The following is a 60,948-nucleotide window of genomic DNA, read 5'->3' on the forward strand; positions in this document are numbered from 1 at the left end:
ATCTGCACAGAACACTTCACCAGTGCAACATACTGTTGACCAGGATGCAATTTGTGAAATTATGGAAAGGCAGAATGAAATCACCACAATGCTTGTGCAACAGCAAATGTCAGCTTCTTTACCACAAAGAGACATAATCGTATTTGACGGTGACCCATTGAAGTATATTTCCTTCATTAGAACTTTTGAGCATTGTATTGAAGAGAGAACCAGCAGTTATCAAGATTGTTTGTATTTTCTGGAGCAATACACCAGGGGGCAGCCTAGAGAGCTGGTGCGAAGCTGCCTACATATGACACCACAACAAGGATATTAAAGAGCAAAAGGACTTTTGACATAACACTTTGGCAATGAACACAGAATAGCAACAGCATATATGGAGCATTTGGATGGCCTGTTGTTAAGACCGAGGATGTCCAGACATTGCAGGAATTTGCGCTGTTTCTAAGAGGATGCTGCAACGCTATCACGGAGATCAAATACATGGAGGAGATGAACATTCCATCAAATATGAGGCACGTCATAATGAAGTGGCCATATAAGCTGCGGGAAAGATGGAGGTCTGCAGCTTGCAAGATAGAAGAACGACGAGGCTACAGGGCCCTGTTCCCAGATATGGTGAACTTTCTGGAGAAACAATTCAAAATCTTGTCTCATCCACTTTTTGCCGATATTTCCAATGCATGACCAAACACCTTAATAACAGCTATAAATAGGAGCAAACCGCTACCCACGGATAACATCAAAAGAAGTAGCTTTGCAACAACCATCACAGCTACCAACCAAACTGTAACTCCTAAGCCCACAGTGCACGAGACGCCAAAGACGCCTGTAACAGCTAAGGAGTCATCCTCAGAATCCTGCTTTTATTGTCAAGAGTCACATCCATTATACAAGTGTTCAAAGCTGAATATAGTTTCTCAAAGGGAGAAAATTTCAACTTTCTGTACCAACCGGCTTATGAAGAAGCTGAATCTGCAGGGTACAAAGACCAACATTATGTTACGCACTATGGGCCAAGAAAAGGTGGTGGAAAGCCAAATACTTACAGGACTGGAGGTGTCAAAATTGGATGATAATCAATTCTTTGAGCTCCCAGAGACATTTACACAGGAAACGATCCCAGTCTCAAAGGCAACATCCCTACTCAACGAGACATTGAAAGGTGGGAATATCTGAAAGAAATCAGTATCCCAGAATTGAACGCTGATGTTGAAATCTTGATCGGGACTAATGCACCAAAACCCTGGGAAATAATCAACAGCCAAGGTGATGGACCTTATGCCGTGAGGACCCTATTGGGGTGGGTTGTCAACAGTCCTTTGAAGGGCAATAGTGGTTGTTGTCAGAAAAGCTGCTCGAGCATATATGCTAATAGGATATCCATTGCCAGACTGGAAGAGCTGTTGGTCTCCCAGTACAATCAGGATTTCAATGAAATGTCACTGGAGGAGAAGCAGGAGATGTCAATGGAGGACCTGAGGTTCATGGAGATCTTGGAGAAGTCTGCTTGTATGCAGGAAGGTCATTACTGCATGGACTTACCCTTCAAAGTGGATGACATCACCATGCCAAACAACAGGTGCATAGTTGAACAGCGCATTCAAAGCCATCATACAATCCTGTGTGAAGTAGAGGCCATTCTCAATGACCGCCCCATAACCAAGGTTTCTGATGACGTCAATGACTTGGAAGCTCTCACTCCGAATCACATCCTTTTACTCAAAGGAAAACCTATTATTGCCCCTGGACTTTTTCAAGATCTTTACATCAGGAGACGATGGAGACAGGTTCAGTACCTGTCAGATATGTTCTGGAAAAGATGGACGAGGGAGTACTTGCTGCTACGGCAGGATTGACAAAAGTGGACAAAGCCGCAGAGAAGTTTTGTATCGGGACATTGTCGTTGTCATGGATCATGGGAAGAGTGACCAAGACATACCCAGACAAAAAAGGACTTGTACGTGCAGTACAGTTAAAGATAAAAACAGGACAGTTGGAGCGGCCCATATCCAAGATTTTTCTGCTTCAAGAAGCCGTGTAAAGGTCATGACCTAACATTGGGTCACACGTTGGTAACAACTGGCGAAGAAAGAAGAAAAGAAATCAGACTTTTTGTTTTGTTTTTATGACTCCTTTTTGATTAATGTAATTGTGCATACCTTCCCAATTAGGGCCCGGTGTGTAGTAGCCATTAGCTATGTCTGTGTATTATATGTTTGAATTGGGAGCCTATCTCAGGTTGACCACGGGTGGCAGTGTGTATTTGTGTGGCAAGTAGTTTATATATGGGGCACAGGTGCAACTGACAGAGGTAATGATGCATAGGTGACGGGGAGATTGCACGGTTTTTACCGCAAACCAGACACACCAGAAGGAGACCTAAAAGATAAGTGATATTAAAATGTATTATCATCTGAATGCTAATTAAACGGGAACCTCACCCAAACGTGTGAAAGCCTGGAATCTTTATGTCAAAGCAAGTACGAAAACACGATCTTCTCCCGCACCCAGCCGAGTGGCTAGTTACAGAATCAGTCACTACAGTCATCACAAATGATAACGAACAATTTGTGTCCCTGTACACAACGTCACATGAGATTACATTGTCAACAGTGTGGGAAATACAGGAGGTCTCCGTAGGGTCCAAAACCCCTTAATTGACACTCAAGGCCCCCTAAAAGCCGTTGCTTGCTTTTGTGCTCCATTCTTTCTTCGAGTTGACAGAATATCTTTTCATCTCAAGCCTGTTTGCTGTGACTAAGTTGTGATAGACTTGCCGTGCATGAGAGGAAAAGTTAAACAGCAACACACGAGTGTGCGCGTGTTGTGTTCGAGTGTGTGCGTTCAGTGGCGTTTCTGTTGCAGAACATAGTTGCTGCGTGGTTGTGATGCCGTGTGAGTGGCTTTATTGTCAACGATATTAGCCTCGGTGATGTGTGCAAAGCATAAATAGTCTAGGTAAATAAGCCTTGGCTTCCTTCCATGCAATCGTGTAGGCTTTGTTGCGTATTGAGCCTGTGTAAGACCCCCTTATGGCAACTTTCGCACACTGGTTTAAAAATTCTCGCTCTTAACACTATGTCTGTTGCTATTAGCGTCTAATAATGGCGCAGAATGATTTACATTGGAGTTAGTTAAGGGTGCCTTGTTTGTTGGTATCAAGTCGCCACAGGTCACTGGCCAAGCATCAGTATTTGAAACCCTGGGAGTGAAACCAGGCAGGTGAATTGCATCTGGATTTTATCCAGATATGAGTCTCTTGAAGTCTTAGACTTGGCAAAAAAGTCTCTGCTCTTGGAAGGAGCTCTCAAAGAATGTGAACATCAACAAGGATTCTGCTGGAAGGAGCGATTCCCCCTTGATTAACAGATACATTAACATAATATTTGCAGCTGCAAATGGCAGTGGGGGCGTCCCAACACATTAATAGTGTTAAGAGTGTCAGGTTAACGTCCTGTGTTGTGCACCTGCATGGATATGATGGGTCGTTACTAGTCAGCTGGTGGCGGAGCAGCTGGTGAAGAACGAACCAAGCCCCTCATGGCTGTCAATGCAAGTCTGACTTCAGTGTTAGCGCTCCGTGCGAGGTGGAGCTAAATGTAACTATTTGATATAGTTTTGGGTCATTTAACCTTCCAAATACCCACCATAACGTTCTGAATGCAAAAAAATATCTATTTAAAATATTCTACAAAGTAACTAACAAAAGCAGCCGAATACCAAAAACTCCTTTTTCCCTTTTAACCCATAAATGCATATTCAGTACCTACGTTTAGGATCTGGATGACATATATATATATATATATATATATATATATATATATATATATAAAGCCGCTGAAAAAAACTAACTGTGGATAATTAAGCAGTCTACTTGACTAAATGCATCTCTCTCTCTCTCGCTCTCTCTCTCTCTCTCTCTCTCTCTCTCTCTCTCTCTCTCTCTCTCTCTCTCTCTCTCTCTCTCTCCACATCTTTGTGTCTGATCCCCTCATTTCTGCAACTCTCCGCTGTGCTCAGCTGCATGCAAACGCTGGGCTCTAATTGGAATGGGTAACGCGGTCTGAGGGGGGGCAGACAATTAGGGGGGCTCTGGTCAGGGAGCTCTGAGGTGAGCGGGTCATGGTGTAGCTAGTTGTCCTGAGCTTGATCCTCTGGCAGCGCATACCAATCCACATGAGCCGCTCCAAGCGTGAAAGACTTTCTGAGACGACGAAGTGCATCAAACACTTGACCTGCAAACTACTTTTTAATGCTGTTGTTAATGAACCATCGGGATCTTTCAAATCAAGTAATGAGGGGGTTTGTATAAAGGTTACGATATACGGACAGGGAGCTCAGGGCTACTAAAAGTAGTGATATCTAGAGAAAGCTTGTAAATATGATGGCGTATTAGGCTCATTGTTTGTAAAAAAGAATAATAATTATTGAGCTGGGGGAAGGAGTAATATTCCAAGATAAAGTCAGAATTTCCCATAAATTTATGAAGAATGAGATTAAAGTCAAAAATGAAAAAAACTCACAAATTAGCGACATTATTAAATCATAAATGTTTTTGTTAAGGAAACAAATTCTCACTTTGCAAGGTTTGATCAACCTCATCACACCAAAGATGCCACCATTAAACACCTTGGAAACGTGAGCTGCCGGATGAAGGATGCATCATATTGTTGCACACTCTCCATCATCCATCCATATAGAAGACACATGCCTTCCTGTAGGCAAAGATAGTTGGTCTCTGCTTTCCTGTAACTTTTCCAAAATTAGTATTTATTCATGTTCATGAAGTGACACAGAAAGAACATAAAAGAAATGTGTATGTATTTTCTTTACGTATAAGCCATCCTTACCATAATAACACTACTTTAGGAGCAATGTCAGTCTGACAGCTGGCGTTACCATGGTTTTGAACTCATAAGTTTATGACTTCATAATCACACAAATTTGTGATTTGTTTCTTTTTACATAATACATTTTTTTCTCGTAAATTTAAAACACTAATCACTGAGTTTTGTCCCGAAATATTTTTTTGTACCTACAACATAGTAGTGTGTTCAGCAAATAAAAATATGCTAACCAAATATATAATAAACTCTCATTAAATTATCAGGTCTTTGTGAATTAAGTTTGGCATTCAAACATGCTATTTGACATGCACAAACTTTACAATTAGATGCAACAGAAGGTTGTTCTTTTCTCTCCCCTTTTTTTAATAAGGACAAATAACATTGCAAAGAGAATAGATTTGTGTTCAAAAGGTTAACAGCTCAGTGTATAATAGTTGTTTAATTAAAGAAAGACACAAGTGGGTGGACAGCATAAGGAATAAATGAAGACAAAGTGTAGCTAATGTTAAAATCTGGACTAATTTATATTAATGGCTGACTATTAAAGTGAACAGAGTGTAAAGGTTTCCTTTTAGCATTATACTTCTCAGTGGACTATGGAATAATGTAATTTCCTCATTTCTGGGCGCCCACACGTGACCTGAAACAGCTTGGTCTTATCTCGCACAGTTGTGTTTTTGTGTCGCCATCACTTTCTCCTGCTGTGCGACGCTGTCACCGTGTATTGCTTAAAAAGCCCACTGTGAGCCGGTCACACTACAACCCTGACCGCTCGCTCGTCAGATTAGAGCGATATCAGCTTTGAGGGTGTCTGAAGGCTGCTGCATGTGGCGAGAGGAAACGGTTTTGTGTTCACCTTGTGAGTCTTGTGTGTGTGCATGATGTGTGAGTCATCATGGCGAAATGTGGTCCTGGAGACACCTACTGTGGTGGGAACTACCATAGAAGAGGGTCTGAGTACTTTGCCGGGTGTTTATATTTCTGTCCGTGGACAGGTTTCGTCACTGCGTTAGCATCAAGAACTGGGCAAGTTGTAGTCAGAACACTTTCCAGGTGTGTGGTTGAGATCAAAACGAAGGCAGAGCTTGAGGTTGCGCACGAACCGAGCAGGCCGGAACCTCGCGTTCTGCCAAGTGAAGTCAATGGGGAAGTGTCTTAAAACTTGCATTATCTCCATAGCAGTCTATGAGAAAATGACCCTACTACTCACTTGATTTATTATCTCAGTAAACATTGTAAACATGAGTTTATGGTCTCAATCTCTAGTTCCAAGTCTTCTTCAATTCAGCATGATGTTTATTTGGTAAATTATGGTCCATTTAGAGTAAAATAGACCATAAAGCAGGAGATGCTTTAGGGCTTACTGTGATTGACAGGTTGCTGCCGCTACCAGAGCCGTATACGGCGTCACTCCTCCGCATTCCAAATATGGTAACTTCCGTTCACCGGTTGCAAAAAGTCAAGCCCACCCCCCCACCCTCGCTTGTGATTTTCTTTCAGCAGTGATTGGCCAGGTGTGTGTACAGTTACTTGTGCAAATCTGCCGTTCATCCTTCAAACTATCACTCCTGCCGCACTGTTGACGGCTTCAGTTGCTTCCCATAAATAGCTTTGAGCGAAAAAGCGCTGCATGTGGGGCAATTTAGAACTCAAAGGGAAATGAGTTGCTTTCTGCTGAACAAAGTAGTGGTAGAATATTAATTCCCTTTCATTTTTGATCACAGGTGCACCCAATTATATATTCCATAACTCAGGCGTGCTTTACATTCTTGTGTCAAACATCTCTGTTTTGCACAGTGACACAGTATCACCAAAACACAATCATACCCTCATATATATATATATATATATATATATATATATATATATATATATATATATATATATATATATATATATATATATATATATATATATATATATATATATATACACGAGGGTGTGTATGTGAAATCACATCAGCGTGAATTGTCTCGTTATTATTAGGTGTTGGATGTGTGGTGGTGTCAGACTAGCGATAGGCTAATGGCTGTTTCATTTGCCAACATCCCATCAATACGCACCAACACACGTGCACGACACGTGACATGAGTCCAGTAAGCAACAGCTATTTTAAAGTCCAAAATATTAAAGAAAAGTGTTGTTTTCATTCTGTATCACTGTTTTGAATGCTGAGCACATTTGAGACCATGTGCACAAATATGTTCGCTTTACAAAACCACACACTTAACAACTAATCAAGCACAGCGCTTTGATTATATTTAATTATGGTGAATGTGCTTAGAGAAATGTGCCATTTGCAATGGTTGAGCGGGTTTTACTAATTTGATTAACTAAATATGAGAAGCATCCGCAGCGTTGATCTGCATCTAGGTCAAATTTCACCTCACCTTTCTTGCATGGTTGCATTCCTTCACTTCACAGCCTGACCTGTCTCCGTAGCTTTTCTGCCCCGCCGCCCGGCGCTATTTTACCGCTGGGTCAGAGGGGTTAAAGTTGAACTCGCATTCTTACCGACTCCCTCTTTTCCACCGTGTAATCCCAGGCCGTCTGTGGCCCGATTTCCTTGTGAACGGCAGATGTGAAGCTCATCTCAGACTGTCCCGACACGCTCTCTGACTCCATCTGTCTCCGAACATGTCTGCCTGGTGAGCCGCTGTATCGCCTCGGCACTGTGACAGGGAGCTGTGGTTTTAGTGATCTTGAGCCAATCAGAGGATAAAACGCTGCATTATACCGTCCCTCCAGGGCGGGACGGTAGAAGTGTGCCCCCTGCTGAGGAGACTAAAGTGGTCAGTGTTGTATGTTGGACTACAATTTGAAACAGTAGTGGAAGAAGTACTCGGGTCCTCTGTGTAAGCTGGGAAGGGTTACTCTTGACCCCAAAGAATTTGTGTAGGTCGACATATCCTCGCACCAGTGGGTCAAAAACCACAGCTTGGTGAGCTAAGCATCAAACAATGATGCTATATATATGCCTCTAGGGTCAGTTTTGGAAGTAGCTAGAACGGTGTTTCAGTTTCCACTGGTTCCATGCAAACTGTCTTTCCAAAATAAACCTCTATCATAGGACAAAATCACTTTGTTAGGTTAAGAAAAAGAGCTTGGTTAACCTTAACTAGCGACTCACATAACCACCATGAGCACCATTAACAAAGAGAAACGGTGTATTAAGTAACCATCATTAAGTTACAGAATCCTGTGGGAAAATATTTATTTAAATCTTATGAAAGACATTTCAAGCAGCTGTTAGAACTCTGTTAAAAGAGACGGGAGGAGTAGACTTGTAATGTTACCGCATTCTCGCAAAAAAAAGCCCAAATGAACGAAATGGAAACGGCAGTTCCAACGTTTCTAACACAAAACTCTCCATAAAACATGACATGTAGTAAATATATCGATGAAAAGGTCATTCAATGTGTGCGCAGCCATGTTGCTGTAACTAATCTGGCTGAATTAATCTGACCTCAAATTTTTTCATTTTTTTTTACTTCCTAGTACAATAGATTCCAGCATAAAGACTGGGTAGCATAGGTACGTATGGGACAGGAACAGCGGCATCCTGGATGAAAGTATTGTTTGTTGCAGCTAAATGTGAACAGTCCCGTGATACAGGAAGAGGCCTGAGCACAATTTATTTCATGTACAACGATGTAGCGGTAAAAGTTCTTTTGTATAGGAGCATGTAATTGTGAAATGTGTATTTGTAAAATTCTAAAAAATCAATTCAACAAACAAAAAATTTAAAATAGCCAATTTGGAGAAAGACTTGATGAATATATATCCACAATGTATATGCACTCTCACACCTGTGCATCCCCGTGCAACAGAGCAAAATAGAATACCAAGAAATAGCAGTCAGAAGCGCAGCATGTAATAAAAGTGAAAATAGCAAAGTGGTAATACCCCAATATAACAATTATACTCAGCAAAATGTGTTTTAAGTAAAGCAGTAAGCCTCATTATACTCAGTAAGAGATGATAAGGACTTACCTTGCAAAGTGGTTAAGGGACTTGCTGTCATCTCTCTTTTGCCAAATGTCCCGTTTGATTAGAGGGTTATCCAGATCATCTGTGCAGGTTGTGGGGTCTCTCATCTCATCTCATCTTCGAACGCTTATCCGGGATCGGGTCGCGGGGGCAACAGCTCCAGCAGGGGACCCCAAACTTCCCTTTCCCAGGCCACATCAGCCAGCTCTGACTGAGGGATCCCGAGGCGCTCCCGCGTTGTGGGGTGTGACTCCTAATTAAGAATTGAGGAGCGTGCGTGTGTGTGTGTGTGTGTGTGTGTGTGTGTGTGTGTGTGTGTGTGTGTGTGTATACAGTATATATATATATATATATATATATATATATATATATATACACATACAGTATATATATTATGACAGCAAGTGCCTTAACCCCGAGGTATACCCTTCTAATGTCTTACTGAGTATACTGAGGCTTACTTATTTACTTAAAAAACATGTTTGTGTGTGTGTGTGTGTGTGTGTGTGTGTGTGTGTGTAAAGTAAATATACCGATATCATCTTAGTTTCTGTCCGTCGCCATGTTATTTTTGCAACAAGAAGTGACACAAGACATCAACAGAAAACCTGTATTACACACTGGAAGTCCTCTTTAGGAGGCAGGGATTGACTTAATGCTATAAAAGACGTTGTGGAGTTGTATCATTCAAAATGTATAGGCTCACGCATTTTGGCAGTGTGCCCCATACTACGCTCAAAACTGAGGACATCTCGGCCTCTGCTCCTCTTGATGTTGACCATTCATCTGAAATATGCCTCTTGTGAGTCATTCAAGTTTATGAAGGTGATATTAAATATGAATGTAGAGTATACAAGTAGTAATTCTTTGATACTTGCTGCCATTGTTCTCCTTTTTTACCAAATGGCACGTCTCCCCTGAGTAGATTGGAGGGTTATTCAGATTACCTGTTGTGCAAGAATTGAGAGCAGCATGGTGCATTTCTCCTCTTTGCCAATCTGTAGGGTTTAAGACAGGTGGGGAACCGCACACCCAAGGGCATTCTGATCCCTCCTGGATGTAATGCAAACATTATTTTAGAAGATTCATCCAGAAATATTCAGGCCCTTTTCACTTCTTTGCTTTCTAAACTTGTCTGATTGAGGGGAATTTAGAGACGAAGCTGGAGTGAATATTAAAGAACATCTTTCCACAAGGTTACCTGCCAACCTTAGTGGTATTTGTGCAAATGTTTGCTTGTCAAACAATAGCCACCAAATGCCTGAAGGCTTTATTTTTGGTTATTGGTTTATTTTCATTGAAACCCTCTTTATACATGTCCTTGTTATCAAAGAAGCCTCTGTGTAGGCTTTTGTTCCTTATGTTTTATTATAATTAAAGAGGCATTTTTTTATCATTATTAGGCCTAAGGGGGCATTTTTTTCATTATGAAGGCACTTGTGGGATTTCATTTTTCTCAGTAAATATTTCTGTATTTTGTGGATGAAGCAGAGTCTCTGGCTTTATCCCGATCACCCTAATTCTTTGGATTTCCTCAGTGGTATAAACCTCAATGGTATAAAGTACCATCAAATTACAAAACCTAAACAAACAACTTACTCAAAATTTGTTTTTCACCTGTGATTTTGTATTTATTTTTTTTCTATCTGGCTCTCTCTATGACTCACATTATTCATTCTCCCTCCCTCTCATGTACGTATACGCAGTATTATAAGACTGCTGTGCCCTTTCAGAGAGGATAACCAAACCCCCACCGGAGATGCTTGAGTAAATGACCGTGGGAAATGGGTGTACTTTAAAAACACGGCGATACTAGGTCCACATGGAGGGGGGGTGAACCTTCGCCTGCTAAATCCTCAAGTCCTCTGCCCGGTGTTTACCCCTGGCACCCTATCGCTCCAGATCTGAAATCCCGACCATCCTCAAAACCCCATTACGGACGCTAATCCCCCTGCCCTGCACACCACACGCTCCTCGCTCAGGGAGGCATTATGGTTAGAGTAATTTCATTTCCACTGAACCCATGCAAACATTCCTGGATTGGATTTTGCCCTGGCGTATAAAAGTCTCATGGGAGGGGGGAGAGAAAATGCAGTATGCGTGACAAGATAATGGCGGTAAACACGTTAAAAACAAGACTGCAGATGATGCCATTTTTTTTTCCCAAAATGCCATAGTGTTGTTAAAAGCAATGCAGACAAGACATGCAACAACAAAAAGAAACTGCACTTAGCTTTATGGCTGTGGACTTCTTTTTTTATGTGGCACAACAGGGGAACACTTTGGATTTAATATAGCAAAATTGAAATAATGAAAGTGAACCAGAAATGGGGCAAAAAAAGAAGAAAACGAATGTTATCACTTTAAAAAATAGGCTTAAGGATAAAAGGGTGAGTTGAGTTCAGGCAGCCAAGTCAGATATCATTTCTACAATTAGGATATGTTCCATGCTAGGCTCCCTGTTTTATCCCGACATGAGGGGAAATCAAGATAAGTAGCCGACAAAGACATTACTCGTAGGAAGAGATCCCTGTTACATGCCGGAACAGGTCACAGGGGCTGAAGATATGAATGTGTATGTGATGAAAAATGAATGTGTCTCCTGACATGGATATCTTTTAACGGTCTGACCAAGTTCTGTGTTCATGCAGATATGTTTAGAGAAAGCTAGGTAGGAGAAACTTCTTCAAAATATTCACATTCTGTTTACAGAGACTCTGCAGCATTCCTAATGGATAAAATCGTGCGTTTTATGAGTATTTGTAATCATTTCAAACACATCTTAGGCATTGAAGGTTTTTCATTCAGAGGGACTCGGATGATGAATCGGCAGATCATTTTCTCAAATTTCATTGATAGTTTTTCTCTTCAGGACATTGCCAGAAGCACTTTATTCATCTTACAGTGTTGTGTGAATTTCTGATTTCAACAAATCAATTTCAAACACTTTGCTCTTTTAAAAAAAAAAAAAAATTAAGGATGGACAGATCTGACTTGTTCAGCCCTGTCTGATACCTGGGCTTTGGGTATCAGCCAAAACCAGTGCTGTATGACTCACTGTGTCATTCTTTTATGTTTAAGGCAACATCAAGTGGGACTTAAACATTGTTTTCTGAACTTTGTAAAAAAAAAATCTGACAAATTAATTATAAATTCACTGAAATGTTGTTTTTTATTAAAATAATAAATAGTACTTTATCAACTTGGTGAAAAACATTCTAACACAGGAATACAAATCCAAGTATTTAAAGTGTATAGTATATAAACATATGTGAATTAAATAGATCAGCCTCATTGTCACCGTTAATCGATCAAGCTATTTGAGTCGTTATCGGCTTGATGTCACTGTTGCTGCATTTGTAGTTCAAATTGTTAAAAGCTGAAAACGGTAATCATATATCTGCAATTACTGATTTTCTGGCCACTGGGGGTCAGCGTAAACCAGCTGCAAACACCACGCTGATGATCACCTTTTTTACGGTAATATGGTGAACTGGTCAGTCAACAGTTGGCTTTAATATACACATCCAGCAGATATGTGGCAACATTAGCACTTGATGAATGTAACTTGTGAATGTAATATTCACTCCATGTTTAGCTCTGTTTTGGGTTCTAACTTTTTAGGGATATGTCTCTTTAGCTGTTAAACTGAGCTATTTTTGCTGAACACCGCTCTGGCCGAAAACACAATGAGAGCAGTGGAAGCGAAGCAAATCAGCAAAGATGCTGAAAAAAAACTAAAAACTTTACATTTCCCACATAGAACTAAGGGGAACTGCAGCGTTGGGTGATACTTATCTACTAATAACCATCTGAGCGTCTCCTTCCACATTACACATGGTCATTTGATCCAATTATATTTATATTACTAATGATTGCAGCCACATTTAAGTGTTCAACATTAGAAGTACTATGTTGGGGAATGAAACTAAATATTCCCATTCAGGTCACATTCTGCTGCGTAGCTCTCGTCTGAGCAATGCAAAGCTCCCCATTTTCCTGCAGGAACTTGCACTTATGTAGGATCAACAGTTCCATACAGGCTAGGAAACGAGATCCACCTGGACTCGAGTGCAACACATGCCAGATAGAAATCCTTCTTTTTTTGTTCACCTCTTTTACAATGTTCCATTATGTTTCTTGCTTACCTGTTCACGTGGTATATGTCCAGGGAAATACAAAGAGCTGTGTTGTTGTCATAGAAATGCTTAGAAGAATAAGAATCCAGGGCCAGCAAAGCAAAGCAAATGAATGAATGCACTGATGGAATGTCCCACATGCACACATTAGTGCTCTTTTTAATGTTAACAAATCTGTATAGGTCATGATCAAACACCAAATGACAGAATCTGTCACCAAATGAAGAATCGCTAACAGATGCGGTGAGGCCTGCTGGCACACTGCCCGTATCGGATCCTCTAGGACCCCCTCTAAAGCCTCCTCGGGGGGCGGGGGGGGGGGGGGGGGCCTTTAATGGAACAACAGCTGTGCCGACGCGATTTCTCATTCAACTCACTTAGAGGCTGCATTCTTATCACAGCCTCGGAACAAAAACACCAGGTCGCCCTTCCAGCGCTTCCCCTCTTTCACCACAGCTCCCTAACGTGATTGTAAACTTTTCAAATTTAATTGCGCTCCAGGAAAATTGCTCCGCGAATTCGATCGAAAGCCCCCGCTAGAAAGCAAATCCGCGGGTTTCCTTGGAGCACAGCCCCCCCACCCCTCCCCCGAGGGCCAGCCCCCTATCCCAGCACACAGGCGCCGAAGGAACACAGGCACCGCTCTGCACACATAATCATACACACACACACACACACACACACACACACACACATACACCCAAGAGGGCACTCTAATATAATTAGGTACAAACCAATTATTCAAGCAGTCAGTCTCAGTTTGATGATGTGTCAACACTTCTTGTCAGTCCTATTTCCCAAACTCTTCTTGAGCTGCATCACAAATTTTTGCATTCATACTCGGCATCCATAAAAGCTTGTACTCCCTCCTCAATTTGAATCATCGTAGCCTCGGCAATCAAGAGCGAGGAAAAAAATCGTTGACAAGAGGTCACAAGTCGAGTTATGAAATATTACAAAATTGTGAATTTAAATGAGACACTCTGCTAGTTATCCTCCCACTCCAAATGGACCACTTAAATGCATATTGCCACCTTAACATGAAGGGTTAGGAGGCAGAGCAGTTTAAAAGCAGGGTAGACATTTTGGTGACCGAAATAAACGTTGGATAAGCCCCCCGAAGAAGGAAATAGACTACAGGTGAAGGAAGGTAGTGCACCTGTCAAACAGCAACATCATTTTCAAAAAAGAAAGTGGTCAGAAAAAGTGAAATCAAAGACATATACACATAGTATATCAACTAATTCTTCATTAGTTTCGATCATTATTTCTCTATATGTTACCTCTGCCTATCATTATTGAGGATATACTCATTAGGCAGCTTAGTGTGACATCATTCCTGTTCAGCTATAGCTTATACAGAAAAGGGTTGAAATCTTTCCACTGAAGAAAAACAAAGCGTTGAGCATGCTGTCATTGCTGGCAACCCGAAAACTTTGTAACTCCAATTTCAGAATCTTTAGGACCTAAACTTCAGACGTACATTCCTCTGTGACTTGAGAGGGTTCATAAAGCTCTCCCACAACCAATTAACACATAGAGTACACACAAACTCTGAAATGAATGGTCGTCAAGATAAAACCCTCAAAAGTAACTTTAAAAGGTTTACTCCTAACAATGTAGTCACCAGAAAAAAAGCAATTGCTTTATGTGATACTTTATTGACTGAGATAGTAGGGGGGGGGGGCAGTAGCATTCTATACAGGATTAAGGTCAGAGTTCAGAAAAACTGTCAGCAGATAAGGAGTCAGTTTGTTGCTCAAGGACACATCAGAAGTGGACTGGGCCATGGAAAGAGAGTTGAATAAGGAACTTCTGGCGTGGCCCCCGAGATGGCAATGTTGGTAAGTAGGTCCATCACTTTGGCCCAGACTTGATATGTTGTAAACTATTGGATACTTGCGTAGTTACCAGAAGATGAATCCTAATCACTTTGGTGAACCTCTTACTTTTCTTCGAGCACCACCACTGTTAACATTTTAGTTTTTTGATAAAACATTTTCGCAGGAACCGCTGGATAAGTCGCCTTGAAATCTGGTGCATATATTCATTGTGCTCAGAAGACCGTTCCCAATGAGTTTGGTGATCCCTTGACTTTTCATCCAGTGCCATCATCAGGTCAACATTTTCACTTATCTTGTGAAACATCTCAATACCTACTGGATGAATTGGCACTACATTTGGTACAGATATCAATTGGTAGAAGACGATGAATACCAATGACTTTGGTGATCCCTTGACTTTTCTTTTGGCGTCATTAGCAGGTAGACATACAATTTGTGTACTTGGTTTATGACCAAATAAAGACAAACTATTAATGACCTTCCCAGCAGCCTCAGCTATGCTTCATGTTCAGTGCTAATTGCTAGCATGCTAACAAGCTAAACTGACATGGCAAACGTAGTAAACCAAATACCTGTTGCAGTAAACAGCAGCATGTTAGCATTGTCATTGTTACCTGATAGCATGCTGACATTTAGTTTAAAGCACCACTGTGTCTATACAGCTTCACCGAGCCACTGGTTTGGTTGAATATTTTCTCTCCACAGGCTTGTCAATATATATTTACATGCATCTACTGTGAATATACATAATCAAATATTCATGAAAATGTCTAGCCTACTCAGTGAGAATATTTCCTTTCCACACTGCCGTCCACTTGACCGTGGTGTTTCATGGCAGTTCTGAGTCTATGCCAAAGACTGTACATAAGAACTGGACATCATCATCGTGATGTTACCCATCGGATTGGGGACGGCAGTTTTTAGAGTCCTCGAGTTTAGCATGTTGACCATCGGCATCTTGGTTTTTGGCTGGCGCCATTTAGTTTTTTTTAGAACCAGTGATGCCAACGAAAAGACAAAAATCCACATTTTTGGTCTTTCCCAAAGCACTTTTCCTCGACCTTGATTGGAAACTTCATGAGGTCGATCAAAGTTGTGAAGGAGAATTCATAAGGATTCAGGAAAAGATGACCACGGTGCTACCTGCCAATCACAAGGTAGCCCCACCCTAAAGCATAAACCTGCTTTAAGGTCCCAATTACTCCAAATGGGATTGTAATTTACTAAATAACCATTATGCTGTCTTAAAGAAGACTTGATTGAGATTTTAAACTCATGTTTACAATGGTTACTGAGGTAATACATAAAGTGAGAAGTAGAGCCATTTTCTCACACACCTCTATACAATCAGCCTTTCTTTTTGCAACCATAGGAGTCGCCCCCTGATGGCCATTAGAAAGAAGGCAATTTTAAGGCACTTACAGCATTGGCTTCACTTTACAGAACTGGAGTTTGGACTTCTGTCCACTGCTCCAGCCTCCTTTGATGACAGTTTGACATCATCCGGTTCACCTCAAGTCCTCTATAAGTGCATTCCAGATTGCACTATGACCACCACCTCTCCACATCACAAAACACACATACTGACTGTGACCTATTCTCTGTCAACAACCTTGTCTAGTCAACTACAGCTTGCAAACTTATGGAGGATACCGAGTGAAACCAACTAATGAGGATTTTTCTAAAATATTTCAACAGACTATGTCAACTTCTGTTGATATGCTACCTAGCTAGCAAGTAATTAGCCCTAAAATAGGATGCTTTTCGGAATCTTTCTCTCAAAGCGTCCTTCATCTCGCAACATCACAATAAGTCAGCGGTCCTCAAGATTCTGGAGTTGTAAATAAAAATAAAAAAGATGAGCAAAAGATCACTTGACAGCTGAGGAACGGCAGCTAAAGTTAGCCTGATGGAGTTAGCTTGCTAACTTTTTTTCAAATAAAACAAGGAACATTTTTGACAACCTCCACCAGAGCTACAGTAAGGCTGGCGGCTCCAGTTTGGTACCAGCTATCTGAGCCTTTTGACAACACAGCCCCCTCTCTAATTCAACAACTGTCAGGTCTGGCGGCATGCAGTCAGTGCAGCTCCATTTATTTGTGTCTTGTCAAGGAACACACCGGCGACGCCATTCTTTTTGAAGAGCAGGCAATGAAACATCCGTGCACGTCCCTGTGGGACGGTACTGGGGAATGGGAGCGACTAGATGGCATCAAAAGATCTTTCTGAACCTTCGCCATCAGGTGCTCATTTGGGAGGTGAGCTAAATTTGCCCTTTCTCTATGAATAACCTCTTTCAGTCCCTGATGTAACTCAACCCCTTTCTTTCCTTCTTTTGCTCCCTTATTTCTGTCGTTCTTGTTTTCCTTATTAGCGTCTTAACCTGGGGCCAACGTCACCACATAAGATTCATCGAGGGGAGTAAAAAATTATCAGTGAAAGCTTTTCTGAGACCAATTACTGCACAAATTTTGCAAGTTCCCTCTGCATTTTGCACTTGATGTATTCCGATTCCTACAAGAAAAGGAGATAAATCACAAGTTTAGTAACTCCTACTGCCCAACTAATTAATGGGCTGGCTGCTCCCAACAAATCACTGGTGCAGACACCTTATTGACATGCCGCACCAGCAGCACAGGTGAAATGACAGCAACTCCCCGGCCACACTGCACCACGTCGCAGGGCCCTGCTTTCATTTTGAGTGGCGTATCCCCCCACATCTCACACACCACCCTCCAGCTCGCACACACCTACACACACACACACACACACCCTTCAGACCATCTCATAGCCCATGCTCCCTTTTTCGCCATTTCTCATTCCATTAAACCCTGAATTATTCAAAGCAGACGAAATTGATTTCTTGATAGTTTAATCGCAAATCAAAACCCAACCTTGGGCGCAGTTCATTCCCTTAGGGCAATTTTTGACAATCAAAAATTCATGGAGAAATGAAATGTTAGCAGATCATTTCTGCTTCTGGCTGATTAGGCAGACACAATGAAATTCAGATGGAGAAAAGAAGGAGGCATGGAATTAACTTACGCCAATATGCCACGGAAAACAAATTGAAAGTGAGATAAGATTTTCAGACTTGATTCTTTGATCCAGCTAGAGCCCCCTGTATTGAAGGGTTGGCCTTTTCTGCTATAGCAAGCCAATTTGCTGCATAGATTAGTACAAGATGAAGTATTACATATCAAACCTGCAGTTCATTTTATTTATGAGTCCTTTAAGCTCTTATCAAATAGATAAGTTTGCAATTTTTTTTTATCACAACGTTCAAAAAGTAAACCTAGCCAATGTTCCAGTGTTGACAGCAAATCATCAAGTGATCGACATCAATATAAGATTTCTCTTGACTATTTTCCACATCCCTCGAGACTAACCCTTAATTGGGAATATGCTCAAATATTAGTCAGTCGGTTTTCTTATTTTTGTTTGTATAATAATATGATCTGACTTACTTCCATTTTAATATGTGGATAACCCCTTCAACTCAAAATTCAATTAATAATTGTCATATTCTGACTTTATTGTACACCGTAGGGAGAAGGCGTCAGCTTCAAAGTATTGTCATGCAACAATGAACACTTATGAAAGTTACATTTTATTTCACATTAAAAATAAAACAGCAGATGCAAATTCTTGAAAAATATATTCAACATACATTTAAAAAAAATATCCCACTGTTGGAATTACTTCAGGAACAAGTCAAAATGAACCCTGACCTGGTTAACCCCAACCCTATCTCCAAGCTTAAATCCCATGCATCTCAGACCTTTATACATTATTCAATGTAGTCTGTTGATAATAGGTTGGGTTGGTATCAGCACTGGGCTATTCAAATACAGAGCCAACCCCAGCTGACAGCCAAGCTTCTTTTTTTTCAAACACCATATATTACACAGGACACCCAAAAGATTGGGTTAGTAAGATGTTTACCAAGTGCTGCAGGCTACTGTATAAGATGCTCAACGTTAAATAGATGTTTTTAATTAGGATACTGCATATATCTGTAGCTTATTAGTTTGCCATTTTTGGCAATATGCTCATTGGCTTCCTTCACGAGAGTTACTTGATCAATACAAACCAGTCTTGCATCGAGAGTGCTATCAATCTTCTCATCTTACTCTGTCAAAGAGAGAGAGAGGATGCATATTTCCCAAAATGTGTTTGTGATATAAGAGACCATCTTGTGATGGGGTTACACCATCCAAAAAAAACAATCCAATGGCCCCTTTCCCTTGCACTTTGTACCCCCTACTTCCAGTGCAATTGTTTGGACCACATCCATCTTCGAAGATGGCCTTCATTTTGATCTCCACTACACACCTGTACATGTTTGTGTCCCCATATCATGCCAGGGGCGTAAAGGGGGAGAGGTTGGGGAAATGGCTACTTCCACACTCCCCACCCCTTAACTATGGCGCTTTTGCTTGGACCACGCCCATCTTCAAACCCAGCCTCCATTTTGATCTCAACTACCCACGTGCATCTTGCACAGGAGTTGACAAAATATTTCCACAGACAGTACCCCAAACCTCTTCTGTGCTAATCCCTGCTGCAGTGAATGTCTCCTGAACCACATGAAGAGACTCACAAAGTGAAAACAATACAGCTGTCACGGCTGGTAATAACAACTAAAAATGTTGCCATCGTGACTGCGCAATTTGCATTATATGATGAAGGCCAGGGTGAAAGCATATGACACAAAAGCTAAACTATAGGCTAAAGTTACGATTATTTTGTCAAATATCCATTCCCAAGGATAAGACTAAACTTTCACACAGAGGTTTCAGGCATTTCTCGAGATATTTCATAGTTGGAGTTCCGCTACTCGAGGTGAGGTGGACGTTTGGCAACGAGGTAGCAGAGTCAAAAAGTTTCTACTAAGAGTTGAACACCACTTTGTGCTCTGATGTACTTTTTTTTACATCAGAGTTAATGAAGTATCAACATTGTCCTTTCCAATCTGCGATTTGCCTTCCTTGTCAATGCACTGTTGGCCAAAGCCAGACAGAGAGGTGATTATGACTCGTCCCTTGAAGGCAGGAAGTGCAGGTGGCCACGGTTAATATTCCTGAATTGGGCAGGTATAAAGACGGGCACAAAAAAGTTTTATATTGAAGATAAAAACACTATACCTCCAGGTGGGGAACAAGTTATTTCTCACTTTAACAAGATCCAATATTCAGAATTCTAACTATCTAACGTCTAACCTCAACATTCTAAATCATGCATTTATTTATTTTCATGGGCAGTGCTTTTATGATACAGATCATTCGTGATTGTTAATTTAACAACAACTCAGACTTTAATATCACCAATCTTAATTAACTAGATATTATATTTTCATTAAATCATAAGTGTAATATATCAGCATCATCACCACTTTCTTGATTTTATTCTAAAGGGCAGGCAAGAGTGCAATTACATTTCCTCCCCACTCATCCACAGAATAAATTACCTGTCTATTATCAAACTAAAGGAGCCTATATATGACTGGAATTCTCCTCCTGAGATGTGATCCTCGGATGATTTAAAGTCCATTTGGGAACCCTGGAAGTGCGCAATAATTCCACGGGTTTCCAGAATTATTATGATTTTGTTTAGATATAAAGAGGAAACGAGAGAGGGACGGGGGTAAAGAACGAGGGCACGGAGAATAAAAGGGGTGAGATCAAACAGCATCACAGGGAATGAGGAGGTAGATGGGAGAATTTTGAATACAGTCCTGCCTACCTGCGTGGCTAATTCCCTCTCATGTCTCTTTTCAGCCGAGAGCAGCTCCAATCCGACTGTGTCTTTTCAAGGCGGAGGGTGACTTACTCGCACTGACGTGGCGAGCGGTAGAATCAGATATATTAGCTCAACTGATTGCATTACGGCTGAGAACATACTTTTTACCCAACTGCTTTCTGCAGCATCCTTCCTTTCCTACCCGAGGTTATGTTACATGCACGGCATGCATTATAGGAAATAAGCTGTCCCAAATTATCTCCCGCCCCAAGGTCAACGTACTGTGCCATGCGTCCGCAAAATGGGTTGAAAACGAGCAATATAGCACTGGACACTTTTGCTCTCCTCCTGGAGCTTGGCGAGGATTACAATCCATTATTTACGCACAGTCGTTTCTCTCATGCAATAGATACTGTATATAAATACTGTATATACGTTTCCACCGCTGCATCGTGGTACAGCAGCCGCGGAGCCTGATACAAATGCACTGGAGACTGTGTGTATTCTATGTTCCATACTACCTTGCTAGCGTGTATGAGGTGTGCTCGGGGCATAACTTGCTACATGCATAATGTATTAATGTTTTTGGTTTTGCTAAATTAATATTTTCTGTTAGGCCCAGCAAGAACAAGAACATCTATAGGTCATTAACAGGAGTAAAAAAAAATAAAGAAAAACAGAACGCTTTAAATTTCTGAGAATAAAACTAATATGTTTGCTAGGTGCCAAAATACAGCCTTCAGTGCAGTGAGTGCCTGGCAGAGGCCCTCTAGTCCAGTTGTTGTTAACGTTCCCAAAAGCATACATCATTCGCTGATATATTCTGTCCAAGGTTACAGAAGTTGCTTGCGTTTGTGAAAAGTATTTCATGAGGTTGATTGAGCCGAAAGCCAAAGCCACAAAAACGCACCTGTGGGCCACACCGGCCACCGTGGGTGTGCTGTTCATTAATGAAGAAGAAGGTGCAGCGCCGGTGTGTTTGCTGTGCCAATGTGTCGTGCATGGGTCTCAATGATGCAGATGAGAAAAGGAGGCCCGTGTTAATCGCCATGACTGATGCTCCACTGCCATCGAGTGGAGCCGCGGGAGGACTGCAACGCAACGTGTGCACATGGGGACCAGCTTTTGACTTTAGCTGAAACAAGTGGATTCTGGGTAAATCAGGCGTAAACATGTTGTTCACACTAATTTGTGTGTGCGGGTGATTATTAGATCTGACGAGATAAAAGATTGGAAGCATTGGAAGTTGGAACTCTGATGTTGCGATCCCACTTACAAACAAACAAATAAATATGTATACACATCTGAAATCAGATATTTGTGTAAGAAGTTATCTGCCCTTTCCCTTTCTTCATATAACTTCCATCAACATTCTTTTGGATTTAATAGGTGAAAGCCTTAAAGGTTGGTAACTTACACCTGGATTCACCTGACCGGTCCATTTCCTCCCCAGCTGTGGAAGTACACCCGATAGAAAACCCTCAGTACTCACAGCTGTTAGGCAAAATGGTCCGGCAGTCTGTAAATTAGGACACATCTGGTTGGAATATCGCTGACCTCTGACAATGCATTGAAATTCTCAAGATGAACAACTCTTGCTGTTTAACTATCTACTGTTAGAATTTGTCCTAATGTCAGTAATCAACTGGGGAAGGTTCAAGGTAATATCTATTAGTTAAATGCGAACCTTATTCGCCTGAAATGTATGAAATATTATATGTAAAGGCCGTTTCATCAAAAAAGAATTCCCCATACTCTGATAGTTTCATTCCTATCTATATTCTGAAGGTTTTTATTTTCATATTTGATAAGTGCTAATATGTAAACAGATATCTGATTGTTGTGGGTGTCTCCCCACTGAACGCACTCTTCTCATCATCTTTCCAATGGTGTTTGAATGCTCTTTTTTTTGCACCCTCCATTGATTTGAATGTATTGTAAAAGATGAAAATCAATTTAGCTGCTTTTCTAAAAGAGGAAAACCAGTTCAGAGCGGCAGCAGATCCACAGGTGTCCAAGTGGCATCTTAGGACGGCGACAAGCAAAAGGTCACCCCGACACACAACTCATCAAACGCCGAACCAGACGAACAGCAGCTCAAGACCATGCTGGCTTTCAATTCCCTCAGATAATAACAAGGCCACTTGGGTACAGTAAGTGAGCACATAATCCCAGCTCTATTTATTGAATTTCACAGCTCACATAAACTACAAAAAGAACATTACCACCCCCACAATGAACATCCCCTACTCTCTGCTGTCACTCGGTGATGGTAAACTGGTTGTTTACTTTGTGAAATTGAGAAATTAAATAGACATTAAGTGACAGTGAGAGGTTAAGAGGAAGCAGCACATCAGAGCCCAAAAAGTCCCAAAAAACACAAAAAAACATATCCACATTGTCATTATTTATTGCTGTACTTGTGTGGACGGTTTGTGAAAGCATGTCAAAACAAGTTCTCCAGTACTTCGTAGTGTATATCTGAGGCCTCAAATACTATCCCAGGAAAATATGTTGGCATTATGTTGGCATTATGTTGGCATTATGTTGGCATTATGCGTTTCTGTAGTCTACAGATTCGCTGAATTACGACGTTTTTGCATTCGGTCAGAGCAAGTTCGGTAGCATATCGGAGCGACCGTTGAACGTCATGTTGTACGATGATGAGTGCAACAGGCAAGAAAGTCCACGAAGGGCAGGTTGGTCAAAAACACGAAAACCAGAAGTAAACGTTGACTTTTCGCTTGTTTCATGTTACACAACGTAAGACAGTCCACTAAGGTTGTTACGTATATTTATTTTTTTATTTGAATTCAAACCATGATGTTGTGCGAGGATGCGTTGCACAAAGTTTACCATGTGGCATTTTTACAAATGAGACACGAGGCTGATATGAAACATACTTATTAAACATATGTTATTGTTACATTTAACTTATCTCGTGGTTTGAAGAAACTTACAGTGCAAAGACTTTTTTTCTGCATGCCATAAAGGCGACTTCATGGTCCCCCCGGAAGGTAACCAAAAATAGTGTTCTAGGACATATGCTACCTGTTCTGACAAATCCCAGCACCTGTTGCGATGCGCTGATAGAAAGCAGAGGATGTGGCATCAGCAAAAATAAATCCATTTCCAGGCTTGTGTCAAAGTAGGAGGCGAGTGTTGGTGGTAGAATGGTGCAGGCAACTTTTTGTTGAAAAGTTGGACCTTAAGCACCGAGCATAATTTTCAATGGCATTGATGAAAAGAAAGGGTGCATCCCTTCAAGGCCACGGTAGACTCTTCCTTTTAATGATAACGTATGTTCAGTATGCTCCATCGTCTCGGGATCTGGAGCGTGACAGTCATGTCATTTCTCTCGGGTGTCAGTTTCTCACGTCTTTCCAATCTCCAGGCTTAGCTGGAGGTGACACTTTTTAGATGAGGAAGAAAAAGGTAAAGTGCACAGGAACCGAGTGATACTTTTGAAAGAGCGTGCGCCTAGACAAATCCGGTCCAGAGTGTGCGTATGTAGCATCAGAATAGAAGCTATTATCGCTTGGGAAAAGGGGCAATCCTGACGACTTCCCTTTTCTTGCACTAGCCAAATATATGTGCTGTAGAATTACAGACAGGAAAATGTACTTTCTCTCCTGAAAAGTTTTTTTTTCATTTATCTCACTGTATTTTACTGAATAAACGTCAACGTGATTGTACGGCATTAAGGCATGTTGGAACGTCGCTGTTTTCAGTCCTGAACAAGAGAGAGGGTGTAATGATGCAATACATTATCCATCAAGCATACATGTACTTGCTTACTCCCCGTGGGACTTATCATTTCATGCAGCGCATTTGCACGTCTTCGCTGTTCCACTTATGCAATGCGTGGCATATATGAGAATATATGAGTAGATGGGACAACGGTAAAAAAAGATTGCATAATAACACCAAGGGTTCCATAGAAACTCATCATTGTCATGTGTTTCTGGGCTACATTTGTGTCTCCAGGGACATCTCATGTGTCTTATATTTAATTTGTAGTCTTCTGTGTCTTCAGAGGGTTCATGTCGTATCAGTTTTGGTTTAATCATTGTTTCCTTCTAAAATACATATATGTAACAAAGTGTTTTATGGAGGACGCAGCTGTCAGACGTTACTTTTGTCTTCTTTCCTTTTTCTGCTCCGCTGACTTTTTATTTTTTTTTATACATGCACATAATATTTCAATTGTTATGGATCTTCCCCAACAGTGACAGCATTCTGACTTGTGTCAAAAAAATATTGCATTTTGGCTGCTATTTCAAACACGGTGAGCTGTCTGCTCGTCTCGGTGCGAGAGAAGAGCTCCTGGTGGAAGGTCACAGACAACATAAGATGGACCGGGCTTTTTTTTTTTTTTCTCCTCACATTTCAGATATATTTGATCCGAACAAATTGATTCTCGCCAAACGCAGACGGGTTGCACTGGCGTGAGATTTCCATATTGTATTCTGCCTCCAAAAAAAGAACTCGACAATGTCTGTTAACCTTGCCGTTGCTGATGCATTACCCTTTGTTACCCTTACTGTATGCAATGCTTGATGTTCAGTGGCGGATGACACCTTCATTAAAAGATAGGCCGCCGTAGCAGATGGGGTCTGGCCGCGACATGAGGATGATAGAAGAGCTGGACGGGGAAACTAGTGTACCAGATTAATGGGGACGAGCAGCTTGGCTCCCTGGCCCTGCTATCGCATCCACGCTTGTGACTTCCAAGACAGCAGAGTTAGACCCGGGTGTCCCAGCTGCTGCCTCCACCCATGTTTAGGACCTGCTGAGTTTACTTCTACTCAGATCCCCACGATGTCGGCTGCAAAGGGAATGTAATATTCAAGATTTTGATTTCCACTAAGGGTAAAGAAAAAGGCCACTTGTCTATTGTGCAATAGTGCAAATCTCACTGGTTAATCTTGATTTCTCCGGACGTCGTTCAGCTGAAAATGATGTGCTGACATTCACTTTTTCGTTCAATCTGCTGAACGTAACATGATTCTTCCTGTCATGTTTTAATGAGTACCACCACGGCTTTACATTTTTATGACATAGTAATCGTAGATTCCCGAACCCCTAGGGAAGACATTGGTTACATTAATGTCACTATGATGTGCAAATCAGCTTCCAAAGGTGTAAAACTTGCTCATCCAAAAGCAATGGTGGAAGAAGTACTCGTGTATTCCACTCAAAGGGGAGTTACGCCTGATGTTTTAGCATTCGGTCAGAGCAGGTGACGTTGTATATCGAGCAACCGTTGAAAGTTAAGTGGTATTATAACGAGTATAATAAGCGAGAAAGTAGGAGCGGGTGGGTCGAGCAAACAGAAGAAACCAAAAGTAAATGTTGACTTTATGTTTAGTACGTGACATTGCTAAGCTTCTTCCGTAACATTATATAACGTAAGAAAATCCGCTAAAAGTGGTCATTTATTCAAGTTAGTTCCTTTGTTAAGTTTGTTCAGTTAGGTTTGGACAACAAACGTGAAAAAACATTATTGTTTGTGTTAGAAAAGTATTTCAGAACGCAGTCTGTTCCCGCACAGCGTTCATAGCCACACCTACGGAAATGAACGAGCAGTGATTTGTAGATATCCCACGTGATCATGAACAATGAAGTAAAATGACATCACGGGAAAATGCACAAAAAATAATTCGCTTTTTTCATGAGGCATCATACGAATCGTTGTATGAGGATATGTTGCAGGAAATTAACCGGCGTGGAATTATGCATTTCTTAGGGAACTACAGACATTTTCAAAATCAATGTGTGTTATTTCTATGGATTAAACATTCCACAAATGTTACTAAACGTTAACAACTCTCTCCCTAATCCATAAGTTTGAGTGCTAAAACGCAACCGTTCATTGTCTGTTGAGCAGCTCCACACCTTATGCTTGATGACATCAGAAGTTTGAGACTTACTCATGTTCACACATATTGTTTGGACTTTTTTAGGTCATGGATGTAACATATTTGGAAATCTTAATGTTGTTGGTGTTACACTTTTTATGCAAAAGTGTTAATAACATGGTAAAAATGCTCAAGTAAAAGTCCTTTCAAAACCTTGCTGAAGTTAAAGTACAACAGTACTGTTGCAGCATATTTTTAGTGCCGGAAATATTGACTTATATAAAAAAAGTGAAAAGCAAAATATATCTCTCTGAATTGCAATGAAGTATACTGTAAAGTTGCATAAAATGAAAATATTTAATTTGAAGTACCTCAGAATTGTACTTAAGTACATTGCTTGAGTAAATGTACTTAGTTACTATCCAACACTGTCTGAAACAAACACACTAGTCACTTCAGGAGAAGAAGAAGTTCAATAAAGGTTTTTGGCTCCAGATCCAACTGCACGATGAATTGCTTCAATTAATCCCAAGCTTTTTGGCAGTTGCGTTGAATTGTGGGTATTGTAGGTGCCACGTCTTTGACAGAGGAGCAGCAGATGTATTTATTTTCTACACTGTCTAATACGTTTACTACTCTACCATCTATGTTCCCAATCCAAAGTACATACAATCCAACTCTGCATTGCTGAAGGGATTTAAGATAATTTTGCAACATCCATATATAAGTTAACATTAATGATCAAAGATGAAACCCCCAAATGTGCGTCATATCTTTTCCTTGAATTACACCTATTCATGTTTAGAGACTTTAAGATGAGAGACACACAGCCCTTGTCCTGTTACATAAACTCTGCAGGTTGCCTGCCCCTCACAGTGGAGAGGAGTCCTCCCTTCTCCTCCCACAGGGTGGTGCTACACCCTCGTCCCTTCTGGCTGTATGGAGAGTCAGCACAAATGATGATGGAGGTCCTGCAGGGTGGTAATGGGGTTACACTGTGCAATTTCCTGCTCTAGCCCTGCAAGCTTACATCAGCCTTCCTCTTCGTTCCTCTTAAAAGCGGAATCCTAATCGTTCTGCCAGCAGAAATGCAGTTTGGGCTTTGAAGATGTTATTTCCCCCCCCCCCCCCCCCAAAAGAAATAAAGTTTTGGCTTTGAAGATACTATTATAATAGCTCTTTATTTATTTATTTCCCCAGAATGGACTTCTTAAAAAGTGTCTGAGGCGTTTCGGATTTGAGAATGGAAACTTCAAAAGTGTTTAAGCAGAATATCGGCCAAGTGGTGCATTTATATTTCGAGAAACAAATTCTATGAAGTATAGAAATATGCTATGTATCAATAAATGCCTTTACTATAATGATTTCAATTGTGAAAATTATTCTGCATTCATAAATAGATAGCCATCAAATAAATGAAACCACAATCAAACTATCAATTTGGCCTTTTTCATTATTTCACTTTCTATCAATTAATTAATTAATAGAAATAGAACAAACAAGAAAACCTTTCATCGATCAAGATCCACGACAACGTTCTGTAGTCTCAGTTTAACCCAACAGCATGTAATGTATGACGAGTGTTGGGCCAAAGAACAGCAAGGAAGCTTGATCGGCATTAAATATGGTCATGAAATCAATTCAATCAATGTTTGATTTTCATATAAATTTAAATTACTCTTAAGAGACACGATCAGAGGACATTGGCCCAGTCTTTCCCATCACGAGCGCTTTCTCTTTCTCTTCCTCTTTTTTATTTCACTTTCCATATCTCTCTGTCTTTCTTTGAAACCCTTCCCTGGGTAATTCCTCTAATAACATTCATAAGTATTTTACAATTTACTGTAAGTCCAGTTGCGAGAGGTATTGTAGATTTAGCGCAGAGGGGAAAAAAAAGAGAAAGTGAAATCTAAATGATTTGTTGCTGCACACATGCGGCTCACATCTGCATGTATAGACTCCCACAACACTCCTCCATCTGCGCTGCTTTACGTCTAATTTAGCACGAGACGTTGCATGCCAGTAACAATCATAAGGCGCAAACCGCTGTTTAGACATTGAGCAAAGTTGTTGGTTGTACTCACATTACGTAACAGTTTGTTATTTTAGTGCTTGCGGGTCGGTTTGGTTTATAAAGGAACACCCATATTAGTGGTGATGTTTTGACAAGCTGTGTAATTGAGCTGTTAGGAGAGCAACTTTTCTCATTCATGTCGAGGCTTGAAGGGCACAATGTGTTAGTCCTCAAGCACATAGTTTAACACAGTGCTGACGACATTAAACACACGAGGACTGAAGCAAAGAAGACGGCCATGAACGCATCGTTGTGGGTGTTGTTTTATATATTTAACTTTATATACTTATGGGTAGTTTGGGAATTTCCCAGTGGGGATTGATAAAGTCTTAGTAATACTATCAAAATTCATTTCTTGATTATAATGTTTGTATTATTAGTCCATAGAGACTAGGCTTTGGAACCTCCTGCCTCCTGCAAGCTGCTGAGGTGCCCAGGAGCAAAGCAACCCCCCCTCCCAGCCAAACTGCTCCCTGGGGCCACTGCCTCTAATACTAGGATTAGAGTTAAATGCAGAGGCTAAATTTCACTGTGTGCTCAATCAGAAAAGCTGCAGCTGATTCAGAACGCTGCAGCTCGAGTCCTCACTAAGACCAAGAAAGTGGATCACATCACTCCAGTTCTGAGGTCTTTGCACTGGCTTCCTGTCCAACAAAGAATTGACTTTAAAATCCTGCTGTTGGTTTATAAAGCACTGAATGGTTTAGGGCCAAAATACATCTCTGATCTGCTGCTACCTTATGAAGCATCCCGACCCCTTAGGTGGTCTGGGACCGGTCTACTTTCTGTTCCCAGAGTCAGAACTAAACATGGAGAAGCAGCGTTCAGTTCTTCTGCACCACATATCTGGAACAAAGTCCCAGAAAGCTGCAGGTCTGCTGAGACCCTCAGCTCCTTTAAATCCAGACTGAAGACTTTCTTCAATTTCCTGCATTTTACTACTGTATTTTATTTTCTCACACTGCACTGCAGCTATTATTCTGTTTTTAGCTTTTTAGTGTTTTAATGACTGTTTTTAATGTTTCAATGAATGTTCTTAATTGTTTTTAAATCTCCTTTTCTTTTGCATTATGTTTTGATGCTTTTAATGGTTTTAAGTGAAGCACTTTGAATTGCCTTGTTGTTGAAATGTGCTATACAAATAAACTTGCCTTGCCTTGCTGTACAATGTGTGACTTTTACATTTACAATGCAAGCTTTCAAACAAATGTAGCGGAATAAAAAGTACAATATCTACCACTGTAACGCAGTGGAGTAGAAGTATTAAGTAGCAGGAAATGGAAATATTGAAGTTGTTGGGTAAATGTACTTAGATGCATTTCAACACTGGTGGATGGTGATAATACAGTGAGCTCCCCAGTGAAAGTTAGACTAGATGATTCACCTGTATGATGGAAGTCTGTCCATATGTCTTTCCCTCTTTCTCTCTGTCTTTCCAAATCTTTTTCCCTCCGTCTGTCTGTCTGTCTTTCTTTCTTAAACGAACATACACAGACTAAAGAGCCCCACTCCAATAACGGCATAATTTTTGCATCCTTTGATTTTTGTGGCCCGTTTGTTTCGTCACCAGGATAAACAGCTCACCTTTCACCCTGTTGTATCAGAGCAAACGGCTCAGCTCAGCTAACATGTACTCCTGACGTGTTACGGAGACATCAGTGGCCATTAGTGACAGGAGGAGTGTTCATGGAGGCGAACTGTAACGTGTGCTGCGGTGAATTCACAACAACAAACAACAAATACAAATGTCCTCTTTAAATCCATCTGAGCCCGTAGTGACGCATGTGCCACAAGAGGAAATCCAGACAATGCACGCAGACAGACAGACAGACAGAACCTATAAACTGAGATTAATGATGCCTGCCGTATGACTCTATGTGAGCTCATTGAACATCTGCATGCGGCAGACATCAGCCAATTGGTATGCATCATGACTTTCTCAATGACTCGAGGGAGAAAGCTGCTGGGAGAAGTCATTCTGGATCAATGTATTTCATTGCGTGTTCTACTGGATTCATGGTGTGTTCATGTGAGGTAAAAAAAAAACAAAAAACATAGACAGTTAGAGAACACAGACAGGACGCAGACCACCACCTGTGTAGCACTGATGAATGAGTACTGAACCGTGCCTGAATGATGAATACATATGCCCATATATAGCAGCATATAAAGCTGCGCCTTTTCTTTTTAACAATGACGATGATAATGGAATGACTTCTCAAGACGAGTGGCTAGATATACATGTACTGAAGTGGAAAAAGAAAGTGTCTGTTTGGTACTCCAGTACCAGCACTTCTTACACACCGCACACAAGTAACGTGCGGTTAATATGATACGAGGCCACAGTGTGGAATATATTATCTAAATGCGCAGCATAAAGCTCAGGGAGATGTTGTGCAACAGATGAATTCTTCGTATTTATGAGATCAAATGAGACAGAATTTAACACAATTTCTCAAGCAGCTTTCAATGAAGCTATATATAAATTTAATGGAGATCTTTCCAAGACGACACTTACTTTTTCATTCTCTGATTAAATTGGTTTGTAACCAACCCTAAAAAACACAGTGAATCTAATCATTTGACCCAGTATAGGCTATGGTGCCTTAAAGAAACTGTTCACACGGCAATTTTGAATACTGGCGTGGCAAAACAGGACCTAAACTGATAAGTAGGGCACATTCTGAAATGGGCCTGTAAAAATAAACGGGGGGGGGGGATAAAGCGCTTTTGTGGACGCACAGCTTGTGGGGGGAATAGGCCATTTTCATATAATGCTTAACATTTACAGTATAAAAGTGCGAAAATGGTTTCGGCTGAAATTTCATCGTTGCTATAAAAATTCATACGCCAGGCACAGAGCCAATCCTGTAAATCATGCATGTACCGTTTCACCAAACCTTCAGAAAACAGGAAACGGTTTTCACGTTAACCTTTAAATTCACGGCCCCAAAACATTCAATAAAGCACCGTGAACCGCTTTTTTTTTTTACATTTGTGCCATATTTTGGTGTGTATTAAAGGATTCACTGGCGTCATCATGATTTATCCCTTTAACATCTGTGTCATCATGGGAGAAGACACGCTGCATGTTATTCAATTGTCTTGACAACAGGAACTGAATGGAATGTTCTACTACCAGGACAAGCTGGACAGAACAATAAAGTGTAAGCTTTAGTGTAAGTGCTTTGTAAGTTTCAAGCACTACAAATACAAAAACATTGGTTATGGTGAATACATGCGTGACTTGCATGAATAAATAGATACAAAAATAGCATGAGGTAGTGAAATGGAGATTAAACAGTAAGGCCAGCGGTTCAAAGAGGGACGCAGGGCGTGATTGTTGAATGTTACACGCATCGGGTACACGCTCCTGCAGATTCCTGCTCTACAACATCAGGAGGATTCACCCCTTCATCACTGACGGCGCAGGTTCTCATCCAGGTTCTTGTCATCTCCTGCCTGGACTACTGCAACTCTCTACTCGTGACTCAGGCCATCAGACCTCTGGAGCTTGTCCAGAAAGCCGCAGCTCGCCTGGTGTTCAATCGCCCCAAGTTCTCCCACACAACTTCCTTTCTCCGTTCTCTACACTGGCTACCTGTAAGAGCTCATCCAGTTTAAGACTCTGGTGCTAGCCTACAGGGCAGTGAAAGGAACAGCTCCTTTCTATCTCCAGGCCATGGTCAAGCCTTACACCCCCGCCCGACCACTTCGCTCTGCTGCCTCGGGGCGATCGGTCGCCCCGTCGGTCAGAGGTCCTGGCAGCCGATCGACCCGGTCACGGCTGTTTTCTGTCCTGGCCCCACAATGGTGGAATGAACTCCCCACTGATGTCAGGACAGCAGAGTCGCTGCCCATCTTTCATGAAAACTCACCTCTTCAAGAAGTACTACCCTGAGCCTTCCATTCAACACTTAGTGTATTCGTATTGGTTTGCTGCACTTATTGTATTTGTTTGTTTCTGCACTGTACTTTTGCTCTGGTTTGTGCTCTGCTTCATGCTCTTAGATGCTTGTGCAAACAAGGAGATGCACTTATGACTTCTGGTGACTAGTAGTTCTCTTGGTCACCTATGTGTAACCTATACACTTATTGTAAGTCGCTTTGGATAAAAGCGTCTGCTAAATGAGTGTAATGTAATGTTGAATGTGTTGCTCAATCAAAATGTCCTGAACACATTTATCAAAACAAACTTTTCCAGTTGGAACAGCCAAACGGCAAAAAACAGGGTGGGCCTCGGTTTCTGGACGGAGCCCCAAACCTCTTTATAAGAACCTGATCTCTATGTTGTCATCTGATGTCATGAATGAACCAGTTATTGAAAACAGCCTTGGGCAGCTCCAAGAAATTCTTTAAAGTCTCTCTCAGTCACCTACTGAACTCTGTTCAACATTGGAATGTTCTATTTCGCTGCCCAGGGTGCGGCATGGTGAAAACTCCCTGACTGGTCTTAACACAAGCTTATGTTTACTAATTTAGATATTGACTTCGTTTTTGTACAATTTAGAAAAGTGCAGAGTGCAGAAGTGTACACTCTCACTTTAATACATACAGCTGTGTGCGCCAGCTCGGTGTGCGTCACTAGCTCTGTGTGCGGCGCCAGCTCTGTGTGCGGTGCCAGCTCTGTGCAGCCAAACTGCAGGTCACTGTGCAACGCTTAATATTTTACTAATTGATGTTTCTTCTGAACAGAAACTGTCAGTCCTGCTGTGTGTTTTGTTCTTTTAGCATTTAGCTCTATTAGCCCTATTAGCTGTTAGCTCTGGAAGCCAAACAGACCGTAGGACTCTGGCGTGCAAATCAAGAGTGGAACAATTTGTAATCTGTCCTCAAGCATACAGTCATAAATGAGCCCAAAAATAGTTCAGTATACAAGATTAGTCACGGACAGACACCAAGACACACTCATGCATGCACACACACGGCCGAAAACCCAATTTCCTAGAAAATATGTATTTTTGGCCCAATACAAACACATTCACATAACACATGAGTAGTATCAAACATATGGAAATAAACCACAAGGCCTGTGAGGGTTACTAATATCACAATTACTTCTACACATTACATCATAACAATAGCATCTTTAAATGTTATCAGCACCATAGTAGGACATTCCTTCAAACAGAGGGGTGAAGCTGGTTATTGTCTTGTGTTGTTGTCTTATGTTAAGTATTTCTGATCAGCTTTGATTAATGTGATCAAGGAGTAAATTAAGATTCTGGGAAATACACTTATTTAATCCAAAATGTCAGTTTCAATATAATAATGTTAGCTTTCTTGCTGAGAGTCTGATGAGAGCATTGTTACCACCCTCTGTCCATTCATGCATTACAGTGTTTGATTGACACATGGTTCATCCAATCGCCTGCCAAGTACAGTGCCTGCCCTTACCCAAACGGCTTCTCAGATGGGTCTGTGTAAATCATCTGGCAGGTCAGGTTACTTCCCTCTCGGGTTTAATTTCAACTAATTTCACATGATTAATGGGGGGGGGGAATGTATTCATTTCAAATTTTAGAACTTGGGTATTGGATATACTTTTCACAGTATTCTGTGATCATAAATGGTTATGTTTTTATGGTTTTTCAATCTCTCAGGAGGCTTTTGCACACAGTAAAGGCATGTAAAAAGTGTATGTCCCAAAGAATGTGCTCGTGCGTCACAGTGTTACACTCTATGATTTATCTTCTTTATCTACTTGTAGAAAAAGACAAAAGTTGAAGTGGATTACAAAGGCAGAATTCCATGAAAAGAAGGCTCCTAGGCTCTGCCTTTAATGCAGTGATTTGTTTGGGGGCAGGACATAAACAAAGGAGCTGCACTCCATTGGCTAAACTCTACCAATATGTTAATGTGTTGTCAAAGAAGGTTCAGCCTCATTTCAAAACCCAGCACATAAGCTTCAGAGCGAGAGAGAGAGAGAAGAACCACGGCCGTCTCTTCCTTTGACATTGATCTGATGAAACACATGACAAACACATTTCCAGCCTGTAAGTACATTTTACTTTGGAACGTCACCTTTTTTTTTACATTTGTATTGTTTGCATTGTATTTGTATTGTTGTTTAATTCAGTGAGAACTTGTATTTATTCATAAATCTTCATTTCTGCTCATAGATGGTTCACAATTAGCTGCAGCCCTCTGGCAAAGACGACAGACTTATAGTAACATCTCCAGCCTGAACATGAGTTGTACAAGGTGAGCTACTGTGCTTTTAACTGAACTCCTTTTACTGCAATTACACATGTGCAACATATACTCGTGACAATAGATCTCGTTTTAATCCCTGTCATGTCTTCCTCCTCAGAGTCCTCCATGCCTTTGGGAGTCACCGCCAGCATGCCACGACGCCCGTCGATCTCGCCTTGTGCCTGAGCCTCAGCCAGCGTCAACCTCTCTACCAGCTGCTGTCCATGTCCCCTCTGAAGCCCGCACCGCGTCGCCATCAGCCGACCGGCCTTCACCCTCCGCACCCCTCCTCTTCCTCCATCTACTCTTCCTCAACGCTGCCCTCCTCCCCAGAGCCCCGGAGCTGCTTCCGCAGAGATGCCGGCGGCGGTCCGAGCAAGAAGCGCGTGGTCTTCGCCGACGCCAAGGGATTGGCTCTCACCGCCGTGCGGCTGTTTATCCCCGAGCCCTCTACCACCGCTTCTACGCTCGCCACGAGACCCTCCCTCGCCAAACTGCAAAGCCACCAGTGGACCTCAGACAAACTGCAGCGCCACAGGCTGCGGCTGGGTTTCCCCCAGCCGACGCTCGCCTCTCAAGCCTCGCAGGCCTCCCTCGCACGCCAGCGAGACGCGTGCGTGCAGTTGGAGAGCTGCAAGGTTTCGGAGCACTCCGTGAGGGGCAAAGTGCGCATCAACCATGTCAGCGTTGATAAGGCCGTGCATGTGAGGGTGACTTTCGACTCCTGGCGGAGCTACCATGACATTCCCTGCACGTTCCTGCAGCAGCAGCGCTTTGGGGGTTCTGATGTGGACCTTTTTGCCTTTGACTTAAGCTTGCCAAAGAACATAGATCCAACGGAGCAAGTGGAGTTCTGCGTGGCCTTCAGGCCTGGAAACGGCGCGACGCCACTCTGGGACGACAACAGGGGGCAGAACTACAGGGTGTGCGTGGAGACAGGAGGAGCGAATGGTCATCAAGGCAACGCCTACCGTTGTCACCCCACACTGTCACAACATCGGCCACCGTTGTGGCCTTTGCACGTGTCCCCCAGCATGCAGAACTCTGCCGATCCGCAGCACCTACAGAGGAGTTTATCAAACAGAGTCGGCGCTGAGTGGAAAACATCGTGTTCGCCCAAGTGAAATTAAACCCTCTGAACAGAACTTTGAGAACAATAATGTGACTATGTAAATTAACACCTATTTAAGAAAGCGTAAGGGCTCTCAGGGCTGTGTGGGCTTTCTGAAGCCTCCAGTGTTGGATGGTCTGAAGCTCTACCCTGCCGAAATGTGAACGATACATGCTGAATGTTGTGATTAAATCCATTTTTTTAAAGAAGCTTTTCTTTCTCTTTTCTTCCCTCTGCAGAAGTTAAATCCCAATCATTTAACACATGTCATTATATAGAAATGCAGCTTAAAGTTTACAATGTGTTTATTTTTTTTTTGTGTGTGTGCATTGTAGCGTGAGCCCCGATTAAGATACAGGGGGGAGGGAAAGCAAAAACACGACACCAAAACACGTACATCGGTACACAAAGAGAGGTGATTTTATTGCGAGAACCTTTTAAACTTACAGCTGCTAACCCAATTGTTCAACTAAATCAGCGGATGTACTTTCACACTGACGTTGTTTCTCTTGGTTCAGATTCCCAGTGTTCCTTTTCATGTAGGCATGTCATGCATACCGGAGGGAATAAGTCAACAAAGTAAAATAACTCCTAGACACTCCCCTACCTGCTGTGAAAGGCGCAACAACACGTTGGGAATTGTTACTCCTTGCACTGTTCTTGATGGCAAGTAACCTTGGCAGCATTGGCGCCAGCATGCGCTTTGTACAATGGATAATGGTCGAGCCTGTGTTTATACACGCAAAGGGTGGAGTCATCATTAGATGATGTGGCAGCTGAAGTGAGAAAGTATCTCCGTCTGCTTCAGACTCCGACTTAGTCACCTCTCTGTCGGACTTGTTTCTTTGTCCCTCATGTTCTTTTCTCACAGGCGAGTGTCCTCACAGGCGAGTGTCCTCCCAGGGCGGAGACTGTAATGTCGCACATGTAGCAGGTTTACCCACGGTGTACCCTGAAGTGATCATTTATTCATGAGGCCGGTGTCAGGCGATAGATCCCTCTCCCTTACCCACATCCAAGGAATGATAAGCTAGACAGTGCTCTAGCACCAGACATGACATCATGCACAACTAAACTCATCTACTTCTACTTTTTCATTTAACTACAACCTGTCCTCATCCAACGGTTCGTTTGATACTCCATACAGTCTTTTCAAAATAAACTCCCGTCTTCGCAGGAAACAACTGAGTTAGGTTTAGGCAACAAAACGACTGGTAAAATACTCGTGGATCGTGGAAGCGGTGTTCCTTAAGTACAGTAAATCATTCTTGTTTTACACGCGGGAGGAACGGTGGTCTCCTCGGTGTAAAACCAGGTTCTTCTTGACCCATCCACCATTTAGCATACCATAATCTCAAGTGTAATTATGCACCATTCGCAAGTTCGGCACTGATGATTTGAATTATGTAAGACAGAGGCAAGATCTGTGCCAGCTCCTTTCTGTGATTCTAATGTGGGAAGGACTTAATTACATAATAACCCTAAATCATTCGGTCTCAAGAGAGTACAGAGGATTTAATCACGCTAAAAAAAAGGGCAAAGGTGGAAGTAGCATGGTGTTAATGTCCTACTGCAAAAAAAAGTTTTGTATTGGCCCATTTCAACCGCTGCTAACAGCTAACTGCTAACAGGGCCGCCATCAGAAAGCCCTCATGTGTGCTGTATTGTATTTTATAATTCGCTACACTGTGATAATAGTCAACTCATCGTCCTGTGCAAACACTGTTTGGGCATCAAGGTGCAAGTTACGCTCATCGTTTTGAACGTGGCTCCGCACACGTCTACCAACAGCAAATGACATGAGACATGAGAAAGACATGCACATACTTGCATAAGGTATTAGGTTTGAGAAGGGCTTTCAAGGGGTCCAGTATCTATTTAGGTTTTTTGCAGTTGTTGTTTCTCTCATGTTATCTTTAAGCCAGCAGCAGCCACAGCTGGCTCCCTGCCAGCAGCCATTGCTACCAGCTGCTGGTGCTTACACAGTGCTGGTGCTTAGTGCTGTCTGCACAACAGCCTGAAGACCGATCCAGTGGGCTGCAGCTGGGATCACAAAGAGCAAAGTGAGGGAGAGAACAGCAGCGGCTAGCTGACAACAAGACACTAACGCTGCAGTGGCCGGATTTGTTTTTAATTCTGTGGCCAAGTGATCTAAAAAAGCAACCAGAATCTCACCTGCAAGCATCAGTTGTGTGTAGCAGCTGAAGAGAAGTGGGTTTATAGAAATAACCAGTGCTGCCAGCACTACAAAAGCAGCTGGAAATGGACTTGTGTTGCTGTTTCCAAAAGTGGCTCCTGGTGGCTGTTGGCAGAATTAATACATGGTTTAGAGAGACCTTTCCTGAGGTCACAAGAGTAGCCACTGCATGGTTCTTCTGCACACTGTAAGCCTACATGCAATATAACATTTGAACATTCGTCAGGCAAGAGGACCGGCTCAGTAAGTGTTGAGAGGGTGGGATTTTTAAGAATCTGTCAAATAGGTTTTCAGACAATAGTGAAATGATGATCTTTATTATTTTTGAGTAATGCGTGTTATTTTTTTCAATCTATGGTAAATGAATTACAAATGAACTACATGTGTTGTGTTCTAGATATTCAAAGTTTGTAAGCTTTCAAAGTAAAGTAAATAAAAAAGGCCACTATCAACAAGTCTCCGCACAAATAAATGACAATAATAGTGGTATTACAAACTGTTAACTTTCTGACTGACATATAATAAAAAGAAAATTATATAAAATCCTCATTCACACGCACAAGAACACAGGAGTGAAACAACAATCTTTTATTTCTTATTCCTAAGCCAATTATTTAATTTTAAAGTGCAAAAATGACATAAAATATTTTAGACTTTTACAGAAAGCATACCAGGACAGCTAACACGGACAACACATAAAAGTCTATGCTGCTGTTTTCATTCTGAAAACTAGCAAAGAAATAGGAAGACTGTGGTGCCCTCTGTGGTTAAAACAGCACATCAGGTATTTCAGCACAAGGAGGGAATGATGGATGGTTCTAATCAACAGTGTCCCATTAATATGCATGTGTGAATGGGTGCATGTTGATATTCCTAATAAGCCAAAGATTATAATAAATTATAAAAAAAATGATCCGTCACTTTATCTGCAGCTGTCTTTACTGACAGCGGTCGCTGGGCAGGTGCTCGTGCTCGGGGTTCCAAGGGGATCTGCTAAAACACTCGGCGGCCTTCCTGTCACACTCACAGATGAACATCTCACACACGTTGTTGTTGTCTGAGGAAGATATAGCAGAGAGAGAGAGAGAGAGAGAGAGAGAGAGAGAGACTCTGTGACTACCAAAATGCTGACATTCCTAGAAATTTAAGAAAGTGCCGATAATTTCGGTTTGATTATAACCTGAGGACAGTCCCTTTGTCTCTTGAGCAAGTTACTACAATGAAGGGAGCGGGAGAGTCCCTTTGTCTCTTTGTACTCACTGCCACAGGTGATCTTCTTGTTTGTCTCGTCACAGCTGTAGCTGTACAGCTCGGTGTAAGGATTGTCGAGGATGGGCCAGCACTCGGGGTGCTGCATGGCGGTATCGTAGCAATGGTCATGCACTTGGCAGCACCTACAGGTAAATTAAAGTCAAAGTCAAAGTCAAACAAGACAGATTTTAATCAAACTGGACAAGGTAAATTATCTTTTTTTGGTGTATGAAGCAAAGTGAGTGGAGCATGACCTATCCAGATCATCCACGGGTGTGCCGGAGCCTCCCATTCCGCAGTAGCAGCCGTAGTCGGCGTAGTCGAGGGTAGGCCAGCTGTCGGGCATCAGGCACAGGATCATCCTTCTGAACTGGTTCAGAGCCTTGTAGTCCAACGAGTGGGCTGAAGCACGACAAGTAGGCACCAGTCAGAACTCTCATTTACACTCCACTAGAAGACGCATCTATTCAAAGCCACCGTGCGTGTGAATTGTCGAGTTGTACTCACCAACAGAGAGGCCCGCAGCCAAGAGAAGCAGAGCCTGGAGGGTATTCATCCTGTATGTCAGGAGGGTCAACTCAAGTAGCTCTCACTCTAATGCGAGGCCCCTCTTTTTATATCAAGAGCGAGACCTTGGGAGCTGCCCACGTCAGCTGTTCTTATTACACAGGGTTGCACGTCTGACAACAAACACAAACCAGCATGTGTGAAAGCAGGAAACACTTCCCACGATTTAGGGATCTAAGTGTGTGTGGGGGGTGGTTTTCTTACTTCAATAAGCAGAATTGAATGGTTGATGAATAAACCAGATGTGTAATAACGTCTGCTAAAAAAAAAAAATGGCCGTAATACAGTCTCCACTTGCATTTCATGTGTTTTTAATTAATTGTAAATATAACACGCCAGGTTGAACGGGCCCATGCGCCCTCCTCTTTGTTTACCTTTTTTTTTTTTAACGCCTCCGGGCTTCCCCATGATGACCCTATGTTAAATGTCACAACGCTATGAATTGTGCGTGAGTCTCTCAAGCAAAGTCTGATGGAAAAAAGCTTCTGGACACTGTGTGTAATGGGCTCAAAATGTCTGCTGGAGAGCCCTCAAGAACTTAAAAATGACTGAGGGATGACCCCTAAGCTTTCGAACTTTGCGGGAACACGTCTCAAAGTCCAGGAGTGCGTGTGTGTGTGTGTGTAGACGTTGGGATTGATGAATGTCTTTCATGTGGAGGCGAGCACGGTTGGCATTCAGCTGCAGCAGAGAGAGGTGTGGGGACGGCTCATGTGAGCAATACCAGGTGATTTTATTGGCACGGCTGGTGGTCCATTGACTAATTACATTCCTATGAAAGCAGCAGTGTGCTGGACCACCAGAAGCGTGGTGGTCATTCGTGCAAATAAAACGAACTCCAGCGGCAGCACTATATTGTTATTGTCCTTGTCAAAAGTGTAGCAATGTTGCCATGTATGAAGGGGGAAATGGTCATCAGGCAGACAGCAATTTATTGAATTGCTCATCATCATCATCATGCAGTAGTATTTCAATTGGTTTGCTTCAACTTGCTGTAGATGGGTTTTTTTTCATAATGATGTAATACTCTCCTGCTACTGCAGAGATAAACATGAGGGCAAATACAGCCTGTAAGTTCCGCCATATGTTCAGAGACATGGAAACTCCCAGACTCAGAGTGTTCAAAGGCATGTGTGCTGCACAGTAGCTGTGGAGGAGGAAGTGTCAGAGTTCCCAGAACATCTGTGAAATCACAAGAGCGCCCTCTGTGGTAACTTGAGTTCAGACCATGCCCTTTAATAACAGTAAACAGGAAGTGAGGCAAAATGAGAGAGGTCGAGCAAACTCTGTTTATTGACAGGATGGCTTCGCCATTTAGAACACAACAGGACTAATTCAGCACACAAGAGGGAATGGTTGATGGTTACATGTCTAATACACCAAGGATCCTCAGTAAATTCATCTGTCACTTGTGAAAACTAACAAGATTTTGTGCCGAAGCATGGATTCCTATTGTGATACAGTTGTCTGGTCTTTACCGACAGCGGTTGCTGGGCAGGTGCTCGTGCTCAGGGATCCAAGGTGATCTGGCAAAACACTCGGCAGCCTTCCTGTCACACTCGCAGATGAACATCTCACACTTGTCGTTATTGTCTGGGGGGGGGGGGGGGGGGGGGGGATAAAGCAGAGAGAGACTCTGTGATTACCAAAAGACCGACAATCATTCCTATAGATTAGAGAAACTGAGGGGCGAGCTCACAAAGAATGGACTGATAGCACCGTGAATTGCGCATCACGTGCGACCGCTATCCACCTCGTCGAAAAGTACGATTCACAAGAGACATTGCGCAGATGACAATGCATCACTAAAACGCCCGAGAAGATTTTGCAGTTATCCATTATCCAAGTATAAATGTTGCCTTTATGCCAAGAAAAGAAAAAGAAAAAGAGGCCGACGAGGTGCAGAGGCATTCGTCAAAACTTAAGCCAACTAATTTAAACGGGACAGAGAGGATCCGTAGTTGAGAGCTAATATCCCGGTCTGTCAGTGGTGTACCTTCAGACTGTAAAAGAAGATGGCATCACGATGCCTTCGCCTGGCTACAATCACTGCGGCCATGATCACTGGAAAGTCTGGGCGTGACAACCCTTATGAATGCGCTTCAGTTACCGCCAACTCTTTCACTATAAGAAGCGGGTAATCTACAGATGGGCCTGGATGTGCTCATAATTTCACTGTAACTGCATGTGGCTACTCCCATTGATCTTTGAGAATTGGGCCGTTTTGCAATGAGGCTCATTTGCATAGAATAGAATAGAAACGTATGTACATATTACCTCGTTTATAGACGTGCAAATAGCACAGGAGCACTGGAATTACATGGCTTCTTTTAAAAAGGATAACATTTAGAATTGTTGATGGTTTACTGACTTCAGAGCGGTTGAAATGATTTTTGCAAGACTCCAGACAAAAACAAAAATAGTCTGGAGTCTTGCAGACCAGCTGCTATAATCAAACAACAAAGAGATCTGTATCTGAATATAGGGATCATCAACGATCGGTAATTAGTATCGGCGGCAAAAGAACGTCATCAGGGATCTCGAGAAGTTATATTTGCTCCCTTTTTTCTTTTGTGCTGACCCGATCTGTGTTACTATCCGAACCGTGAGTTTTATGATTCACGAGTTATTTCTCATCATCATTTGTGTATTTCACCCCCTCAGACAACAACTAAAAGTAAAAGCCATGAAATGGAAACAATGTGACTGCAGGTTCCATGAGCAAATGAACAAGTTACTACAATGAAGGGAGCGGGAGAGTCCCTTTGTCTCTTTGTACTCACTGCCACAGGTGATCTTCTTGTTTGTCTTGTCACAGTTGTAGCTGTACAGCTCGGTGTAAGGATTGTCGAAGATGGGCCAGCACTCGGAGTGCTGCAAGGCGGAATCGTAGCAATGGTCATGCACTTGGCAGCACCTACAGGTAAAAAAAAAAATGAAAAAAGTGTCAAACAAGTTCAATTTCAACACGTTCTCATTCCAACTCGTCTCACGCCTACGCTTGGTCAGACCACTTTCTAACACACTGGGTAACCCAGCGCACGGTCGCAGCCAACACGTGGTTAACGCTGTGAATTCAAACAAAAAACACTTGCTTAGGTTTAGACAACAAAACCACTTAGATAGGTTTAGGAAAAACATCACGGTTGGCCTTAAATGGATTACTGTAGGTAAACTGAATTAAACATACCAAAGTAACACAAGAACAGAAAACCGTTCTCCTGTTTGAAAGTCCTGGGTTTGTTTAAATGTTTCTTTCTTTTTACTACGTCATCACACACCAACGAAGCGTTTTCTCTGAGCATCTAGCAATGAAGCTGATGGGTTTACATTGTAGTTACTTGAAAGCCCAGTGCGTCTCATACAGACGCTAAAGGGCGCCTTGTGCGTTGGTATTTGACGCATCGGGAATGACAACGGGCTGTACATTTTGAACCAGACTAAAAAAAGTTTTCTTCTTTTTTTGAAGTATGAAGCAAAGTGAGTGGAGCATGACCTATCCAGATCATCCACGGGTGTGCCGGAGCCTCCCTTTCCGCAGTAGCAGCCGTAGTCGGTGTAGTCGAGGGTAGGCCAGCTGTCGGGCATCAGGCACAGGATCATCCTTCTGAACTGGTTCAGAGCCTTGAAGTCCAACGAGTGGGCTGAAGCACGACAAGCAGGCACCAGTCAGAACTCTCATTTACACTCCACTAGAAGACGCATCTATTATTCACAATGCGTGCAGATGAAGAGCTTTTTTGTCAAGTTGTACTCACCAACAGAGAGGCCCGCAGCCAAGAGAAGCAGAGCCTGGAGGGTATTCATCCTGTATGTCAGGAGGGTCAAGTCAAGTAGCTCTCACTCTCATGTGAGGCCCCTCTTTATACATACGTATATGTAGTATGGGACCTTTGGACCTTCCCCCTGTCAGCTGCTCATGCTACTTAATGTATGGACTCTGAGATTCACACACAAACCAGCATATGTGAAAGCAAGTAGGAATTCTCACGCTCCCTGAATGGTGAAGTATGACGTTAAATGTCTCTGAGCCAGAGTGGTTGCACCTTGTGGTTGGGGATCCATGTGTGTGTGTGTGCATGTGTGTGTGTGTGTGTGTGTGTGTGTGTGTGTGTGTGTGTGTGTGTGTGGGGGGGGGGGGGGGGGGGGGGGGGGGGGGGGGGGGGGGGGGGGTACATCAAGGAATGAATAATAAATCAATAACAGTGGCTATTTTTTTCTGCATTGAGTCCATTTTTCTGATTATACGTTCATACTTATGCTTCCGTAGCATTTTCAATGCAAGACTAATGGAGTACTTTTACAGCATTGGTATTAGTACCTTTACTTAAGTAAAGGATCTGAATACTTCCCACATCACTGTAACATACGATGTCTGTTCTTTACCTTGTCAGGACAGCGTGTAATACCCCCCCCCCCCATCCCCCCGCACGTCCAATCTAGAGATAAACATGGGACCAGATGCAGACATGTTCCGCCATATGTACAGAGACATGGAAAATCCCAGACTTCAAGAGCAACCGTGATATGACAATATGATGAGCACTCAGAGGTCGGGGGCAAAGTGTACAAACACAATACTGTACAGAAGCTATGGAGGAGGAGGTGTCAGATTTAAGATAAGGAGCAATACAGGTAATAGGAAAAATGTATATATTCTTATTTCATTTTGGGGTGAACTGTCCCTGCATCATAGCCCATGCAGCTTTAAGTCTATGCGGTTTCAACACTGTCCCTACACTAAATAGCCGTTTTGTGTTAGTTAAATTGTGATAACATTACATTTTCTCTTCACATGCAGGTACTGTTTGAATCACAGCACTTGGGAGATGCATGTTTTGGGGTTTATTCTGTGTGTCCACCTGTAGACCTTTGTCTACATATGGGAGCATATCGGAACGAGACGAGATTTGTCTTTTTAACATGACTGTTATGAACATGCAGCGGCCCCTAATTCCTTGGGACTTGCCGTCATTCGTCTTTTTTAACAAATGTCACATCAGGGGTTATTCAGATCACCTATTGTGCAGGTTGTTGGTTCCGACTCCTAATTAAGAATTAAGAGCAGCTTGGTGCATTTCTCCTCTTGGCCAATCAGCATGAGACAGCACTCTGTAGGGCTACAGAGAGGTGGGGAACTGATGCTTCTTGCTATTGAGAATTTGTTCATTGACAGTTTGCTATATTTACTGTTTTTTTTCCTTTTATACTTATTTGTTACATGTTCAAAGTAAATAAATATGGAATAAAACATAATTGTTACTTTCTATTCATATTCATCAACATGAATCCCACTACTTTATGACTGAGTATAATTGCTAAACCTGTGTAAGATAAACATATTTGTTTTCATGGATGCTCCTCTCGTTCATCCTCATTCATGGCTCCTCAGAGGTCCCTCCTCGCTCCTCGGAGATGCCTCCTCGCTCCTCAGAGGTCCCTCCTCGCTCCTCGGAGATGCCTCCTCGCTCCTCAGAGATGCCTCCTCGCTCCTCAGAGCTTTGGGACGGCCGTCAATATGGCGGCGCAGAACAACTTCTGGTTCAAGCGAGGATCGGGGAGATGACATAAGAGACTTGAGATGTACCCACAGTGTGGTCAAAAACACAACAAACCGTATGTGACTTAGTAACTTAATCTTTAATACAAATATCTCTCAAACAAAAATGTACACACCAGCATGGTTCAAAGGGTCAACGACATTTCTGATTATTTGCACGTCTAGCATTTTCGCATCGATAAATTATCACCATGTTAGTTCTGAGTCCACAGACAGACAAACAAATGAAATCTTTACTGAGGAGACTGTCAGCCTCTACTGGTCTGTAGAACGGAAATAATTAACATCACGGTCTCATTTGATAACTGCAATGATACATTGATGTAAATAGAAACCACTGGCTTTTTAACTTAAAACACATTCCTGTCCTTCAGACTTCATGAAATACATACAGACCATTAACAGTACAAACATGAACAAATCTCACATACTTAAATAACAGTAGGACTCTGTCAAATGATCCTATTCTCGTCCCTTCATTGTAGTTCTTCAAGGTACTGTACGGACTGTCTCGTACCGACTCTTACTTCAGTCCAAATATCTTCAATATTCCATTTCCTGTTATGTCATTTTTATTCCCTCAACTGTCTGAAACTGACGCTGCTACTGAAGATTGGCAATGTTCCATGGCACAAATCGATGCCGCCATTTTCACTCAGCAGGCGGAAATCAACTGGTGTGACTGGAATGTATTTAAATTGTATAAAAGAAGGAAAAAAATGCTTTGTGATTCAGTGTGAAGACCAGTTTAGACGGGTCAGTGTTATTCTGCATTGTCGTGCTGCAAGTGTACATACACTGTATGCATATTCTACATTAAAAATAAACTTTTGTTCTCATAGTGCAAAGCTAATAAAGTTTCTCCAAAAAACACAAGCTGCTCTTGTCTAAATCTTGACCACAACACTGCAACTAACTAAATACACTTTTTGACAACAAAACCACTTCATAATCCAAAGTATAAAAAAACCCATTACGACGTATTCTCACTGATGATACTGCGTGTGCTTTGCCGTCATCGGTAAATATAACTCGACACGTTCTCAAGATTAACAGGCAAATGAGAACTACTGCAGTGCATTCACTCCTTCTTTCACATTCTCGATTCTCGCTGTTGTGTTGTCAATGACGCTCTGCAGCTACCTCACACATCCCAGGGCTTTCTGTCACATTTTCCCAGCATTTCCAGTAGGGCTGGGGCAAAATATTCAATGTCGTGATGCGAGACTAGATCTCGTGATGTGGCCCAAGTGTTGCCTTTTTTGTTTTTTTTCCTGGTTTTAAAGGCCGCATGGCTTTAACGTTTGCCTCGGCTCACTTAGTCGTTATATCCACATTACTGATCTCTAATCTCGTGCGTTTGATTTTTCTCCATAGTGCCCAGCCCTACTCATCACATTTCTGTTCGTATTGACCACAAACATGTGTCATAATGCCCAACCTCCATTATTACTGCCTATCTATGTCTACGAAGCAAAGACAGTGTTGTCGACACCTACAGAGGGCAACCAGTGAACAAATAAAAAGGCAGGTTGTGTAGGATTGGAATGACCGAGTGACATTTATCATCCCGGACAGATGTGCACAATAACTGGATATACAGTGTACAAAATATAATCTCCGAGCCATTATTAGCCTTAGCTTGATCTAGGATTCTCATCCAGGACCCCAGATTCACCTGCTGTCTCTATGTCTACGGAAAGAACAGGCGGAGCTGATATTTTGTACACTCAAGTGTGCAGTTTTTCTGACCGGATTAAAAAAAAAAAAAAAAAAAGTCTTCAATCAGATGGGCTTGTACAGCAACGTGGTGACGTACTTCTTCTTGTAGCGGTGTGTCGCGCTGAGCACCATCACTCCATCCTGTGACAGGAAAAAGACAACGTGGAGGAAAAATAAACTTCAACAAAAACAACTAATCCAAACAATGAAATGCATGCTTACAGCTGCATGGGGGCCGATGGGAACAATGTTATCAGTCGTCCCCATATGTCGGCACGCTGCAAAAGCGTAGAGATTAGTGGGAGGGGAGACCCACTAATCTCGACGAAGCGCTCCGCTCACTAATCCCCCCATCAACAATGACGCAATGTAACGTCTACCACTACTATGTTTTCATGGAGAGACTTGAGCTTCCGTTATACTTTCTGCAAAGATGGTCTGATGGCACATGAGCCGACGTGATCTTTTTATACACCCCTGCAAGTTTCTCTTCCCGGCAAACCGACATACTCAAAGTTCTCCATTGTCTCCGCCCATCTGCGGACGCATAGTTAGCAAAAACGGCAGTCCTGCGCAGAATCGATCACCAGTGATCGCAGCACAATCCACGCAAGTTAGATTTGATCCCGACTTGATCCTGACTTGCGCTAACCTCACGAGTTCCGCAGTTTTTGCTCTCCTCAGACTGCAAGACCCAGGGCATGATGGGAATCGCCTGGCTGTCACCTGATCGAAGAGCTGATTGGCTCGTAGTTTTGACCACAAACGCCACGTTTTGTAGAAAATCCAAATTTTTTGTATTGTGATCTTTAATGCTAGATTGTCTCCTCTAAAAACGTATTTTGTTTGGTTGATGATGACGACAGTAAAGGTTATTCATAGAGCACTTATCACGACCAACAGCAAAGTGTTTTACAAGGCAGACATAAAACGAAAAAAGGATAGCGTACAATGCAAAATGTATACTTTACAAATAAACGGAATCTGAACGTGGTCTGCAAGAATCTGAGAGGATGAAACTGTTCTGTGACTTCCTGTGTATTCTTTGAAGGCTGCTGGAAACTGTCCAACTGGACCGCAGTACTTTCGCCGTCACCCCTCTGCTGCTGCTGCCTGATCTCGTCCACTTTCCAGGCGAGGCGCAGCTCATCTCAAACGAGCCTAACGTTGGATGTGCGCGGTCGAGTGAAAACCCGCCACACGGAACCCCGGAGAAGGGACGCGTGTGACCTTGGTGCATGTAACCCGTGGGTTAGTTTTCAGTGCTTTAATTAATGGATCACTTTTAAAAAAGGTGCCATGAACGAGGTTAGGGGATCTCAACATGGTGACGGCTGAGACGGAAGCTCGCAGCTAACGGCGCAAATTACTGCAAAAGAGCCGACAGTGTTTGCCTGAGGGCTACATTAAGAGCTATGTGAGAAGGGGGAACTTGAACCTCCTGATATGTCAATAAGATAAGCTACACCTCTTTCAGCGTGCCGTTCTTCTTGTATGGGGGGGGGGGGGGGGCAGGCATGCGTCCTTCAGCTCTTCTTTTTAGCGGCCTTGTTATCATCGTCTGCATTCCATAGATACAATCTGCTGAGCAAGCCATGTGCAAGGCTGCTAACAGCTGCAGCTAGCTCACAGTTTCTACTCAAACGCCAACAAAGCTGGTCCTTTCACAAGTGTCGCCGCAGAGACGTTCTGTCACATGGCAGCAGCCACGTGGTGCTGGAAAAACTGACGCAAAGGTTTATGGTGCGACTCAGCCAGCTTGATTCTTACCTTAATGGAAAGAGCGTAGAGGTGGTTGAGCATGACATGGTTGGGTTCTGGGAGTAGTGCAGGGTCACACTGGATATGAAAAGAAACACAACGACAACAGGAGACTCTTTATCTTTGCTCAATATTCATGTTTTCATATTTCCACATTCCTATTACGTAGATCTTTGGATATGTTACTTCTTGTATTTTATGAATTTACTTTATCAACTAGTAGAGACGTTGTTTGATGGTTGACAAAAAGGTCTATGACAGGAACTTTGCTATTCAAGTGAATGTAAAAAAAACAACAAGGATGTAAAAAAAAAAAAAAAAAAAAAAAAAAAAAAAAGAGAACAAGAAGTTTATTTTTTCAGCAAAATCCACAATGGAAATACTTGTGATGAATGGGCCTCGTTTAACTGCATCACGAATACTTACAGAAATCCCAGTGTCTTTGTTGAGGATGACCTGCAGCAGGTGAGGTGGGAGGATGGGGGGAGACTTAATCTTCTCTTCCTGTTTAGGAACATATGTGTCCTGGTGATACGGCCCGGGAGGAGAGCTGGAGAGGTCTGATGGGGGGGGGGGGAGGACATGGTATATATTCAAATCACGTTTAATAATAGTGCCTTTTGACCAAAATATTTCAAAATAAAAAAGTAGTTCCATTCTGTACCAGTTTTGTGGCCGCACCTATCACAGAATCTGAGCAGCGGATGTCCAGCACTCACCTGACATGTCAGAGCACTTCTGCGAGTCCACCATGAGAGCGTCGAACACCTCGAAGTCCGTTTTCCTCACCTGGATGATGTTGTTGACCGTCCCGAGCTGACTGGTCACAACCGGCTGGGAGGAAACGTGAGCCGATCAAATTCACAACTAAAGCGCAGAAATATAAACCAGCCAGACGGTGGATATAATTTATACAATAAATAAGCGTTGTTTTAAGTTAACCAGCATTTTACAGGCAGGTTACAGGTGTCACGTTTACTGGACATGCGATAAACGATTTTTCAGAATTGTTACTTTAGTTCCACAGAGAAACAGGACCTTGTTATGTAACTTTGTATAACAGATGCAGTCTCCCTCAGATCGCGGCTCGCAGGCAGAATTAATAACAATCTACACCTGCTGCGGTCACATACTACTGGTATTACTAGAAACCAACTGCCTCACGAATCCGTTACGATTCATAATGTAATGCTGACCTCGGCTGGGTCGTGGGTCCACTGGCCGTCCACATAGAACTTGTACTGATGCTCCCCTTCTGGCAGATCAACGATGGCCACGAAGGTGTTCTGACTTTGACACAGATGACAAAGAGGAAACATTCGGCACACAAATTGAGTTAAAACAGTACGAGAAAGCACCAATTATCCAACCTTTAAAGAAAAACTAAAGGGACGACTTAAAGCAAACTGTTGACTAATGTCCCTGGTGAATAAATAACTAAAGGAAATGAACTAGTAACTAATATAGAATTATAACAGAGTTTAGGTCGCCCCTTCACCTTCGTATGAGAGGAATCTTGTTGACCCAGTTGTTGAAGGATCCGGAGAGGTAGACCTCCCTGCCATCTCCAGTCCAGCGAAAGACCGTTGGTCGGTCTAGAGTTGGCCCTTTGTCATCTACTTCCAAGTCTTGCTGCCAGGCGAGGAACTCCTCTTTCTCTGAGGGAGCCTAAAAACAGCCGCCAAGTAACCGCCATTAGTTCACCTCGTGCAAAAAACAGACACGACCAGGTCGGAAACACACGACCTGTCTCAGAGACGGCGGCACAACCTACCTTCATGTCATCGCCGTGAAAAATATCCGCATCCTCGGGGCTGTCCATCAGGATTTTTGGTCCCCCTCCGTCCTTGGTACCTCGGCTGTCCCTCCGCTGAGCCTTGTCCCCATGGCCCATGGCAGCCCTCTCGCTGCTTGTATTCCCCATGGCTGGGTCTTGTTGTAGGCTGGTACAAGGTCACTGTGAGGAAAAAAAAAAAAAGCCGTCCAGCAGCTCAGAAAAGACTGAGCTGAGAAGACTTTTTTTCTTTAAAAAAAAAACAGTAATTAATCATGAATAGCTGCTACCGGAGTGCTGGCGACACAAGTTGCTGTTTAAGACCTCATCCCTCAAATGAGAAAGATAAAAAAAAAAGTACACCTCAGGCGCTAACGCTCTTATCTAGAATGATTTACTATGTGCTTCAGCAGAATAAGTTAACTCAAACGTGCAGCAAATCACAAGCAGCCGCGGGTCGGAGCCACGGAGAACGACTTGACAGGCTTATGATTTGCTCCACTTCAGAGAGAGACACGGCTCTTTTTACAACACCACATCATCTGACAGCTGAGTTAAACACATTTTTTTATTTTTTTTTGCGGTGCACAATATGGCTCTATAAACATGTTCATAAAACAATCCCTGCAACTGGGAACTGAATAGCCGTGGACAGGTAATATTTCAACGCACCACCTGGGGGCCAAAATGATCATTGCATAAAATGATACCTTTTCTTTAAAAAGGGCCAATGTTTTGTTGGATAGTCTATTGACTACCTGTCCGATTTTTCACATTATTATTACTACATTTTCAGCTCTCAATAAGCAATCTGCACTGCCGGTTAAATAAGTACGCAATGGTAACATAACCTTGACAAAAAAAAGTGGGCTGATATGGCATTTACAGCAATGGATCACCTATTCTCAGGATGTTTAAAGCCGGTGTGAATCCAGTTCCACGTCTCTGTGTACCGAGATGAAACCAACGACCAGAGGTGACGTTAAAAACCTCTGTCAAAGTTGTTTAAAACTGCAAAGTAAAGGGTAATAATAATAATTTCCTGTCAGTGTCTGGTCATAACAGAAAGTATCAACAGTTTACAGCGAGATTTTATATTATAATGACTTGGGTAGTAACCAATATAAGTCGATATTCCTGAGTTTTGTTTTTACTGCATTAGGTTACTGTTGATGATGGGAGTTTGAGTTCTTTTCCACTGCATCATTATCACGGTTGTGAGTAAAGTGACGTTTTAAGCACTCGTCATGGTCATCTGGTAATATTAGTTAGTGTGATGACAATTTAAACCGGATAGTATGCAGCTCATAAATAACTGTTATAAGCACTGCGGTGCTACAGACGACTTCATGTCAAATTGACAAACGTTAACTGCAAACATGTTGACGTTAGCCACCGGGCTAACGTTACGTTAGCTCATGTTTAAACCTCACCTTGCAAGAAAATAAGCGCCATTACTATCTATTGTAGAGTTATAGATGGAACCGGCAGGTAGCGTTTGAGCCAATAGTACCCGAGTAAGAGGTAACCTTACCGTTACACGGTGTACTGAAGCTAACGCTAGTTAGCAGCTAGCCTCGGTGTGCTGCGTAGCCGGTTGAACGTCCTCAGAACTCAAACTGTGCTACTGGCTGCTACATAGAAGTGACAGCGCCTCAAACACTGAACGCACTGACTGTAAATACAGACATTGGTGTTGCTTTTTACCTGACAAGCGTGTGCCGTCGTAGGCGTCCGTGTTAGCTCATCTGACCCATTTCTTAAGGGGAGAAAACAAAACATTTGGTCACGCTAAACAAACCCGCCCCCCAGTTCGCGCACGCGCAGTAGAGCAGCCATTAAAATAGGGTACACTTGATTAAAAACTACCAAATAATCACACAATATAGCATAATACCCCCCACCCCCTTGCACTTATTGTTGTTTAAATAATACATGTATGTGTCAGTGTTAGCATTTTGTCATCATGATACTATTTTAAAGGCCACAGCCCTCTGTGATGTAATTTTATGTTTTCAACACTAGATGGAAGCGTGAGCACAGTGACAATGTACAGTATGAAAATACTCATCTGTCTGTCGTGAGCTGATAAAAGGGTGAGCCTTACTTTCTAATGTAGGTTACATTACAATTTTATTCTTCTGTAAAAACTGATGTACTTTAAGGGATGTGTACAAAATGCAACCACTATAAATAGTGTATATCTTAATTAATCAGGTGGCCTGTGCAACACTTTCTAAAAAATTGGGAACAACAAAGAATTGAAAAATTGTCAATACAGGTAGATATTTTTTGGGGGGGTGGGACATCAGAATATATAGTCATAGGGAGATAAAGACATTGACAGAGGCTGTACATACGCATGAATAAGTGTATATTAGGTAGACTTACATATAGCATATTACACCGTGCATCATTAGTAATGAGAAAAGATAATGTCATATTAGGTTGTGCAGTTCTTAATGTCAGGCCACTGATTCATGATGGCGGCAGTACCTTCGGCTGAATCTAGGTTACTGATAAAAAAAAGAAAGAAAACACTATACAGCTTTGTGCCATTCTTGACATTTACCACCAGATGGTTCGGGTATGAATCACATGCAGTGAGGGAGAGAGACTCTCCATTCACGCAAAAGGTCTTCAAGTGACCTTTGATCTACGATGGTCCAGCTGTAACAATGCCTTTTTATAAGTTACCTTCAAAACTTCAAGGCCCCACTTTGTCTCCTGTGAGCTCTAATGATGCTTAAAATACTCCACTCCATGGAGATGAGATGATGCAGCACATCGCTAATTCTTAAGGCAGCCCAATCTGATCCTAAATCAGTGCCAAACGTCATGCAGCTGCTGTAGTCACATTTGCCCTGAGCAGTGTTGTTGTGCCAAAATGTCCCCTGTTTGTCAATGTTCTTATTTTGTATCATTTAACGTTTTTTTCCTGCACAAAATGAGGCGCTAAATAGATGAAGAAAAGAAAATGTGTCCAGCAGGGATGTGTGAACTGAAGGGAGGTTAGATTCCACTGCACCATTTAAAAAACAGAAGAATCTACATGTGGCAAGGCCCTATTATCTACAATGTCGCAGCAAACGCAGCCCTGAATTGTGGGCATGCAGTCACAGTTGAATGCAGTACACAGATTTCAGTCTACACCGGGTGAATTACAGGGATTTCATGTTTCCCTCCACAGCCTTCACGCCTCGTAATAACAAGCTTATTTTGTCGGTTTCTTTTCAGATGGCTTCTCATCTGCGAGGAAATATTATTGAGACATGTGAACGCATGAAGACCGTTATTGTGTGATGAAAATAATTGATGTGTGCATGTTTTTGTGCAGATAGAGCAGAGGAGGAATACGTGCCACACAGCACTTTAATTGGAGCATTTCAGTATTTCATTAAATTAGTTGGGTTTTTTTCATGGGAGGTATTTGCACATCAAACCGGTGCATTGGAATGCATCATTTAAGTCCAGTGCTCTTGCTCCGCATCACAATTTTGTAATCATGCTAACATTTCGGTCCCCTCTCAACACTTTTTTGTCAAGAGCACTTATCAAATGAATCCTAAAAAAGCCAGGTCTGTTAGACGGCCGTCCTGAAACCAGACGGCTGTGGATGTAATTGGCAGCACGACAGCCGAGGAGACTGAGTGGGCTCCAAGGAAGAAGTTGGCCTGGCTGGTTGGAGGTGGGCTGTGATGTCTTCGCCTGCGAGCGGAGGCAGATCTAAAAATGGATCTGAGAGATGGTGTGGCGTGCTGTTAGTTTTGAGTTGTGTTGCAAATCAGTTGGCAGACAAGGACTGAGGCTGGAGGGGGTTAACCCTGATCCCTGATCATCTCGTGATTTCAAAAGCCATCTTTTGTTGTGTGCAATCCAATGTTTTTCTCTCTCTTCCTGTCTGTCTGTTAAACTTCCTTATTCAAATTTCATTATCATCATTATAAGATATTTAGAATTTCCTTTTTCATACTAACACCTTCAATGTCCACTTGGATAGAATTTCCCCCCAAAGCCAAAACTCCAGAAGCTAAAGCCCAAACTGGGAGCGCTCATCAGAAATCCTCCATTGGCCAACAGACCTACCGATGAACTCCGCGGTGTGAGTGATGGGCTGACATTTTGCCGCGGCTCAATTCTGGCGCCCTTTCCCCAGAGCCGTGACCACACTGCCGCTGTTGTTTACCACTACTCATCCATGCTGAGTGAAGCCATCACACAGCAGCAGCCGCAGCACCTCAGCCAGCAGCTGGCCCTGATAGGTTCTCTGTAGGACAAGCCAGATAACCTTTTATACTGAGTTGCTCTGGATTACACAAGGGGGGGTGGAGTTACTCACAAAGTCACACTTGTTGCTTTGGCACTCTTACAGACTCACAATCGTTGCATGATGCAAAACACTTTTATGAAACACTGAATATAAACCTGTTTGTTTAAAGCGCTGAAATTTAAACATTATGGAAAAAAGTTATTATCCCCAAATATTCCATGAAAACCAATAACAATATTGTCTGACTTCCCTGTTTGTAGCTAAGGCTCATTGGTTCCTACCAAAATAAAATCTAATAAACATAATCAAAAAAGGCTCAGTCAGTTTCTAAAATTGTGGGCACTGCAGTTTAAGCGTTAATCAAACAATAGTTCATTTTGTATTTCTTGTGGACTATTTTTTGAGGCGGATTAATACACGTTCAGTGTTCTCCGGAGTATTTATAGCAGCAAAGCAATGTATGTTTGACTGATATAAAAACTACAGTGCCCATGTTCATAGTAATGCTGGAACAGGTCAACTAGTGCAACACTGTGCCTCTTTGCTGTGTTTATGGCACAGAGGGTTAAGCTTCATCACAATTTGGACAATACTTGTTCGGATCAATTGATTGTTGGTTTTGGTCTCGTAATTGCAATTTATTCACAATAAGAAAAATAAGGAATATTGCCAGCCTCAACCTTTAGGTAAAATTCTGAAAACCTGGCATATCTACTGTATGTCAGGAATATCAAAACATCTCTTTCATTTTGTCTGTGAGTTTCACACTTCTTGCTTCACAACTTGATCAGTGAAATGGTTTTACACCTTGTCAAGATTTACTATGGTCTACTAGAATTTGAAATGAACTGCAACAACATTGCTGAATGGATGGTTCCTGACACCTCCATCAAACTGAGTTTGAGTGCAGCTGAATTACATCTCTGTGTAAAACTCTGTTGTACACAATATAAGAACTGCCTTTTCTTTTGATGCAATCAATACCCCTCAGGTTAAAGCTGTCCAAGGTTGAATTTCAATCTTTTATCAAAGAAAGAGCTGTCTTTAAACCTTGTCATAGCATGTGCAAGCAAGTCTAAAATGGATTGTGAAAGTGGATTTCAAGGTGCACTGTAAAAAGATGTTTTCAGAAATGTCTGTATTCGAAACAAAAAAAAAACTATAAAGCTGCACTCAATAAAGTGCAGATCTCTGAGAGTTGTGTCTTCAGCGACCACTGCTGCATTGTGGGATTGAATGAATTCAACCCACAATTGGCTAACCCCCCCCCCCCCCCCCCCGTTTATACTCTGATGGGCTGTAAGGGATTGTAAAACACACTTTATTCAAACTCAAAAACAATCAGTCAATCGTCTCAAAGTTGACTATAAGACATTTCAAGTGACTTACAAGTAGCAATGTACTCAGCGGTGTGAGTGACAGCAACCACAAGAGGTCCTTGAGTAACTGGCCACCCAAAGTATTCAGCAGTTTGCTGCAGCAGAATGGAAGATTAGAGATGGACAGACACAGAGGCACACACTCACACACACACGAACGATCGCATGATCTTTGTGGCGGACATAGATATTGAAAATGAGATTTGATTCCAGAAAATCTTGAAAGAAGTCCATTTGAATTGGTTACATTTAAAAATGGTCTTGCAAACATTGGCAAATGTATTGATTTGTTTAAGACTGGAAAAAAAATATGTTCTCATTTGTTTTATAGATGTATATATATATATATATATATATATATATATTTATTTGTTGTCACTTTTTTATGAACATGTTATGAAAAAAGAAAGAGATACATTTGAATGCATTTCATCATTTTATGTGCTGCTTTGTTCATATTAATCGTGGCCTTTGTCAAACCAGCAAGTGTGCTTTATTTCAACCCTTTTAAACTTTTTGTTTCAACCCTGTAAAACTTGTTTTTTTGGCGGACATAAAGACGAAAGTTAAGTATCCCAAATGACATGAAGACTGCATCACAGGGCTTTAAACAAGCTTTCTCATTAGCCCGGTAATTTGTGAGGCTACTTGGGTGGGACAACCTTCAGAGCTCAAGTTTCCAATTTGACTCAGCATTTAATGCAGCAATTAGCCCGGTCAACAACGCCATGATTGAATCTGTTATGAAACAATTACATAAGATCCACATCTAAATGATTTCACTCCCACACACACACACTCTCTCACAGTCTTTGTGTCCTTTCATCTCTCTTTCTTGTTTTGTCTCTGTCTTTCTCTCTATTTCTACTGTGTGTGTTGTTCTCTCTCCCATTCTTACTGTGCGACCTTCAGTTTAACATTTCCGGATATGCTACCGACATTCTATTTTTGTTTCAGTTACAGATATAAAGGATGAAACAAGCTTCGAGACAGAACAGCCTTTACAACTCCATTGTCGGACTACCAAATTCCGGACAAACAGGAAGGCAATCCAGGCACTCCAAAATATAAAAACAAGTAACCCTGAGGAAGGAAATATTAAATAAACCTTTTCTGTATAGTGGCTATATCATCAAAAGACAACATGCTTTAACTTCTTTAGGTCTTCCTGAGGGCTAATAACAAACAGACAACACAAGTATTGGACTCACCTTTTATAGAAGAATCAACCAATAGGGTGCAATCACATGACCCGGATAATAACATGACAGGTGAAAGAAATTGAAAATAGATTAAGCAGTATTTTAGTTTTTTTTATACATCATACTGTACATGGACAACACATTCTCGCCCCAATGCGTCAAATAACCCAGCATGTTCAGTGCTCCTAAGCTTCAAACTATGACGCTCTATGAACCCCTTTAGCGTTAGTTTTGGACGTGTCAGGGAAGGCGTGTCAATAAACACTTGTTACACGCATAGTGTCTTTTCAAAAATAAACTTTCACCTTCACAGGAAGTTTAGGCTTAGGCAACAAAACCACTTGGTGAGCTTGAGGAAAAGAGTGTGGTTAACATAACTTGACTAAACCTCACGTGACTAACAACTCATGTAAGTCTAACGACACCAACGACTTATGTGACAAACGACACACTTGACCAACAGCAAAATTAGTTTTGCATAGGATACAAACAGTGGTCTCCTGGATGAAAGTCCTGTGTTTGCTTGACCCATCAACCGGAGTCCTACCCACCTTGTGTGGACTACAAGTAGAGTGCAGCGATGACATATTTTTGTAGGCCAACCCCGCAACTTAGCATCATACTGGTTCCCTCTACAAAAGGGGTTTTTCCATAGGATTTTGGATTATTGCGGAAAAAAAACTCAAGTTTTTAAGGATACTTACATGTTTTTTTCAGTAAGAACTCATTCCTGCAGCACTCAGGACGCAGGTGTGTTTACATTGGACTTAGTTGAATGCCTGGTGTGTCTGATAGCGTATTGGTCGCATTGGGATTGAGAAGGAGTTGATATGGAAGATAGGTATCCACATAGTTTTAATACAGGCTGTGAGAAAAATGGAAGGCATGTCTATGTCCTCGTTGAGACCTCGGTCGATGGATCCAAAAAAACTTTGGTTAAGTTTCTGTATTCTGTCCCTCAGTTTGTCCACCTCTCTCTGGCAAACCCCCTAGTGAGAAGGTGACCTCGGTATGAAATCGACCCTCTTTCATTTTTATTGCAGGCAGGTGAAAGGTCCAGTGGCCATGATGCCTCTAAGAGCTGTCCTCTTTGGCGTAAACCTGAGCAAACAATCAGCTCCTGTCCCCTCCACCAGTACCATTCCTGACTGTCTCTTGACATTCAATCTCAAATGCACGGTACGCGTTTTGTGATGTGTAAGGTAAGCCCTGTGCCCCCTGTGGAATGTATAACTGTGCAATGACACTGGATGAAGCAGCAGTTGTAAGCTGTTTTGTGCTCCATCCTTTTGGAATAATGAGCAGAGGGCAATCACGTTGAGGGAGCTGATAACTGTCAGCATTCTAAACCAGTTTAAATGCAATGCTACTTTATAGCCACTGTAATCGGCCGTTTTGTAATCCCCCACCCCGAGTTACATTTGTTACATCTGTCAAGCTTTCAGTCTAGCATGGCGCATATGTAGTCTACAATTATACCGGTGGCAGATTTAAGGTTCAAGGTTCATTAGCTGTAGCACAGAAAATGTGTAAACAAATATTATCATATTGAAATATTTTAAATCAGACTAGAATGAAAGAATAAAATAGGCAATAGAGTAGAACAAAGGGTATAAAAGTAGCACAAAATCTAAATATTTACAAGAAAGACCAATGATACAGTGCAACGTATAGTACATGTGTGACATGCAGCACTGAGGTTCATGAGAAAAGCCGTTTATTCTCGATGGCGTGCAGAGGATGGGGTGGATGTGAGGAGTCTTGCAGCCTGAGGAAAGAAGCTGCTCTGTATTCTGTTCAGCAGCGGATACCTCTGTATCTCTTGCCAGATGGCAGCCGGGTGAACAGGCTGTGGATGGGAGAGGCGTCGGCTTTAAGCATCCGTTGGGCTCGTCTGAGCGCTATCACTGGTGCTCGATAGATGGATACCAATGGCGTCCTGGGCGGCTCTAAAGGCACGCTGCAGAGCCGTGCTCATCCCAAGCCGTATTTGTTGTATTTTCGGTAAGGATGCTTTCTATTGCTCCCCTGCAAAAGTAAACAATAACTTGGCATGGGGATTTTTGCCTCTTAAGAAGTTAAGCCTTTGCTGAGCCTTTTATTTATTTTATTACAGTGGATATGTGTGATGGCCGTGACAGGTCCTCTGTGATGCTGATGCCCAGGAACCTACAAATGTTCTCAAAAATTCTTTGGCATCTTTTGAAAAACAGACTCAAACAAAAGCAGGCTTCTCTTTCCTCATGACTGAAAGGCCGATGGCAGCAGATATAGATATCAGCTGTGGCTATCTCTGTGAGCCGGTTGAAAAGTGTCTCTGACCTTTTAATGTTTTCCAGCTGCTCTGCGAGTCTTAACGACGCATATGATGACTACAAACATGGCCGATGCTACAATGACTGAACTGGGAGGTCTAGATGGGAGGACAAGATCTAACCCATCCCTGATAACCCGTCTACTGATATAGGTCGCTCATTCAGCCACCGTATCATCCCACTAGGTGCAAAACTGAGTGCCTCAGGCCATTCCTTTGTTACCTGCTGCTATCAGACTGTACAGCGGCAGAGGAAACCATCGACAATCACCTGGCATTAGCAAACAATCAATTGTCTTTGTTCTTTTTTTGTCTATTTGAATCTATATCTGCCAGACGTAACTGCGTGTTACGGGTATTGTTTTCATCGTTTCATCGTTGTTGTTTTTGTTAGAGAACAGTACGACTAATTTATAATAAATACAATAAAAAACAGAATAGCTTTTATTTCCATATGACATATAGAGATGCACCGATCCAATATCAATATCTGTATCGGTCCCGATATAGGAAAAAATTCTAGATCGGGTATCGGTGACAATGTGACCGATCCATACAGGCAAATCTATTCAGTCCAATTATATGCGTTGTGCTCTGCGTAACGTCATGCGCTAGCGAACTGGCCACATAGATTGTTTTCAAAATGGAGCGAGCGAAAGGATCAGCCATCTGGAACCGGGCAGCCGCTCTCAGTTGTCGGGGATAAGGGATTCCGGCTGCTAGTTAACCACCTGGAACCACGCTACGACATGGCAAGCCGAAAATATTTGTCGGAGACGGCGCTACCTGAACTGCACGGTAAAGTGTACAAACACATATTGAAGGAGATAAAAGATGTCAAATCGATAAGTTTCACGACAGACATCTGGAGCTCCGACGTTTCCCCTGTGTCACTTTTAAGTTTAACAGCACTCTGGCTGGATGAAACTTTTGTGCCACACAGTGCAATGTTAAATGCAACAAACTTTCATGGGTCACACACCAGCAAAGCAATAGCAGCTAGCCTGAAGGAAATGTTTGACAAGTGGCAAATTCCGTTGAGCAAAATCCATGTGATTCTGAGGGACAACGCCAGCAACATGAGAAAAGCGATGGACAACCTGGGGGCGCGTAGCGTCGGCTGCGTTTTTTAAATCGATTCAGCA

General features: G+C 42.2%; 4 protein-coding genes across 5 annotated transcripts; 1 reads left to right on the plus strand and 3 right to left on the minus strand.

Moving 5' to 3' along the window:
• Positions 1 to 34,395: 34,395 nt before the first annotated feature.
• On the plus strand, positions 34,396 to 36,015 carry ppp1r3c2a (protein phosphatase 1 regulatory subunit 3C2, duplicate a). The gene is made up of 3 exons (XM_068705953.1): positions 34,396 to 34,496; positions 34,623 to 34,704; positions 34,814 to 36,015. The coding sequence occupies exons 1-3, from the start codon at positions 34,466 to 34,468 to the stop codon at positions 35,817 to 35,819; spliced, it is 1,119 nt and encodes a 372-aa protein (XP_068562054.1). The 5' UTR covers positions 34,396 to 34,465; the 3' UTR covers positions 35,820 to 36,015.
• A 2,561-nt stretch (positions 36,016 to 38,576) lies between these two features.
• Positions 38,577 to 39,852, minus strand: LOC137868918 (phospholipase A2-like). Its single transcript, XM_068705954.1, has 4 exons — positions 39,762 to 39,852; positions 39,509 to 39,656; positions 39,264 to 39,397; positions 38,577 to 39,060 (listed from the first exon to the last, which is right to left on the minus strand). Exons 1-4 carry the CDS (start codon positions 39,808 to 39,810, stop codon positions 38,942 to 38,944), a joined length of 450 nt encoding a protein of 149 aa, XP_068562055.1. The 5' UTR covers positions 39,811 to 39,852; the 3' UTR covers positions 38,577 to 38,941.
• A 1,426-nt stretch (positions 39,853 to 41,278) lies between these two features.
• Positions 41,279 to 43,643, minus strand: LOC137868919 (phospholipase A2-like). Its single transcript, XM_068705955.1, has 4 exons — positions 43,580 to 43,643; positions 43,318 to 43,465; positions 42,605 to 42,738; positions 41,279 to 41,414 (listed from the first exon to the last, which is right to left on the minus strand). The coding sequence occupies exons 1-4, from the start codon at positions 43,626 to 43,628 to the stop codon at positions 41,296 to 41,298; spliced, it is 450 nt and encodes a 149-aa protein (XP_068562056.1). The 5' UTR covers positions 43,629 to 43,643; the 3' UTR covers positions 41,279 to 41,295.
• A 1,799-nt stretch (positions 43,644 to 45,442) lies between these two features.
• On the minus strand, positions 45,443 to 52,435 carry prkab1a (protein kinase, AMP-activated, beta 1 non-catalytic subunit, a). Of its 2 annotated transcripts, none has more exons than XM_068705957.1 (8): positions 52,346 to 52,435; positions 50,639 to 50,821; positions 50,363 to 50,532; positions 50,061 to 50,154; positions 49,584 to 49,698; positions 49,291 to 49,424; positions 48,874 to 48,942; positions 45,443 to 47,244 (listed from the first exon to the last, which is right to left on the minus strand). In XM_068705957.1, exons 2-8 carry the CDS (start codon positions 50,786 to 50,788, stop codon positions 47,167 to 47,169), a joined length of 810 nt encoding a protein of 269 aa, XP_068562058.1. In that variant the 5' UTR covers positions 50,789 to 50,821; positions 52,346 to 52,435; the 3' UTR covers positions 45,443 to 47,166. The 2 variants fall into 2 exon arrangements, with proteins under 2 accessions (XP_068562058.1, XP_068562057.1); XM_068705956.1 differs by having other exon boundaries at positions 50,639 to 50,887.
• Between the last annotated feature and the right edge of the window lie 8,513 nt (positions 52,436 to 60,948).

The sequence above is a fragment of the Cebidichthys violaceus genome, unplaced genomic scaffold, assembly GCF_023349555.1.
Source record: "Cebidichthys violaceus isolate CVI_PGR_0920_01 unplaced genomic scaffold, fCebVio1.0.p SCAF_12, whole genome shotgun sequence".
Taxonomy (NCBI): Eukaryota; Metazoa; Chordata; class Actinopteri; order Perciformes; family Stichaeidae; genus Cebidichthys; species Cebidichthys violaceus.

Bases quoted from the DNA above. Each gene is read 5' to 3' on its own strand.
- ppp1r3c2a (XM_068705953.1), top strand. From the start codon at position 34,466: ATGAAACACATGACAAACACATTTCCAGCCT. The intron at 34,497-34,622 runs GTAAGTACATTT...TTCTGCTCATAG, and splicing joins GACAAACACATTTCCAGCCT to ATGGTTCACAATTAGCTGCA. The intron at 34,705-34,813 runs GTGAGCTACTGT...CTTCCTCCTCAG, and splicing joins CTGAACATGAGTTGTACAAG to AGTCCTCCATGCCTTTGGGA.
- prkab1a (XM_068705957.1), bottom strand. From the start codon at position 50,788: ATGGGGAATACAAGCAGCGAGAGGGCTGCCATGGGCCATGGGGACAAG. The intron at 50,533-50,638 runs GTAGGTTGTGCC...GGCTGTTTTTAG, and splicing joins TTCACGGCGATGACATGAAG to GCTCCCTCAGAGAAAGAGGA. The intron at 49,699-50,060 runs GTCAGCATTACA...GTTTCCTCCCAG, and splicing joins GGACCCACGACCCAGCCGAG to CCGGTTGTGACCAGTCAGCT.
- LOC137868919 (XM_068705955.1), bottom strand. From the start codon at position 43,628: ATGAATACCCTCCAGGCTCTGCTTCTCTTGGCTGCGGGCCTCTCTGTT. The intron at 42,739-43,317 runs GTCATGCTCCAC...TTTTACCTGTAG, and splicing joins CCCGTGGATGATCTGGATAG to GTGCTGCCAAGTGCATGACC. The intron at 41,415-42,604 runs GTGAGTACAAAG...CCCCCCCCCCAG, and splicing joins CAAGAAGATCACCTGTGGCA to ACAATAACGACAAGTGTGAG.
- LOC137868918 (XM_068705954.1), bottom strand. From the start codon at position 39,810: ATGAATACCCTCCAGGCTCTGCTTCTCTTGGCTGCGGGCCTCTCTGTT. The intron at 39,657-39,761 runs GTGAGTACAACT...GTCGTGCTTCAG, and splicing joins GGCTGCGGGCCTCTCTGTTG to CCCACTCGTTGGACTACAAG. The intron at 39,398-39,508 runs GTCATGCTCCAC...ATTTACCTGTAG, and splicing joins CCCGTGGATGATCTGGATAG to GTGCTGCCAAGTGCATGACC.